This window comes from Carassius auratus, chromosome 25 (assembly GCF_003368295.1).
Source record: "Carassius auratus strain Wakin chromosome 25, ASM336829v1, whole genome shotgun sequence".
NCBI lineage: Eukaryota > Metazoa > Chordata > Actinopteri > Cypriniformes > Cyprinidae > Carassius > Carassius auratus.
The window spans coordinates 6,946,306-7,017,755 of record NC_039267.1 but is presented as its reverse complement, the minus strand read 5'-3'; the positions used below and the strand labels follow the sequence as shown (position 1 = coordinate 7,017,755).

The 71,450-nt window shown below is 35.5% G+C and overlaps 5 protein-coding genes across 8 annotated transcripts in view; 4 read left to right on the top strand and 1 right to left on the bottom strand.

Annotated features, from left to right (window-relative positions):
• Positions 1 to 6,309: 6,309 nt before the first annotated feature.
• On the top strand, positions 6,310 to 6,910 carry LOC113042817 (C-C motif chemokine 4-like). Its single transcript, XM_026201816.1, has 3 exons — positions 6,310 to 6,397; positions 6,566 to 6,686; positions 6,784 to 6,910. Exons 1-3 carry the CDS (start codon positions 6,334 to 6,336, stop codon positions 6,908 to 6,910), a joined length of 312 nt encoding a protein of 103 aa, XP_026057601.1. The 5' UTR covers positions 6,310 to 6,333.
• A 9,973-nt stretch (positions 6,911 to 16,883) lies between these two features.
• Positions 16,884 to 18,811, top strand: LOC113043866 (C-C motif chemokine 5). The gene is made up of 3 exons (XM_026203446.1): positions 16,884 to 16,962; positions 17,127 to 17,247; positions 17,621 to 18,811. Exons 1-3 carry the CDS (start codon positions 16,893 to 16,895, stop codon positions 17,727 to 17,729), a joined length of 300 nt encoding a protein of 99 aa, XP_026059231.1. The 5' UTR covers positions 16,884 to 16,892; the 3' UTR covers positions 17,730 to 18,811.
• Positions 18,812 to 20,209: 1,398 nt separating this feature from the next.
• Positions 20,210 to 47,302, top strand: LOC113043146 (septin-7-like). 4 transcript variants are annotated; one of them, XM_026202350.1, is made up of 14 exons: positions 20,210 to 20,488; positions 23,490 to 23,586; positions 33,031 to 33,137; positions 36,564 to 36,664; positions 36,796 to 36,930; positions 39,311 to 39,428; positions 39,514 to 39,606; positions 40,044 to 40,140; positions 40,551 to 40,562; positions 43,782 to 43,833; positions 43,986 to 44,111; positions 44,653 to 44,788; positions 44,896 to 45,041; positions 45,698 to 47,302. In XM_026202350.1, exons 1-14 carry the CDS (start codon positions 20,450 to 20,452, stop codon positions 45,735 to 45,737), a joined length of 1,299 nt encoding a protein of 432 aa, XP_026058135.1. In that variant the 5' UTR covers positions 20,210 to 20,449; the 3' UTR covers positions 45,738 to 47,302. The 4 variants fall into 4 exon arrangements, with proteins under 4 accessions (XP_026058135.1, XP_026058134.1, XP_026058137.1 ...); XM_026202349.1 differs by having other exon boundaries at positions 23,487 to 23,586; XM_026202352.1 differs by lacking the exon at positions 40,551 to 40,562 and having other exon boundaries at positions 20,211 to 20,488.
• Positions 47,303 to 57,921: 10,619 nt separating this feature from the next.
• LOC113043865 (C-C motif chemokine 3-like) lies at positions 57,922 to 58,927 on the bottom strand. The gene is made up of 3 exons (XM_026203443.1): positions 58,767 to 58,927; positions 58,284 to 58,401; positions 57,922 to 58,187 (listed from the first exon to the last, which is right to left on the bottom strand). Exons 1-3 carry the CDS (start codon positions 58,918 to 58,920, stop codon positions 58,115 to 58,117), a joined length of 345 nt encoding a protein of 114 aa, XP_026059228.1. The 5' UTR covers positions 58,921 to 58,927; the 3' UTR covers positions 57,922 to 58,114.
• Positions 58,928 to 66,752: 7,825 nt separating this feature from the next.
• LOC113043145 (SUMO-activating enzyme subunit 2) overlaps positions 66,753 to 71,450 on the top strand; it is a 7,411-nt gene continuing 2,713 nt past the window's right edge. Inside the window, exons 1-11 of the mRNA XM_026202348.1 lie at positions 66,753 to 66,969; positions 68,325 to 68,408; positions 68,484 to 68,554; positions 68,704 to 68,768; positions 68,849 to 68,949; positions 69,056 to 69,177; positions 69,284 to 69,351; positions 69,539 to 69,660; positions 69,754 to 69,853; positions 69,956 to 70,107; positions 71,102 to 71,195. Coding sequence (XP_026058133.1) covers positions 66,829 to 66,969; positions 68,325 to 68,408; positions 68,484 to 68,554; positions 68,704 to 68,768; positions 68,849 to 68,949; positions 69,056 to 69,177; positions 69,284 to 69,351; positions 69,539 to 69,660; positions 69,754 to 69,853; positions 69,956 to 70,107; positions 71,102 to 71,195 — 1,120 coding nt within the window. The 5' untranslated portion in view covers positions 66,753 to 66,828. The remainder of the gene's footprint in view (positions 66,970 to 68,324; positions 68,409 to 68,483; positions 68,555 to 68,703; positions 68,769 to 68,848; positions 68,950 to 69,055; positions 69,178 to 69,283; positions 69,352 to 69,538; positions 69,661 to 69,753; positions 69,854 to 69,955; positions 70,108 to 71,101; positions 71,196 to 71,450) is intronic.

Below are 71,450 nucleotides of genomic sequence, written 5' to 3'. Positions count from 1 at the left end.
CACGGACACACTACAGCAAACGATATAAATAACTGGCTTAAAACCCTTTTTTGGGGTGAAAATACTAATTTTTTTCTTTTCCATAAGACTTTTGCACAGTACTGTATTTTAAAAATGACATTGCTGCTACTTTATAAAGAATGAGCATACAGTAATTCACAGAACTGATTAAAGACGGTGACAGACAGCACTCATAATAACTAAATATCAGAGTGATTGACAGATACAGTAGAAACATTATGTGTGGTTTTGTATTAAATAATGACCCAGATTGTGAAATACATTTATTAGCCTTAGATTAAGGGAAGCACAACTTGGGAAATGAGAGCATCCAAGGTGATAGCTATGGATTTATTTTAAATATTTGTAATGTTCTTTAAAGTTACCCATAGTTTTTTTTTTTTTAGGTTCTTTTTTTTTTTAAGTATCGGTTTCAGCACCGTTTAGGCACCGGTACCGTTTTAAAAGTATCGAAAGGGCACTGGACCCTACTTAAAAGTTATTATTTCTCACTGGCTCATTTACCAAATGGGTGCTTTCTCTTCCTCCTCCACAAATTAAGCTACTGTAGGTAGTTCGGTAGCGAGACGTTTGAATAAATTATCATATTTTGCGATTGATCATGCGATTGACAATGTTGTGATTACTAGGCTTTACCAACTTTGTAACTCGTTACCCCCCCGAACACTGGACATAGCAGACGTATGTAGCATATACAGGAAGCTATCAATCAAGAAGGTATCAGGATTATGAGTTATTTTTCATTTTTAGTTTTTGATTAATCACTTGGATTAATCATTAATTTTGACAGCACTATAATGTAATTGTTACTAAGCCTGCTCTAATGTTCTTGTCCATTGCCATCGCAGATTCCTGCAGCTAAGCTTGGATGTACATTTACATTCCTTTAAAGGTTATTGATGACATGCCTCTGAAGTTTGACTTTTTGCACCATAACAATACTTATAGGCAACTAGTCATCATATCTCTAGCTCTTTAATGTATTTGCATTGTACTAAAATGCGTTCATTTTCAATGGACATTTATGCGGCTGAAACAGGTAGCCTAGTGCATCCCGAATTTTTAAACATGAACATTTTAATATAACATTATAGTCATTATGGCCTTAAGAAAAATGTTTTTTTTTTTTTTTGAGGAGGTGGTGTAGTGCACAATAGGCCCCTGTGGCACGGCCCAAGCTTTTGTTCTTAATGGCATTTTTTCCCTTACATTAATTTTACTTTTATACTTTAAGTAGTTTTTTAAACCAGTACTTTTACACTTTTACTTGAGTCAAAAGCTTGAGTTGATACTTCAACTTCTACAAAAGTCTTTTTAAACCCTAGTATCTGTACTTGTACTTGAGTAATGAATGTGAATACTTTTGACACCACTGGTAAGTACTGTACATGTGGAAGGATTGACAATAAAGCAGACTTGACTTGACTTTAGTGTTTAACGCTCATCTTGTGACAGCTAATTTACTGAGCCATTCTAGATTCCTGAATCTAGTTTAGCCTTGTTCTTAGTCTTTTTACTTGTGTCTTGATACTTGCCTGTTATCAATTTTTTTCTGATCTCTGCCTACCCTGAAGTTTATAGCCTGTTTTGGAATGAGCTTTTGCCTTGCTGTTTTGGACTGTGTTTGCACCTTACCTGGACTATTGCTCATGTTGTCAGATTACCCCTCCTACTGTTAGCCACCGATCTACCAAGTCCGTTTTGGATTACTCTTCTCTTACCCTCAATATGCCTCTGTGCCATTGTCTGACCCTTGCCTGTTTTGATCTAGTTTAAGAAAAAAAGCTTTGCGAATGGATCCTCACGTCTCTGTCACTTCGTAACATTATCTTAGTGTTATGGTGGACTCTACATCAGAAATAATGATTTTTTTGGAGGGAGTTTTTTTCTTTGTTCAGACACTAAAAATTTTTTATCTAAATTTTACTCCGTGTTTTGAGCATAGGCACAACAAACTTATTGATCTCCAAAAATATTGGAGGTAAAACATTAGTTATGATGTTTCATGGGAAAACATTCTTAAACTCTCTGTTACTATTTCTGTTTGCAGTAAACTTGCAGTTTTATATAGTACATCAAGATTATGTGTCACCATATTAAATATAGCAAATTTAACAAACAGAAGTCACCTAACTGTATGAGTGTACAAATTCCATTGGTACTTTGTTCCATTGTCTGTGGGAATGTAAGAAGTTGCACATTTTTTGGATTTTAATTTGTGAGGCCCATTCAAACGTTTGTAAAATTACAGTTAAAGCTTCCCTTATTATGTGTTTTCTCTGCATTTTGTCGCCTCTTTAATAGGAAAATAAAGACATTTTTCATCCTTTGTTGATGCTGGCAAGGAAAGGCATTATGAATAAATTGGTTAGAGATAGCCCTCCCTTATACAGGTGCTTCTCAATAAATTAGAATGTCGAGGAAAAGTTAATTTCAGTAATTCAACTCAAATTGTGACACTCATGTGTTAAATAAATTAATTGCACACAGACTGAAGGAGTTTAAGTTTTTGGTTCTTTTAATTGTGATGATTTTGGCTCACATTTAACAAAAACCCACAAATTCCCTTTCTCAACAAATTAAAATACTTCATAAAACCAATAAAAAAAAACATTTTATGAATTGATGGCCTTCTGTAAAGTGTTAATTTACTCTACATGTACTCAATACTTGGTAGGGGATCCTTTTGCTTTTAATTACTGCCTCAATTAGTCATGGCATGGAGGTGATCAGTTTGTGGCTCTGCTGAGGTGGTATGGACGCCCAGGTTTCTTTGACAGTGGCCTTGGCTTTAAAAAAAATGAAATCAGCATCTTCAAAAAGCTGGTCAGCAGAAGGAAGCATGAAGTGCTCCAAGATTTCTTGGTAATCGGGTGCAGTGACTTTGGTTTTAAAAAACAAAACAAAATGGACCAACATCAGCAGATAACTTTGCACCCCAAATAGTTTCAGACTGTGGAAACTTGGGCTATGAGCTTCTTCACCCTTCCTCCAGACTTTAGGACCTTGGTTTCCAAATGAATTACAAAAAAAAAAAAGTGAGTGAAAAAAGAATTTCACTTATTGAGATGAACTGTGAATTGGTGGGTTTTTGTTAAATCTGAGCCAAAATCATCACAATTAAAAGAACCAAAGACTTAAACTACTTCAGTTTATGTGCATTTAATTTATTTAATACATGAGTTTCACAATTTGAGTTGATTTACTGAAATAAAATAACTTTTGCTTGACATTCTAATTTATTGAGAAGCACCTGTATAGGGAAAGGCAATTTATGATAAAATACCTTATATTCACTAGGGTGGAGAAAAAAAACACACACAACTTAACTATACTTCACGCTATGATACTTCAACAAACGTCAACCATAACTAAACAGAAAGGGTTTATAAAACAAGGAAAGTAATTAAAAGAAACAATTAACCTAACAAGAAAAGGAAAATGACCAAATAAGAAAAAAAAAAAAAAAAAACTCAAAAGAAACAGGAGGATTGTGACAATGGGTACATTATTTAACAGAATGTGGGAAGAACCATAGAGATCTTTGGGGGTTGATAAAGATCCCAGCATGGTACCAATAATATGAAAAACTGAATATAAATCTATATACCCGTACTTGTTTAGTTAGTTATAAAAATATGCTGATATAAATTGGACATGGTTGTTTTTGTTTTTGCCCATTATGTGTTTTGGTGAATATTCTGTATGTGTTTTCTCTCTCTCTCTTTTCTTTTGATATGTTTTTGTTACTTTTGTTTATATTATTGTTGCTATTATTATTATTGGCTTTTCTGTTGTGATCCTGATTTGTAGTATGCATTGTGTGCTACCCAATGGTTGCTCACCAATTAATAAATAGGGCAATTATTTCATAGACAGTAGTAAAGATAGATCATAAAAATAAATAAATATAAAAATCCAATAAATATAAAGATAACTGCAGTGCTCTGCATCCATTTCAACAGCAATTTCAACTAGACAACAACAGAGACACTTGAGAAACTCCTCATAAGATACTAGTAATTTATATGACTGTCAAGTCAAAAGATTGCGTCGAAGCAACTGAACAACATTAATTAGGAAAACAGTCTGTCAATAATGCAAAATGACAATTAAAGGCAGTTCATCATTGAATTCAGTGATGTCATCACATCAGTTCAGTTTAAATAGTATCTGTGCAATCATTTGCAATCAAGTCAACAATATCGCTGTAAATGAAGTGACCCCAACTAAGCAAGACAGAGGTGACAGCGGCAAGGAACCGAAACTCCATCGGTGACAGAATGGAGAAAAAACCTTGGGAGAAACCAGGCTCAGTTGGGGGGCCAGTTCTCCTCCGACCAGATGAAGCAAAGTCAGATTGTGCAGAAGAATCATCTGTTTCATGTAAATGTTTCAAAAAGACAGTTACACACTAAAAGTGAAGAAAACCGATTACTTTAAAGATACATTTCATGTTCAGTGCTTAAAATTCACGCTTAAATGACACAATCAAGGCCAGTCTAGAGCAAAGTGTTCGGTCTGTCTGTTGCGGCGCATTACAGTACAAATGTGATGCAATACAAATGGTGAAAAGTGAGAAGTGGGGAGAAGTGGTCTCCCTTACAAAAATTAACAATGATTTTACTACAAATAAAACCAAAACTATGGTTACTATTGTTGAACCTACTATAGTTTGCAACACTAACCATAGTTTTACCATTGTATTTGTAGTAAATGCCATTATAACCATATAATTAAAGTAAGCATTTGTAGTAAAACTATGGTTATAATGATAATCAGTATGCCTAAAAACATCATCGATACTACACTTCTACTATAATAAAGCCATGGTTAAATTTCATAAGCGCTGCAAAATATAAATGTGAAGAAAAACTGTTATGGCCAAAAATACTAATATTTGAGAAAAAGCAGTGGAGAAAGGTCAAGTTTAAAATTAATAATGTCAGTATTAATGGGTTAAATTCTTTCTTTGAAACAAGCAACAGAACTCACACAAAACAAAACCAAATGTTCTCATTTCATATTAAGTAAATTAATAAATTTCATATAGGCTGTTAAATGCAGATGAAAACATAAAGCCATTGGCATGACAACTGAACATTTGTAAGGATTCATTTGTAAGTCTGTAAAGTTATTTATACGTCATGTTTTAGGTGTTGTCAATAAGTCAGTATTGTATTGTTTAGATGCTGTAAATACTTCAGAACTGTAAAAACATTTTATGAAAATACATATAAATTCTCATAAGATCACACTGTAATTCCATGAATATCTGAGAAGCATGCCTTACATCTCTCTTTCTCGAATATTTGACCCTGTGAGAGTTAATGCTGAGTAAGTTACTTGAAGGAAACATCAATTGTATCCTTCCTTAAAAAACTGAGGAGAAATAAAACAGAAGTAGAAATGGACGATAAAAATAATTGGTTTAAGTCAGTCATTTCACCATATGTTGGTCCTCAGTAATGCATTTACTGGAATATCTTTTGGAGAAATATCTCTTATAGTCAGCAAGTTATTCTGTGCATGATCTGAAATGTCTTCTCAGCAGAAAAAAAGTCACATAAAAAAGAGCTTTTATTAAAAGAGGAAAATTAATTTCAGAATGTTCAAGATCCTATTCCTCTTAAGTTAAGACCATGACCATGGCAATGTTTTAAAGAAACAGTTCACTCAAAAATGAAATTTTGCTCAAAATCCTCATATCATGCAAGATGTAAATGGATTTGTTTGCTCATCACAACAGATTTGGGGAAATTTAGCATTACATCGTTTTCTCACCACGGGATCCTCTGCAGTAAATGGGTGCCGTCAGAATGAATGTCTAAATAGCTGATAAAAACATCCCAATCGGCTGCTTGAACTTTTATTTTAAAATGATGTGATGTAATACTTAAATTCAAGAAATAAACTCACACATTGGATGCCCCCCCCCCCCACAGCTTATCCAATGTATGAGTTTATTTCTTGAATTTTAATATTACATCACTTGCTTACCAGTGTATACTATGTAGTGAATGGGTGCCTTCGGAATAAAAGTTCAAGCAGCTGATTGGGATGTCTTTATGCAGTTCCTTTTCATCGTTTCATTTTAATGTTTTTTTTTTTTTTTTTTTTAATAGGAAAAATATTATTTCGTACCATAAAAAAGTAGTAACAGACAAAACAAAAAAGGGAACAGATGTTGCTTCAAGTTCTGTGAATGTCTGCTCCAAGAACTTCTCTCTCCCTCACTATATAACAGGGACCAAGCAAATCATTCAGCACACGTTTCTAGACCAGATTTTGTGTGAGAAGATACTCTGAAGAATGAGGATCCTGATGTCTCTGTTGCTGCTGGTGCTGTTCTGCTCTATTCAGCTGACTTCAAGTGGTGGGTAGTGATTTGACATTATGTACTTCAATGCAATGACCACTCAATGCATTTCATTTCAGGAAACATTTGACAGTGTTTAATTCAGTCTATTAATCCTGTCAGCATTTTAGCAGTAAACTTTTTGACATTTTGACACTTGTTCTAATACCAGTTGAATTCTTTCAGCTCCTCATGCACTTGAAACAGAATCATCATGCTGTTTCCAATTCTATAATAAGATAATTCCTTTGAAACGGGTGGTGTCTTTTTACCGGACCGGAAGCAACTGTCCCAGACCAGCTATTGTGTAAGTGTCCTCTAGAGGTTTTCGGAGCCAAACTGAATGAGTCTGTTTAGTGAAATCTCTTACTTAGAAGTTGTTTTGATGTTTTATTTCGATCCAGGTTTCGAACAGCTGCTGGAAGGGAGTTCTGTTTAGATCCATACAACAGCTGGGTGAACAGCCATATTGCGGAAGTGAACAGCAGAACAACAGCAGCTACATCAAAGACTCTAAGCACTACAGTATAAATACTGCATCTTTTTTAGTATTTAATGGGGAAAGTCATAATTCATAATTATTTCTGTAGAGCAACTATTTATCATGCTTTTATTAAAATTAATGATAATATTTGATTTGTTGAAATTATATTTCATTTTACACAAGCTGATTCAAAAGCAGTTTTCTGTGAATTTAAATTAATGTGTAGTTGGATTGTTGTGTTTTGTGGACTTTAACATGTCTTTTTATAATAAAAGGGAATATCTATAGTTGTCTTCTGATGGAGATCATTCATAATAATATGTAATTTTCCATCTTGGCTGATTCTTGGCAGACAATGAGAATGTATTTTAAATGTTTTATAAAAACGTATTTTATATTTCAAAAATAGTGATTGATCTGTTGTGGTCATGTAAGGCAAAATCTGCATCATTATACCTTTGAATTACAAACTGACAAAAGTGGGTTTTCCAGTATATGAATTAGTTATATTTTCTATTAATAATAATGTTTTTAAGTATTATATACAATGCTAACATATCAATTATTTAATGTAGTGTTTATCACACTTAAAAAAAAAAATTCTCTCTCAGTATAAATGAGTCTTAAGCCGAGCTCATACTACAGGAGTTTTAAAATCATATAACTGATTTTGAAATCTGGTTGCAGGACACACATAAGGAGATTCTTGGCAGATTATCTTCCCTCAAATATTAAACATGCACCTACTACAAGATTTGAACATCGTGCCACATCACACACTGCAAGATATTATTAGGATAATCATGCCAGAGAGAGCTCCGTGATCTCACGCAGCAGATCGTCACAGATTTTTTTTAGCATGCTAGTGGCTTTCTGCACTCAACCAGTGCATTTAAAACTGAGGCGATTTCACTCCAGCGTTTCTCCTTCTCTTTATGGTTGTGATTATACAGACAGTCGTGTTACTTCAAAATGTCAAGAAACAGTTTCCTCTATCTCCACCATCCAACAAAGCTGTACATTGGCTGTTATGTGCATTGGCTGAAAAAGTACTGACGTAATCATACTGGGTGATTTGCCCTAATGTGGGACATTTTTTGCATTTCAGATATATGTGACATATTGAGATGTGTAGCCAAAACATTAAATCCACACCTAATGCCATTTCAAAAACCCTAGGATGTGTCCTAAAAAAATCAAAAGAGAAAATGCAGAGAACACATTAATGAAAGAAATGATAGACATATTATTGCTCTTAGTGCAAGTCGTTTGAGAACATCTGCAGCTTCCTAATGTGGGACAGATGTGTTCCTAATGTGGGACACATTATTTTATCATAAGTCTATGATAAAAGGTCAAAATCACCTTTCATGTAGAATAGCCAAATCTTAAAAGTTAGTATTTATCTTGGTTATAGATAGATAAAATAATCAAACATCATCAGACAAATAATACAGTATGATATTTTTGATTAATTTCATTATGCATTTATTAAGACATCAAGCAACTATTTTCATAGACCTGCTATACAGTAGACAGAATTCTTTACTGTTCTCTAGTTCAACAAACACATACAACCACAGCAGGCATAAACTATAGGCCTATTTGAAGGCAAAATATACAACCACATTTGAGTCTTTAGGTTAAGTTAAGTTTAACTTAGATCAACCTTGGCTAGATCTACCCTGATTCAGAATTCATGAACATGCAGTGAACTGCTGTTAAAAACATTTAAGACCAATTTGCCTAACTCTTTCTTTTTACTAAACAAACACAATCAACCATAACTGTCTTTTTGAAAACCTCTAACAGTTAGCCTGCATAAACCTTGAGAACTACCTGAATAAATACAAGGATACAATCCAAATGTGTTGTTCCACACAGTATAGGGCATTGCTAGAGTGATATGTGGCTGACACTGTACTGCAAAATCTGTCTTCTGAAGCACAATCTTGTCTTTGAGTATTTGTAAAATTCAAGAGTAAAACAATTTTTATTTCACCAGTAGCTCAAAATCTTCCAGTCTCTGAAAGGTGTTGCTTCTTTTCCAATTCCTCATGTAGGTATAATTATAATTAAAGATCAGAAAAAGAGGTCAAAGCTTAATTTTGAACCTCTTATTCTCTCTATCTGACGCAAATTAAATTCTTGATTACAGCGTGACCTGTCAATGAGTGTTACTTTCTAAGGCATCTATCCTGCAATGGTACTGGATGTTTCTGTACAAATTTGTGGAATGCTGGAAAAAATTATAGTCCAAATTTTTTGGAATTCTAAAACTCACTTCATTACAAAAACTGCTTACACTTTTTTATTGTGCTGCAACTTAGACATTTCTAGAATACCAACATAGTTACTTTATTTGGAATAATACAAATATTAGATATAAAAATAAATCTCTTTTTGCACAATTGGTTTGATAAAAACATACTTTTAGTCAGTCAACTTTTAGATGATCGTGGTGTTTTTTTTTACTTCTGATTTTTGTCATTTATTCTCTGAATTGTGTCTTAATGTGCTGTCATAATGGTATTTTTTATTTATTTTTTTTCCGTTTTTGATACTGAACAGGTGCTGTGAAGATATTCAAAGACACTATAAAATGTACAGAAAGCCATACAGCATCTAGGTGCAGTGGCCTACAGTGCAGACAAAGACTGTGGGTCTGGTCACCAGGGAAATGGACAACAGGGAGTGCTTTTGGGGGTTTACTCCTCAGATGACCACCCTGGCTACTGTAGCTGGGATTGCTTTATAGACGATGGAGGTCTTGAAGAGTTAAATGTGTGTGTGTGTCTGTGTGTGTGTGTGTGTGTGTGTGTGTATGTGTGTGCATGGTCACTTGCAGTTCATGTGTTTTCAATATAGTGTAAGATGCGTTTATTATTATTATTATTATTACTCAAAAACGATGAAAACAAGTTAAATTGTGGAAATTATTTGTCATTATTTTACTGTGGTTTATTTGTATATGTTGTTATTTTGCTTAAAATACAAAATTCAACAGAAAAATTCAGGTTGAGGTATTATTAATTTACTAATTTATTTAATATTTAATTTATTGTTCATTGGTAAATATCACACACATAAGGTTTACTTTCTAAAATGTATGAAATGTTACATTGGCAGATGTACATTGGTAAAACAAACATGAACAAAAGGCAGAGGCCCTCAAAATATGGATTTTTGATGTCTGATGATGTAGTGCAAATTGCTGGAGGGGGTAAAAAAAAGAAGACTTTAGCGCCCTCGTGTCATAAAACGTAAAAAATTACGTTAGTTATTTTTCTTATTATTTCTACTAGGTAAAAGTAACAAAGATAAAAGGATAGAAAATATCAACATTACGTACAAAGAGGTGACATTACTTACAAAACACCCTTTATACATATATATAACAATTAATAATACAAAATGAAAATTTTAACAAAATAAATTAAAAAGATGAACTGTTTTAAAAGTTTGTCCGGACCACTGCGTCGCTTGTAGAGCTGACGAAATGTAACGGGACGTTTAGCCCGGACCAGCATCTTACTATTCTACCACGTCCGTTTTGGATTACTCTTCTCTAGCCCTCAATATATCTGTGTGCCATTGTCATACCCTTGCCTGTTTCGACCTCATTTAAGAAAGAAGCTTTGCATGGATTCTCATGTCTCTGTCACTCCATAACATTATCTTAGTGTTAGGAATGGTGGACTCTCCATCAGAAATAATGATCTTTTTTGGGGGGAGAAAGTTTTTCTTTGTTGTTCAGACACTCTCAGAAATGGTATAAAAATTTTACTCCTTATGAGCATAGGCAGAACAAGCTTATTGATCTCCGGAAATCCTGGAGTAAAAACACTAGGTATGATGCTTCATGGGAAAACTTTCTTAAACTCTCTGTTACTATTTCTGTTTGTAGTAAACTTAGAGAAATGCAGTTTAATATAGTACACCAAGCATATGTGTCACCATATAGATATGGCAAATTTAACAAACAACTGTCCCCTAACTGTATGAAGTGTAAAAATTCCTTTGGTACTTTCTTCCATTGTCTGTGGCTGTCACGATCATTAGTTGGAGTGCCCATGATCTTCTGTAGAGGGCACTCACCTCAGGACTCCATTTCCCATCCTGCCTCATTCCTGGTAATGATTGCACACAAACACCTGCATCTGCACTCACACCTGCACCTCATTTCAGCTAACACACACACACATATAAGTAGCACACTCACTCCACCAGTTTGCAAAGTCTTGTTTAGCCTGTTTAACATTTCCAGGCATTTCTCCCTGTGTTTGTCATTCCCGTGTTTAATCTTTGGACTGTGTACTCTGATTCTCTGCTGCCTGCCCCGATCTCTGCTTGTTTCTGGTTTCGACTCTGGTTATCCCTAACACACACGACGCTATTTCTGATTTCTGCCTGACCATTCTTAAATAAAGCGCTGCATTTGGATCCAAACGTCTCTGGCTCATCATTACAGTGGCAATGTAAGAAGTTGGAAATTTTTTAGACATTAATTTCTGAGGCCTTTTCAAAAGTTTGTAAAGTTATGTGTTCATCTGCATCTTGCCTCCTCCTTAACAGGAACATAAAGACATGTCATCCTTGGTTGATGCTGGCAAGGAAAGCCATTATGAATAAATGGGTTGGAGATAGCCCTCCCTTATATAGGGAAAGGGTATGATAAAAGACTTTATATCCCTAGAAAAAATAAGATTCTGTCATATGGATAAACGTATGTTATTTAACAGAATGTGGGAAGTACCATAAAGATATTTGGGGGTTAGTGAAGATCCCAGCATGTTGCCCATAATATGAAAAATGTAATATAAATCTACATACCCTATATTTGTTTAGTTAAAATAAATATGGCGATATAAATTGGACATGGTTGTTTTTGTTTTCACCCATCATGTGTTATGATTAATATTCTGTATGTTTTCTCTCTTTTTTTTCTTTTGATATGATTTTGTTACTTCTGTTAATATTGTTGTTGTTGTTATTATTATTATTATTGGCTTTTCTGTTGTGATCCTGATTTGTAATATGCTTTGTGTGCTACCAAATGGTTTCTGACCAATTAATAAAAAGGCTATTATTTTAAAGACAATAGTAAAGATAGATGAAAAAAAATAGATATAAAAATCCAATAAATAAAAAAATAACTGCAGTGCTCTGCATTCATGTTGACAGCAACTCCTCGTAAGATACTAGTAATTGATATGACTGTAAATGTTTTAAATAGACAGTTACACACCAAAGGTGAAGAAAACTGGTCTATCACTGTAAAGAAACATTTCATGTTCAGTGCTTAAAATTCACGCTTAAATGAGACAATCAAGGCCAGTCTAGAGCAAAATGTTCAGTCTGTCTGTTGCAGCGCATTACAATACAAATGTGATGCAATACAAATGGTGGAAAATGCTGAGTGTGGGTGAGTGAGTGAAACCACACATGGTGCAACAACAGTATTAATTCCATTTACAATAAATCTGGTTCCTTCTTTCTTATTGCAGCATCTAAAAACTGAGTGGGTAAAATGTTTATTTTCAGATTAAGAAAGTTACACGATGGTGGAACTGCCTCATTTGGAGTTAGGAGAAGTGGTCTCACTTATGAAATTTAACCATGGTTTTACTACAAAAAAAGCCAAAACCAAATGTTCTCAGTTCATATTAAGTATTATTAATACATTTCATATAAGCTAATAAATGCAGATGAAAACATAATGCCATTGGTATGCCAACTGAACATTCGTAAGGATTTATTTGTAAGTCTGTAAAGTTATTCATACGTTATGTTTTAGGTGTTGTCAATAAGTCAGTATTGTATTGTATTGTTTAGATGCTGTGAATACTTCAGAATTATAGGTTTCTTTGCAAACATAAGTAATTGTACATTCTGTAGAATAATTTTATGAAAATACATATACATTCTCATGAGATTATTGTGTAATTTCATAAATATCTGAAATGTAGGCCTTACGTCTCTCTTTCTCAGAATATTTGAACCAGTGACATATTCAGACAAGTTAATTCTAAGTAAGACGACTCGAGGGAACATAAACTACATCATTCCTTATAACACTGAGGATTAAAACAGAAGCAGAAAACGGATGAGAAAAAGAAAGTTAAAATCATTTCATCATATGTCTCAGTAATGCATTTACTTGAATATCTGTTGGAGAAATATATCTTATAGTCAGCAGGCTATAAGAATCTGTGCATGCTCTAAAATGTCTTCTCAGAATTATTTTTTCTGAAAAGAGCGAAAGTAATTTTTTTGAATGTTCAAGATCCTATTTTCTTAAGTTAAGACCATGACCATAGCAGTGTTTTAAATAAACAGTTCACTCAAAAATGAAAATTTGCTCAATTTTTTTTCATCCTCATATCATGCGAGATGTAAATGAGTGCTTTAATAAATAAATGTATATTAAGTTTAAAGGTAAACTTTTTGCCATTTTGACACTAGTTCTAATACGTAATGAATACTTTCAGCTCCTCGTGCACTTGAAGTACGTCATCATGCTGTGTCCAGTTCTATAAAAAGAAAATTCTTGTGAACCTGGCGGTGACTTTTTACTGGACCGGAAGCAACTGTCCAAGATCAGCTATTGTGATGTGATGTTGCAAGATGCATTGTTGTGTTTTGTGGACTTTAACATGTCTTTTTTTATAATGAAAGTGCATTTCTAAAGTTGTCTTCTGATTTTGGAGAGCTTTCATAATAATATGTAATTTTCCATCTTAGCTGACTCAGATGAGTCATGAGCATGAGAATGAGCATTTGTTTTCCAGCTCATTTTTGAGAATATATTTTAAATGTTTTAGAAACAATATATTGTATATTTCAGAAATAGTGCATGATCTGTTGTGGTCATAATGTACCCTTTGACATGGATTAAGCTGCCTGTAAGTAAGTGAAAAGCTCTAGATCATAGATATTCTGTGTTGGTCTCTGTTGTGTCAGTTTGTTTTGGCTACATTAATGTGACAATCTTGCATAACCTTGGTAAAACTGCAAGTGGATAAAAAATAAAAAACATTTTCATTTCCTTTCAAGGTGTAGCTGCATGCACTTCACACAATTCACTCTCATAGAAAAACACTTTCACTTTCGTCAAATGTTTTATTTATGTTAAGTTAGAAGACGGTAAACAAATGAACAATCCTAGGGTTTGGCATCACACCACTAGGCCTAGTTTAATTAAGAAGCTGGGTGTTTCCGGTGTGAAATGCTGTATTTTCTCTTATGCATTTTTAGCACCTAACAGCTACAGCTACGCAGAATAAAGATAAATTAGAGCATTCAGAAACAGACTGCTTTCTACTTCTCTACGGAAAGATTGTGTTACTGCCTCAGGGAATCAACATGAAACGAATTCACCTTCTCTGTTTGATGTCTGTTTATATTTTAATAGCAGGATACAATCCAAATGTGTTGTTCCACACAGTATAGGGCATTGCTAGAGTGATATGTGGCTGACACTGTACTGTAAAATCTGTCTTCTGAAGCACAATCTTGTCTTTGAGTATTTGTAAAATTCCACTCAAAGTAATAGTATATTTTGTTTTACCAGGAGATCAAATTCCCCTTTGATCAAGATAAAAGTCTCTGTTGTTTCAATTTCCAATTCCTCATATATCATTATTTTTCAATGCAGATTTCATGCAAGCCCTTTAAACAAAAATGTTTTCCCTCAGGGTTATGACACATAAAAGTCAATTTTGTGAAAAACCAGACATGTCTTGGATAAAGACAATAACGTGAGCTTCTTCGCTGAAAATGCAACATGTCGCCAGAATGATACTGTTTAAATGATTTTTTTTTTTTACATTTCCACTTTGACAGAGCTGGTGTGACAGGAAAACAACGCTCACCACAATCGACCCTCCTTCACTCCCCACTATATATAGACCTATACTTCATTCCAGCAATCCACCTCACTAATCCCTGCCAGTCTCCACCACCCCTCAAATTCCATGCCCATCCTGCCAAAAGCTTGCCTGTCGCCCCGTTACACATACCCTGTCACTGGAAACTGGCCTGTCAATCAACTTGTCACAGTTAACATCCTCCACTCCATCCTCCAAGTCGACTGAGTGGTGCACTCTGCTAAACTGCTGGTTCTAAACTTCTGAGGCTGTGGGTACAAATCCCGGGAGGTTAATGTTCCTTCTTTTCTAGACATTGGATTTTCTGGGGGAAGTTGTGGCCTAGTGATTTGAGAGTTTGACTCTTAACCCTAAGATTGTGGGTTTGAAACTCGGGCCGGCAGTACCACTTGGGTGCCCTTGAGCAATGCCTCGAACCCCCAACTGCTCCCCGGGCGCCGCAGCATAAATGGCTGCCCAGTGCTCCGGGTGTGTGTGTTAACTGATGTGTGTGTGCACTTTGGATGACTAAAATGCAGAACATGAATTCTGAGTATGGGTCACCATATTTGGCTGTATGTCACTTCACTTTTTCACATTTATTTTAATTTTACTTCCTACTGTTTTGGAGAGGAAAGAAGTTTCACAATGTTTTGAGTTTCGTTTTCCTTCGCCTGTGACCTAGTTTTCCTAAGTGGTCTGATTAGTTATGCTGTTCACCCGGAGTCTCATTAATTCATTTAGTTCCCTTTTCCTCATCTGCAAAAGTGTGGTGTTCTCTGGAATGTTGATAGTTAAAACTGTTTCCTTTATTCTCTCTGTTGTGTGTTTTCATTGACTGCCACGTTCCGTAACAACCATTGTAATGTATGCCTCTATAAATGAGTTGGTCTCGCGATCTTTATGTCAGTAAGCCTTACCGATCTGATTTAAACTTTAAATTAGCTATTTTGTTATTGCCTTTTTAAATATAGAGAATACTGCATTTAAGTTAGCATGTGCAAGATTTCCTTTGTTTTATTGTCCATTATTAAAGTATACCTTTTAATTTACTAATTACTTGTGAGTTTTGTTCTTCAAGGTTGTTTTTCCAGTCAGTTCATATTAGAATGAAAAATTGTGATCTGTTATGGTCATTATTTACAATCTGTAATCATAATACAATACTTTAATCTAGTTTCTTCTGAAACAGGCAAATGTTTGAAACTTTTATGAGCTGTTTAGGCCATCATTAAAACAATTATATCCTTTATGAAAAAATGACTATTGCAGTCCATTAAGTATATTTGAAACATCAACAGATTTCTATGCAATTTAAATGACTGTGGTGGTGTTAAAGAGGGATGCTTCATGTGTTATAAAGTCAAAGTAATATAATACATATATCAGAATTAAAGTTAAACTCAGAGCATTTGTTTTCACTTGTATCCAAGCAGATGCTAATGAATGAACAGTAAAGGTTCAACAGCAGAACAATAGGCCGAATTTAAAGGGGTCAAATGATGCGATTTCAAGAGGAGGTCATTCTGACTTTGCTACAACAATCGGACACTTCTGAATCAGCCACTGTAAGTATGTTTTGTTATTAGTTTAAGTATTTGCTATTGAATGATCAAATGGGGAGTTTGTGTATGTGTGTGTGTGTGTATTTGTGCACACGCGTGTGTGACAGAGAGAGAGAAAGGGTCACACAGTGGAGTCAGTTGTCTTAACCGTCTGTGGCTTATGTACCGCAAACACATACAAGCTTCATCACTGTTTCTGTCACACGACCTACCCGTACAATAATGTACAGTATTTGAAAAATAATGTGTTTTTGAACATTAAAGAATGTCAACATATTCTGTTACACCAAACACACAAAATAATGATCTTTAAAAAAGCATCATAATGCAACATCATTTTATGAGTTTTATGACTTTTGTGATGAGAGAAGTAGGGTATTTACTTTAAATGCATCCTTTTAGCACGTTTAAAAACCACATGCATAAAGAGGAAGAAGGTTTAAAGAGAATGTGGTTTGGTACTTGGAAAAGGCTATGTCACTGGTCCTGAGAATAAGCATAGAGTATTTCTTTCAACATGAATACTGTCACTATAAATGGACTGGCAGTTCACCACATTCGCTCACTCTCCCTGTCTCCAGTACGCTGCCTTGAGAATGAAGACCTTCATGAAGATTTCATCACTATTTCTGACGCTGTACTGTGTTCTGCAGCTTACCTCAGCTGGTGAGTGTCTGTTTCTGTCATAGAATGTAGAAGTCTCAGGCTTCAGATTAAATCTTTTTTTTTTAAGAGGAGGCTTCATTTGAACAAACTAAAACAGTTTTTAAATCTCTTTCTAAGAATATTGGATAACCTGTATTTATTCTGTATTTTAAAAACCTTTTCAGGCACAATGTCGGTTGACTTGGCAAACAGTATCTGTTGCTTTAATGAAACCAGTCGAATACCTCTGAAACAGCTGCAGTCTTATTTCTGGACAAGTAGTATTTGCCCCCTCAAACACGTTGTGTGAGTATCCCCCATGTTTAGATGTACACCTATATTATTAAAATGATAGCATTTAATTGTAAAGTCCCGTTCCATATGTAAATACTATGTATTTATCATAATAATTTCAATAACTGGGTAATAATTAAGTACTAAGCATGAACCTAAACCTAATCATAACCCATGAAATTATATTGTATTATGATATGTAAAAATAGATAGCCTGAATGCACTTTAAGTCGCTTTGGATAAAAGCGTCTGCTAAATGCATACATTTAATTTAATTTTAATTTAATTTATATTGGCCAGTACTTTCTATGTGCATGTACTGTAAACTAATATGCAACCTCACATTCATGTTGTTCTAATGCTTTTGTCTGGAATCTTTTTTTAGGTTCGTAACAATTAAGAAGAAACAATTCTGTGCAAACCCTGCGAGTGCCTGGGTCAAGCGGGCCATAGAGCACGTAGACAATAATCAGGCTTCAAATTCAGCAAAATGAAACTTGGAAGATATTGTCTGATTAGAATTTTAAGAGAAACATTTCAGTGCTATTATTGGACATTATTCTATTATTATTTGCCTTGCTGAATATTATCTATGTATCTGCCGTTTTATTGGATTTTGTGGCATGTAGCAGTTTTTGGGTAAATAGTATTTACTTATGTTTTAATGATATATATCTTGTAGGTCTTTGATTTATTTTTCCATTGTTTCCAAGTAGTTTTTCTAAAAAGCATCTTGTAAATATTTTTGTTTAATTTTTTTATGAACAAAAGAATACTGAATATTGTAATATTCTAAAGTCATTATTTATATTATTATTATTGTTATTGTTGTTATTATATGAAAAAAGGACACAACAACTTTTTGACTATTCCACTAGAGGGCACATGTACATCATTACAGATGCCTCAAACTGTTGGTATTAAGAAAACGGCTTCATTTAATGGTAATGTCAAGAGCTGATTTTGTAAAGTAGTATTTTTTCATTGATTGTGGAGGGCTATACCACTTGCTCTACATAGTAAGTTGACTGTGTATTTAAACACAGCCAAGATTATCCTAATAAACTCTAATTTTACAATGGCCTCGTCTCGTCTTTCTGCTCTTCTACTTGATAAAATAGCTTACAGTAAATCACTGGTTTTTGGGTGCAAGACTTGCTGTTAACTGCTAACTAACTAGACAAAACAAAGCTGACAGGTTGGTGGTAGGCCTAGTCTAGAAAACAGAATGGATGATGTACTTTGTTTATTTTAAATGTTGTGTTTTAGGGGAGAGTGTTTGTTTAATGTCTGATTGTTATTCACGTGACGATTTGTATGTGTTCATAGTGTTTAAAAAGTTTAGGCTATGTTTTTATGAATTTTAGTTGCAGGTTAAATGCATTCATGTCCCCTCTAAGTAATATGATTAAACAGATTAATATGCCACTTCAGATGCAAATTCCAGAAATGTTTTCTTATGTTGGAATGAAAGTGCCTCTTATGCTTACCCAAAAGATATCAAATGGAAGAAAGGGTTGAAACTGAATACAATCTTGCTGCTTTAACTGTATATTCACATTTTTAAATATTTATTTGCTCCTTTAACATTTTGCATTTACTTGTACTTTTACGTTCAATACTTTTAACATTAAAAATACTTTACATATATAAATGTATATACATTTTTTTCTTTCTAATAATTTTATTATTATTTATTATATAAGTTTATGTACAGCACATGGGTCAACAGCTGTTGTAATAAATACTGGTTTATAAATAAAGTGACATTGGAATTGACATTCATATTGACATGCAGCTCTTTCCTTTTACATTGAACTATTTCACAGTCTCTATATAAATAGCTGTTGGCAGTTCACCACATATTCTCACTCTGCTTCTTGGGTGCTGTATCATACCTGGAGAATGAAAATTAAATTAAATTAAATTTATGCAGGTAGTAGACGCTTTTATCCAAAGCGATTCAGGCTATCAATTTTTACCAAACCCCCAACCTTGCGCTTGATAATGCAATGCTCTACCAATTGAGCAACAGGAACACTGTATGAAGACCTTCATAAAGACTTCATCACTGTTTCTGATACTGTGCTATGCTCTGCAGCTTAATATTTCAGTATGTGTCTGTCATATTTGTTCTCTGTAATGGGAACTGGATGTAAAGCATTTCAGGCTTCAGAAGAATAGATTCAGAAGAATCTATTCTGTATGGACCTTGAATATGGGTCCAACAGGCCATTAAGTAGGCTACTTAAACAAGAAACGTGATTGAAATTGAATGAAACTTTCTACAAATCTAAATTTAAATGTAGAAATTTATACACACATATTTGCATAAATAAGTAAGACTGAAGAAAAAAAGATATGAATTGTAACATTTAAGAGAGTTACTACTGTGATGTGTATTATAGCCTATATATAAATTGATGGCAGTGAAAAGAAACTTAAACTCCATCTGTAAGATAAACCACGCCCAGTCGGGCAGCAAGTGATATGTTTTTTTTTTTAATTATTTATTTATGTTTTATGAACAAATGGTTATCAAACATTTTAACATTCCCTTTCTAAAGGAAATATTATTATGATAAATAGGACACCTTGTAAGTTGCTACGTTTGGAATATTCCTCTAGAGGGCAGGCGTAGGCCTACATCGTTACAGATCACATAAATCGCCTCATAATCTGTTTTCCCTTGTCTTTTAATAATTAAAAAATATTTCCCCATTTATTTATTTATGAGATCCCAGTATTGACATATGTGTGTGTGTGTGTGTGTGTGTGTGTGTGTGTGTGTGTTGTGTGTGTGGGTGTGTTTGAGTATGCTTCTCCAGAGGCAACTTCACGCGGCATCTTTGCCCATCACTACAAATACCACAATCCTTTGTAAAAATCCAGTGATCCAATGAAAATCGAGGGTGGGCGGGATTCTATGACATCACATCAAGCGGCCAGTCGCTGACCAATAGGGTTTGCATCCTCAAGGAGGAGGACAATCGCCTTTCATGCTCGCAGCATTGTAACATTTTTCCCCCTGCCGATGCTCACATGCTTGTTTTTGTTCTGTGCAAATTTACTTCCTTTAAAAATCCATTCATTTCGTCCAAATCCGAATCAGCCGTTAGAGTTCATCATCGCCTCTGCACTCCACCCTTTCTGAGTCTACTCATCTTTTTATGCCTGGTCTGTTGGGATTCAGAGTGGGTGTTGTCACAGGACAATGATCGAGAGACCCGACTCAGCTGTTTCCAGCGTTGCAGTGAGTACACTTTTCATACATTTACCCAAATATGTCCAGAAAATACATTTAAGGCACATCTGGCTTATGGATTCATGGATTTGCACAGTGGTGGGCGAATTGATTCCTAGCGTGACTGTCCCTCTAATCATGTTATGGCAAGCCGTTTTCACATTAAAACTAACTCGCATCTATTTCTGTTAGCCTACTACTTTCACCAATAACTATTAAGCAGATGCTAGCACTTTTCCATTGTTATCAATTAGACTATATATTCAAGTAGTAACTAGTACTCTTTCATTACATACATCTGTTCTTTTCTGCTAGTCATTAATCTCAGTATCAAGTCACTATTTCTCTGTTAATTGTAACACACTGCAAATTCTGTGGGAATGTGTGGTAATTATTTGTAGTACTAGTAAAAAGGTAACAACAACCCTTGCTATATACAATACACAGATTACCATGAAAGTTTATTGCTAATATTTGCAACTTGTCAAAGCAAAGTAAACTTGACTAGTAAAGGAATAAGCACTAGTAGCCTATATGAAAAACAAGTGTTTTTTCTATTGGATTACTTTTTAGAAATGGGAAAATAAGTATGAGTTACGTTAAAGTAGCCACTAGCTGTTTTTTTACGAAATAAATGTAAAATAGCTTGCCATAATCAGGGATCCATAAACTTGATCCAAACCTGTATTATATTGATAAACAACTATTTATAAAGTGAATTATGTCACATGTGCCTTCGCTCATTTATTAAAACATTGTGTTTTTGTCCAAACCATATGAAACTAAGAAACTATTGTGGTTTTACACATACTGATATGTTGAATATGCTGATTACCACACCATTGACCTCAAGACAGATGTGATTGTGATTGCAGATGCATACGAATGTATTTTTGGAGTTCAATAGTTGGGCTGTTAATAGCTATTTGGAGCAAATGAGAATGACAGGCTCTATGCACGATGCACAGCTCTTGCGGAGAGCAGCGAGTGGAGATGCATTTCAATGGGGTTAGAGAGAACAGCAGACAAAAACTGTCACCAAGCATATATCACAATCCCATTTGTGTGAACTTAAAGGAAAGTGTCTGCTAAAAATCAAAATGGGGCGCTTTGGTTAAGAGTAAATACAAAAATAGCTCATTCTTTGCAGATGCCAATTGATATTATATACGTATATAACTTTTAATACTCTAAGTGCTTTTTGGGGGCCACTATATTTAGGGTCCCCAAATCAGCTATGCTATACATCCTTCAAAGGGTGAATTGAATAGTAAGCTTGTGAACACCTACATTGTTTCCCACCTACGCTATCTGCGTCGTTCAATCTGTCCTGTTCTCTACACTTCACGTCTGAGTTGAGATTGTAACAGGGGTTCCGATAATCAATGATTTGATTAGATTCATCCATTTGGTCAGATGTTTTGTTGTTTTGACATGTTGGGCATCAATGACATCAATCTTACAGTTATGTAAGAGCACTTGAAGAGTGAAAGCATGGAAAATGCCCTGAGCTGTTCACAAGAGCAAGGCTATTTATAGACTGTTGTATGAATTTTATAGAATGGTTTTGAAGAAGATGCCGTTGCATTTTGCACTGCAAGTGTCCATAATCTGCTAGAGTTTCATAATCAGATACATTTTTATATTTTGGTCTTTTAAAGGGATAGTTCATACACAAATAAAATCATCGTCATTTATTTATTCATGTTTTTCCAAGGCTGTATAAGTTTTAGGGATGCACCGAAATTCAAATTCTAGCCAATACTATATGACATTTTTTTTTAAATAATTATGTTATGGCCAATAAATAATAAATGTTATCGACCGATAATTTTTCTAATTTATTGGTATTGCTGATAACCAATATGATACCGATGTGTCATGCATCATTAATGATTTTCTATCCAAGTATGCTTCTTTTTTTCTTTTCTTTTTTTTTTACATTTTTGTAATGTACAACATAAAAAATACTTTTTAATAGTTTTCTAAATATTGCAATTTAGCAGTGTTAATAAATTAGTGTTTAAAGATTATTTTCATTATATAATGGAAAAGGTAATATAAATATAAAAACAGGGAAAATAAGATGATTCATTCTTTAAATATATCATCAGGGATGCATGTTATCAGCCAATAATCTATCTAATTTATTGGTATAATCATTTTCTTACTACAAATTCTAACACAATTTTCATTTTTGTGTGAACTATAGGAAATAAACTGTTTCACAAAGACTCTATGGGGTTAGTTTTGGTTGAGATTGGTTTGGTACATCTGTGGTTAGGCCCAAAAGAGTTAAGTCATTCTGAGAACTGTAGCCCTCCCCATTCAAAATATCTCTCTCTAAATGATCAGTATGACCCCTACTAGTTAGTTTTTCATTGGCCTGCCATGCATGAGAAGCTCAGTGAAGCCAAAGCAGAGCGATCAATTGTGTTTGCCTCGCCTAGCATGTGCTTCAGCCCTGTGCTTCCGATAGCATGAGATTACAAGAGATGGAAAGCGACAGAGAGAAAGGGATGGAGGAGCCAGAGAAGGACTTACAGCTGGACAAGGCACTGGCTGTGATCTGGAGCGAAATCCACTGTCTCCATGACGACATTGAGTTCATGATGGATATGATTCGAAATGTAAATGAGCATGTGGGCTTCACCTCATCCCATATGTCCTCCCTTCCCCAGCTTCTTGGTTTCCCCAAAGTTTGTGTTTGTGCTAGAAAAGCGCTCAACCTCCTTGTTGGCCTGCAGCTGTTTTGGTGTGTTACTTTTATATGTGCTTAACAGATCTTATCCTCAAATTAGCAGAATTCCATGTTATGCTTTGTTGTGGTATCCCTGCATGGGAGATTAGAAGTCGCTAAGTCATTATCCAGTGTAACTAATGTTAATATTAGCATAGCCTTTAAATCTTTCCTCTGAAGCCCAGTTTTGAGAGGGATAACAGTAATGGAGGAGCCGTTCTGCTCTATAATCAGTGGAATGTGGAGTAAAGCTGTGTTCTCTTCCAGCAGAGGAATCTGGAGGGTTATGTCGGCTTCGCCAACCTCCCCAACCAGGTGTACAGGAAGTCCGTGAAGAGGGGGTTTGAGTTCACACTCATGGTTGTCGGTAAGTTGCAAAACTCTTTTGCTCGTATCTGACAAGGTCAGATGTTTGCAGATTTTTTTTTGTTATAAGGTTTTAGACCTATAACAAGTAAACGTTGTGCTTCCATTTCCAGCTAAATTAAGTTTGGATTTAATTAAGAAGATCATTTCCTGTTGACATTAATAGTGTTGACACGTTTGCAGCTCAATTATCAAGAATCTTGTTTGTGAAACTATAGCATGTTTTTTAAAAATGAATGTTGATGCAAATTTTTTTCTTTTTAAACAAAAACTGGTTTCGTTGTGCCTATTAGAAAAACATTCAGGAAACATTCATAAAATACTTTTTTATTATTAATTGAATGCTGAAAATGTATACATTTTTATACATTTAGTTCTATTTATATCTATCATTTATGATGAAATCATGGCAACATAGTTAAACTTTTATAATACTAATGACATGAAAAGATTAAAACAAAAAAAATACGTGTTCGCATTCACATATTGAAATGATGGCGATGTCATAATTAAATTTTTTTTTTACATTTTTTATTCATGGTAGTTCATCATTTAAAAAAAATATGATGGTAACTGGGTTGTGCATAACTTGGGACAAACAGTTTGAAGTTGTTAATGTTAATTGTTGTTAAATGTTTTTAATAATCCATAAAAAAAACAAAACAAAAAAAACACAAAGACAAAAAGCTGGCTTTTGATTCCAAGTATATTTTATCTAAAATTTGCTGGTAAAATTGAATAAATTTGATGATAAGTACAGGCCTAAAACTGCAGAAAGATGAGTGAGCAAAAAAAAATGTAACAAAAAATATATTGTAAAGTTGACATCGTTGATTATTTGAAAAAGTCTCTCTTTATATACATGAGGAACCCAAATTAAACTTGTTTTGTAAAATGACTCACAAAAATTAGACTGCTGTGGTTTGTAGTTTGCTTAAATTTAATAATCTGTCTGTGGCTTTGCATGAAAGTGATTTTTTTTTGCTGATTAAATTCCCACATACAAGAGTAGATAGATGAGAAACGTTTCGGATGATCAATACTGTTGTCACCATCACACACTCTCTGTGGTTTGGATGCTGTGACTAAATCTGTATTGGAAATATGGATCTCGGTGACATAACTACTGCGGAGCGCTTTGCCATAGTAACGGCTTTGGGTCTGTTAGCACTTGCAGAGTGTTACTCATTCTGTGTCTTTGTCTCTCACTCCATCCCTTCCTCTGTTATATAGGCTAGTTGTCTAGTTTGTGGTTTCCTGTTTGGTAAACTGGCCTTTTGAGATACTTGTTCTGGTGCCAGGAGTAGAAAGCTAGTTGTGTTGCCTTGAAGATGTGTGGCCCTGTTAAATTTACCGTGCTTGCAAGCGTAAATGTGTGGTCACAAATTTTAGTGAAATTTTACTGGTTAAAATGGTCCATTGACATTACAGTAGCAAAGTAACTTTCAAACCAAGAAGCTTTCTGTTCGTCATTACGGTGAAATTGTGTGACCATCTTGAAGATGAACAAAATCAGCATGACAAGTTAATTCGCAAAATGTAGCTGAGCTTCGGTAAATGCGACCTAACTTTTATCCCGACTGTTTTGTTGACAATCTAGTCTTTAGCTGGTCCATCTGTTTTTGTTATCATTTAAGATTACAGTTTAACGTTTTATAAAATGAACCAACAATATTTGCATGCAGAATTGCGATTTGGTCTTACGGTAAAAATACAGTATAAAATACATTTAAAAACAGTAATATTTTTTAATAAAGTTAAAGTAACTTTTTCGTTTTCATATATTTTATAATTAAATGAATTATTGTGATGGTAAAGCTGAATGTTCAGCAACATTACGCCAGCCTTCAGTGTCACATGATCCTTCAGAAATCATTATAATATGCTGAATTGCAGATGAACAACAACAACAAAATATTTTACTGACACCAAACATTTGAACCGTAGTGTATTTACACACTGAATAGCTCTACTGATCTTTATAAATGCAAATCAAGCAAGTATCGGCATCTGTCTTGAAGTGTTTCTCTTTCACTAATATTGAAATGGCACATTTTACTTAAGAAACAAGTTTTTCCCCTCCACATAAATTCTGTCTAAACAGGGCTGTCTGAACAGGGCTTCCACAAACTGGGCTGAAAATGTGATGTAGTCTAACTATCTAAGTGTGTAATACACGTAATGGGGGTTTTGTATCTGCTTTAAAAGGCCACTGACTTGCCTGAAGACAGTTTTAAGGACAGAACTAAAAACTGTCGTCTTGTTCTCTTGTCACTCATCCTGACACACACCACTGGGCTTTGGCTGTGGACTCCATATTTCCCTCCAAATATTTTAGGGAGGAAAAAATCTGTTTCCTGTCCTATCTCTTTCTCTCTCTCTCTCTCTCTCTCCCCTCTCTCCCACTTGTGTTTTTTTTTTCCACAAGCATTTCCTTTCTTTGGCTTTCCCTCTCAAACCAGCTGGCAAAATGTTTCTTCAGGGAGAAACCGTTGGAAAATGTGAAGAGTTTTAGAGGTTCGTTTTTCAAATTGAGTTATCTGAGGCGTGTTTGAGGTGTAAGAACAGGCCACAAAAAGATTCATGGAGTGAAATGAAACCTTGAAGTTTTAAAAATATGGTTAAGTCTGTTTTATTAACTGTTACTCAGTCTGTGTGGTAGAATTGACACCTGTACAAGCAATGGATAGAAAAAAATCGTTAATTGCGCTGTTTGCATTCCTTCACAGTAACAACTCCAACAGCTGTGTTTGGACAAAACTTGAGATGTTTTAAGTAATTACTCACCCTCATGTCGTTTCAAACCCGTAAGACCTTCGTTCATCGTCAAGCCAATACACTGTTTCCGTTCAGATCAAATCACAACTATGTAGGAAACGGATCTGGCGTGATGCAGCTTACAAAAAACGGCCTACGTCCAGCAGATATTCTCCAAAATCACACCAGGGTCATGCGGAGAAGGCAAATTGTTGAACAAAGTCTTTTTTTTTTTTTTTTTTTTTTTTTTTTTTTTTTTTTCGCACAAAAAAAAAGTATTCCTGTAGCTCCAAATAATTGTGGATTAACCACTGATGTCACATTCATTATTTTACAGATCTCCTTGCTACGTTTCTGCACTTGGGAACACTTCAGTTGCGTTGCTGTCTATGCAGGGTCAGACAGCTCTCAGATTCCATCAAAAATATCTTAATTTGTGTTCCGAAGATGAACGAAGGTCTTACGGGGTTTGAAATACAATTAGGGTGAGCAATTAATGACGAATTGTCATTTTTGGGTGAACTATCCCTTTAAGACCTGACATGTTATTGAATTCCATGTCATGCTGAGATCTTTTCAACAACACCGCAGCAATTTGTCCGGTGTGGCTGCACTAGTGTAGCTACTCGTAAGAGCTGCCACTTTTCTCATACATTAGCATGCTATACATCCATATAAAAGGTATGTCCCTTCCTGAAACACGGTCACACACAGGGAGGAGATTTTAATCCTTGGATTATGAAGCCAAAGCTTCCTCTCTCTGGCCTGCCAACAGGTCATCTAACAACCCGGTCACAGAGCTAAGCCTGTCAGCCAGTCTTAGCCCACACATGCTAATGTATCCGCCAGCGCACAAACAAACACTGGCGTATCTCTGGATTTTCAAATAAACACTCTTAAAGTTTCGTTCAAGTTGAAAAGGGGGATATTTTAAGTTGATGTCTCTTGCGCAGGACTTCTGAGGTTCTCAGCTCTCAATGGCTATGAGTGTATGAAGTAGAGTAACACCATTATGCAAATCCTCTCTAACTCTACGGAAGCCATTGATGAGTATCATGAGTTGGAGAGATCTTTGACCATATGGAAGATATGTGTGAAATGTTGAAGTGGCTTTTCAATTTCCAATGCGGTCCACTTTGCTAATTATTATTATGAAAATGAAGCTTTGAGGGGTAATTTTGTGTATTTGGTGTAATGCAATGTGTTTATGCAGTTTAAGATGTAAGACTGTACATTATTGTTTCTCATCTATGCCCCGCCTTTCTGAAACACACAGATTTTTACAAAACTCATCGGTCTGAAAAGCGAGGTGTGCTCTGATTGGCCAGTTATCCAGTGCATTGTGATTAAGCAGGGTCCATGTGGTTAACATAATGACTTTTAATTGTGTGAAGGCTGCTAGGAATGAGAAGAGTGGCTTTTGGACAACCATTACTTGACCATCTGAAGCATTTCTTTAAGCGGTTGTATAAAATTTTACAGATTCAAAACAGAAATTGATGCATGTGGCAGAAACAGTCCATATATCTTAGGGCAGAATTATGTGTGTTTAAGAGTCTTGCATTGCCGGTGGGGAACATCTAACTAATTTACACCAAATCTGCATGTGATTTAATGTAAATGTGAGTGTGTATGCTGATCAAGCATGTGCAGTGTATAACATCACACGTGTCACCTCATGGATCTTATTTTCTATGTAGGTCAGATTGATTTTCCTATTTAAAGTTACTTTGTGTGTGTGTGTGTGTGTGTGTGTGTGTGTGTGTGTGTGTGTGTGTGTCCATGGGAGTTTTTTTCAAAGCATTGCTGATTGTTATCTCAGGCTGTTCGGAGATGAACTCTGACCTTTTGTTGCCGAACAATGGATCTTATCACTACAGGAGCCCCTCTCTGAAAACCAGTTAAACACACACTTGCTATCACACTTGCTTTCTCACGTCCTTTACATTCAGTAGCTGTACTAAATACTTGATCCCAAAGCTCTAATTTGTTCTGACTTGTCCAAATGAAAATACTTTTTCCTGCTGTTTATTTGCACCAGCAATTCAACTTTGTTTATGTGCTGGGGTAGTGGGGCATCTCTTTTGCTCTCTGTTCACTATCTGTTTGTTAAAATGCTCAGCAAATGTATGGCAGCAGTGCTTAAGCCCCTTTTATGAGGGGAAAAGAGTGAGTGAGTGAGCGTGCAGAAAAGACAGCAAGAGATGGGATTGCTGGGATTGGATGGGGGCAGGGCAGTGGAAAAGAGGAGGAGGTGGGGAATCGTCAGGATATCTGAGCCCAGAGCGTGAGGACAGGAAGAGGTTAAAGATGAAAGTCAAGAAGAATGTGCAAAATCTCTTGGAAGGTTTGTCTGTTCCTCCCAATCCTCCCATCCACCCATCCATTTAGGGCAGTGGTTCCCAATCCTGATCCTGATCCTGGAGAACCCACAACACTTAACGTTTTTTGGTGTCTCTCTTATCTGACTCACACATTTGAGTTCTTGGAGTCTTCGCTAATGAGCGGATGATTTGAAACAGGTGTGTTGGAATAGGGAGACATCTAAAATGTGCAGTGTTGGGGGTTCTATAGGACCAGGATTGGGAATAGGGCTGCACGTTCTCAAGTTTTTCATTAACCGTTAACCGAGGCCCTTAGCGGTTAATACTCGGTTAACCATAGTGTGCCATAGTAACCATAACCATAGTAGTTTCCGGACATTGGCCGAAAAAAGGAATGTCCAATAAAATTGTATCTCTCCGGTCAAATTGTCCTATTAAAACTGCCTAATAATGCCGCCCATTAACACAATCTGAATTTGAGAATAAGCCTAAAATGTATAAGGCAAAAGGTAACAAGCAGACTCCGCGGCCGCCTCGCTAAGGCTATGACTATGACTATGTTTGACACGTACAATATTTGAAAATCGATAATTATTTATTTATTTAAATTACATTTATATCTGAATTTATGTCAACCTATAGACTTTCAAATATCAAAATGTCATGAATTAATATGTATTTTTGTACAAAATGACATATAAACATTTTTTCCTATTATACTTTGCCTGGAAACGCTTCCAACAAGGCGTCGGTTCTATTTCTAGAATGCACGCGTCGAGCCGCGCCTGAGCCGCGTGTCTCACGCAGGCAGTCGACAAGCTCTAACCTGTTAACATGGGAACCGAATTAAAAACAGACACGCCACGCAGCTGAGATGCTTTCGCCACGTATCCAGTGTGTCCTGACCGGCCTAATGATGCCCGGGTGTTGGCTGTTGAGATTACAACAACGAGGTTGTACTTGAAGTATATCTAAGCACTGTATTGCAATACTTGCATTTTGCCCCGTCACTCGTATTAGCCCGCTTCATATTAGAAAAATGACTTCTTCTTGTGGACATTACAAATGTCTGGGAGCGCTCTGGCGGTCTCTGGTGGTGCAAAAATGTATTACAACTAAATTCAATGCACGCCATTGACGTCACTTAACCGAGCAAAATGTTTTACTCGGTTACACAATTTTTAACGGTTAATCGGTTAACCGGTTAACCATGGACACCCCTAATTGGGAACCACTGATTTAGGGTAGTAGCAATTAATAAGAGTAGAGAAGTAATCTTTCAGTCTAAATGGGGAAGTTTGATTGATTGATGATCAATTAATTATCATAATTAACAATCCATGTTAAAACACTTTTCTAAATTATTAAATGGATAGTTTACCACAAAATGTAAATGCCATCATTTACTCCCCTTCATGTATGTATTTTTCTTTCTTTTTTTTCTTGAACAAAAGATTCTTTGAAGAATGTTGGAAACCCAACCACATTAATCAAAAATGTATATTTTTCAGTTTTCATTTGAAATTTTAGTGTTTTTTGTAATGCATGTATGTGTTTTTTTCTATATCGATTTAACTTAATTTTGAAAGTTTAATTTTTTTTCATAATATAATTTTTTAAGCATATTTTACTATATATTTATATTTTAATCATTTTACTTTGAAACAACATGAGAATGAGTAAATGGTGACAGAATTGTAATGTAAAGTTTTTTTTAAAGACATTTTATTAACATACTGCATGAAATGTTGGTGATTTTAAAATACTTTCGAATAACATTCGCCCCCCACTTTTTCAAGCTAAATGCTAACCGTGTTAAACTGAGTCAGGTAATGATGCTAGCATGCCCCTTTTATTCTGAAATGTCTCTTTCCCATATAGCTTGTATTGGTCTAGTTCAGCGTAAAGCCAGTGTGCAATTGTGGTCTATTTATCTGCACTATGTGGTTGTTCCGCTCTATTAGCAATGCTAGACTTTTTCCTCTGTTTAATGGTTTTCTAGTGTCTCTGTTTGTCCTCGCTGGAGAAGCACACGTGCTGTATCCCTTTTGACTGGAGTAGAAAAAGAAAGACGTTAAAGAGTCCAAAACGAGACAGGGAGGTGAGTTAACTCCATTCATCCGTGAGTCTGATAAAGGTCAGCCAACTGTGAACTAGACCTGGATCCTTGCTGTGTGACTGAAGCATCTCGTTTTCAGAGATCATGCGGACCGATATTTAATTAAAAGAGGGGATGAGGCTAATTGGGTCCGGTTTTGCCCTGAGGTGGTGAGAGGGAAAGAGAGGGAGAAACCGTTTTAGAGATATATGGAACTGGAGGCTAATCTACTTATTCACGCCCGTTAAAAGCAGTGGCGTTGGGATTTCATGAATACATCTGCTGCAAGGGTGTATACTAATACTAGTGCGTGGTTTCTGTAAAGCACAAGTTTTTACTAGAATAAACTAACCTCTGTAAATGGTTTGAGCAAACAGATCTGCTATTTATTTTGATTTCATTATGTTTTCAGAAACATTTTATATGGTTTTAACCAATCAGTTATGTAATCAAAAGTAAACTGCAACAATAACAATTATTTATTATATAGCAATTTATTATTATATTTATGAAAAGTATTTTTGTGTCTGGTTGTAAAATTTCCTTTTGTCTTAGTTTTCCGACTATATCTAACTTTTACCATTGTAACCCGTTGATTAATCATTAAATGTAACTATAAAACATAGTTTTTGATAAATGAAATACATCTGAAAAATATATAAATATTTGATAATCTTAAAATTTGAAAATTTCCTTTAGTAACTAACTGAAATGAATATTAAAATTTAAAGAAATAAACGAAAACTTAATAGAAATATTAAAAAAATTACGAGCACACAACAACAATTTAACTGAAAATATATAATCTATTTTGTAATATTTATAAACCATATAATAGTAGCCTATATAAATTATTTAAAAAAAACTGCCTAATGGGCAGTGCACCCACAAATAATGCCGTTATGTTACGGGTGTCCTGAGTTCAAATCCAAGCTCGAGGACATTACACTGTAATATCATAATAAAGACAAAACACCAAAAATAAATGTTTAAAAATAACTCCAGTTAATCACGTATATCTTGAATATAGGGAACTTGCTGTACATGATAAACCAATCAGTTTAAGTTCCTTTGAATTTATTTGAAATGTTTTCAACAGTCATTGCTGGTTAGCATCTTATATCCTGCATATGTTAGTGGGGAAACAGTGTTGTTTCCCAATGGTCTTGTTGTTGGTACATGGTTTCCATTAAAATTCCAGTGTAAGTGCAGACAGACACTAACACTACCCCCCCCCCACTCTTCCACTGGTCACGTCAGTTTCAGGTTACTGATGCCCCCCAACCAAACACACACAGATGCTCTCACAGTCCAGTCCCTCTATCTTGTTTAGGTAAGTCTTTTTAGCCAGAGGCAAGGAGGCATAAATTTACTTAGAAGACAGAGGGTGGGTTTGGTGTCTGTGTGTTATCTCTGGCATAGCATAGACATGTGTCCAAATGTTGAACCGTTTTGGCTCCATAGGACACACTGGTAACTGCTCATACTTTGGCAAATTTGCTTGCTGTTATAATCAAGCCTAACATTCCAATCAGATATCAATGAACAAAACAAATGATTGACTGAATATTGGTTTCTTCTTATAGTTGGTAAATGTCCACATTAGGCTTGGTGTAGTAAATTAATCAGGCAAGATATTTAGGTTCCGTAGCAGAGGATTTGTCAGTGGGAAGATTGTTTATTGAGAGAAGGAGCTTTCAACACACCCTTTTGAAGCCTAGGATCAAGCTTTGTGTCAAAAACTTGGAGTGAGAATGTGTATTTGACTAGGCGAAGATGGTGTACATTGGTGGTATTTTCTGCCAGATGAGCCCAAGCGTTCCCTTCCCCCAGTTCAAGAGATGTTCAGAATGACACAGCCTCTTGCTCATCAGTTGGAAAGAGAAGTGAGGAGTTGGCTAGAAGGAATGGCAATGTTGTATTATTACTTTAGAATAAAAGAGCTTTCTTTCTCTCAGTCTTCCTCTTTGTCCACAATGCTTTCCCAATATACCCATGAATCTGCTGTCATTTGATTACTGTCTTCAAGAAGCTCTGGCTAGTGTCCCACATGTGCCATTGGTTGGCTCAAAAACAACAAACTAATTGTGTGTTTCTGTGTGGGTGGTTGGATGTGAGAAAGCTTGTGAGGATCTGTAGAGAATCTTATATTCATCACCTCCTGTTTTTAAGTATGGGTGTCTTCGTCTGTCTTGCATTTGGCATTTCATTCTGGCACAAGTTAAGCACAGCCACTTAAAATTTTTTTGCCACTTTTCTGTTCTAGGTGAGTCTGGACTGGGCAAATCCACGCTTATCAATTCCCTCTTTCTGACAGACCTGTACTCCAAAGACTACCCTGGCCCATCTCAAAGGATCAAGAAGACTGTTCAGGTATGTCCTCTTTAACTGAACTTTGACTCCTAATACTAGTCCTGTGGTCTTCCCTTTATCTAACACTAGCTCTGTTAGTTTTCTCTGTCTTTCTTCTCTTACCTTTGACCATTTATCTCCAGCCACCATTATCTTCCACTGCCTTGCAGCCAGATGTGACAGAGAGAAGCCTCGATGTGACAGGGAGGCATCTTAGGTCCGATTACTTATTCTTACCTTGGACCAGGAGTAGGCAACCTTTTTTGTTGTGAACAAAGTGTACCATTTGAGATGAACTGTGCTACCTAACTATGTAACCTTTTGTATAACACAGAATACCAATTCTTATTTCTCGTATGCCTCAGCTTTTGTGCTGCAGTAACCAATTTTGGTCTGTCTGAGGTGATTTTGTTGTCGAAACTGGCCTATGTGGTGCTATCAGCAAGTTGAGGAAGAAAATAAATCCCCTCTGCGTTATCCAGAGGTTACACATGCAGTTGGGACCCAATGCTCTACTTAGTTGAGCAACATAGTTTTGATAATTTTTTTGAGTGCTTTTTGTTAGATTAACTCCATGACTATAAGAAAAGATTGGGCCTTATTGCATTTATCACATTTTGCACTCAATTGCTTTTTGTCTTGGAAATTTCAAGTCCACCAACACGCAAGTGCATTGAGACAGCTAGAATGCAGAGCACCAAACAGGCTCAAGCAATCTCAAATTCCTGATTCCTGTCTTCTGAAGGTCCCAGGCCAGAGCAAATGCTCCCAGACTTCCCAGAGGAAAGAGACCGCAGAGGTTTGACCTTATATGGATTTGATAAACAAGGCGGTAACAGATGCTGAGACTGGAACATCAGAAATGGGGGAGGATACACCGAAAAGAGCTTGCAGTATGATGGAGTGACTCAATTGGAGTGTTTTTTGAAGAGGATGGGAGGGGCAATATGAAGGGGTCTAGATTCCTCTGGAGGCAAGTAGGGTTCAGTAGAAGGTCAAGAATTTTCCCACGAAACCCAACACCCGGCAATGACTTTCCCACCACCCTTGAGATGGGACATGTTCCGAGGCGGCCCGGCCCTTTCTGGGGTTTTAAGTGCAGACACTCTCGGTTCTCCTTTATCTTGATGAACAAACTCTGTCTTTGTTGACATCATGAGTATGTTAAGTTCACTGCTGAGGTTTGGATCCAAGTTGTTTTGGACCTTGGTCAAGCTTGGATGACATGACATCCTTTCTGAGACAAGTTATTTCACTTACTGTCCAACTTAAAAAAGCTATCCATTCATGTATACCTCCTGTCTACTTGAATGGGCAAAGATTGAAATTAAGAACTTGTCTGCCATACTTATTGTGCAATAACACATGGATGTCCAGTTCTGCTCCTAAAATGCCACTCTCCTGCAGAATTTAGCTCCAATCTTAATTAAATCACCTGAGCTGGCTAATCAAGGTCTTCTGGATTACTAGAAATTTATGGGCAAGTGTGTTAGAGGTAAACTCTGCAGGACACTGGCCCTCCAGGAGCAGAATTAGGCATCAAATCACCAATAAAATAATCACCAATCTGATATCATAACTGGTCCAGCAAATGTATTTGTCTCTTGCTGCCGCGGTGTCAAACCCTGTCCCCAGTGACATCCTAAGTCCATAAGGTCCTCCTCCAAGTCCACACATTAATGATGTAATGCCACATAGACCATTGAATACAATTTCAATGGTCTATGTGGCAAATCAGCTGTCAAGACAGCATCATTGAACACACTCTTGAGATCCCTTTTGAAACCTAAAATGACAAATGGGACACCATACAGCCTCATGGACTTCACATTCACAGGACCGTGATTAGGGCTTCAAATGTGATTTTTATTTCTACTCTTCTTTTTTTATGAGAAGCCTGTGTTTTCAACATATTGTATCTGTTCACATGGATCAAGGTTTGGGGGTTGCTTGTTTAGGGTTATTTGCTTTTCTCACAGCTGTGCAGAAACCAAGCAAACAGAGCCTCCACATCATCTTACAGTCTGAATCCAGCTTTTGTGGCATCTGTCACCCAACATCTAAACAAATCCATTCTCATTTGGAGAGGTGATGTTAAACCAAGGGACATTGCTCCTTCCCACTGGAATTCGGTGGAAGATTCATCTTCGAGGGCACTTTTCTTTTTTTTTACCACAAAACTACTAGAGATTTTACATTTGATCTCGCCACTTGACATAGTTTTACCTGGATTTCACAAATGAAATCTGACATTTGAAAACGTTCTTCTGTCTGTGCTTTTCTCTTTAGACCCTGTTTAACCTTCTCTGGCGTTTTCCCTGGTGGCAAGATACTTTCTGCCATACACTTTGTCTTAAGCTGTTCCACAATGAATGCCCGTGGTATAAATTTGTCAGCCTGGCCAAGGGCCATGTGGTGATGTGTGGCTGTCTAGTCCTCTGTGGTCACAACAGGCAGGACATAGAGTCAGCGGCGAGCGTATTTATATTCCAAAACAATCTGCAGTGTTTGTCATAGCAGCCACACAAGGGCCACTCTAGATGTGTCTAATGAAAGTCTTGACATTTTTGTGGCTTTGTGTTTCTACATTTATTTTTCTGTCTTGTTGCAAACTGAAGTGGCCCGATGTGCCTCATAAACATCCTAGCACAAGCAAGGATGGAAGAGCTTTATTAAGATTCACTCCACTTCCATTCCCCTCATTTTCACTTTCCCTCACTTTCTTCTACTCAAGTCTCTCTATTTTCTCCCTCGCATTTTCTCCTGGTTGTTGTTTTTGTTAGCGAGAAAGCGTATGTGTGAATGAGAGCGCAGTTTCAGAAAAAGAAGGTCAGCCAAAAATAACCAGACCTGTTAGAATAAGCCGTTTTTTACTGAAAGCAGCTAAAATAACTTCAGGAGATGATGAAGCTGAATCATAGGGACATTGGAGATGACTATTTCAGTGTCTCACCTTGGTGCCTGACACTGGCCTAACCTCGAATGCAACTAATGTAGAAGATGACGCAGAAACTCTCGCGAGATAACATCTGTTTTAGCAAGGGGAAGGATGATGATTTATAAGTTGACGTCATTTTAAAAACATGAACATGTCTGTATATTGCAGCAGTGAATTTTAAGATGCACCTTTTAATACAGTAAACTAGTTGACCATGTTACCTTGTAAATGCTTATTTGTTATTAACATCTTTTGTATGACATACAGCTAACATTCATCAATGTTTATGTTCTAGGGTCATCTGTGACCTTTTGGTTTGATGCAGGTGCAAAAGTACAAATTTGTTTGCGCAAACCAGTATTAACCAATCGTTCCACTTACATGTTTGTGGTTTAAGTTAGTTAGCAATGATGTTGTGCTAGTGACATGAATTTGGAACAAACAGGCAAGGTTGCTTTCCCAGGCTAACTCACATATCCTGTGGTGACAACTTGTGGTCCTGCTTTCAGGTCGAACAGTCTAAAGTGCTGATAAAGGAGGGGGGCGTCCAGCTCACGCTGACCATCGTCGACACACCAGGCTTTGGAGATGCGGTGGACAACAGCAACTGGTGAGTTTAAGAATTTTGGGGGCATTTCAGAATCTTAGATGTAGTCAAAAGATAAGATTATGTTAAATCTGTTGTGATGCAATGACTTCTCAATCTTTGCACCTGCCTTTGCTTTTCATCAACTCTTTCAGCTGGCAACCCGTCATCAACTACATCGACAGTAAGTTTGAAGACTTCCTCAATGCTGAATCCCGGGTGAACAGGAGGCAGATGCCTGACAACAGGGTGCACTGCTGCTTGTACTTCATCGCCCCCTCTGGTCACGGGTGGGTACTGCCCCCTGTACAAACGAAGCCTGGCATGAATCAAACAGCTTAAAATAGAAACACCACACACACACATGTCCTGATTTACACATTTTGCACTTTGCTCAGGAGTGGGATGATGTTGGAATTTTGTGCATGAATACCGTACAACTGTGGTACAATGAAGGCATCAGAGCATCAGACCGTGCATTGAATGAAATGCATTTAACTTGTGAAATGGAGAGACAGAGGACATGTGAGCACAGATGGAGATGCATACTACCCACCCCCAGATCCAAAAGCCTTACATAATGCCTACTAAAATGGGCTTGACGTATGATTTTTGAAAATGATTAGCTTATTTGACAAATTTTTGCTGAAAAGTATGACCTTTTTTATTTTATTAAATATTTTAATATTAGAAATGAGATTTGTAATGAAATTTATTGAGGTTGGAAAATTATTACAGCGTATAATTTTTTTTTATAGTGGGTGTTTTTTATTTATCTTTTCAATGCAGTTGAAAAAGAATTTAAAAGAACAGTTCACCTAAAAATGAAAATTGACATTGACTTCCATAGTATTTATTTCCCTACTATGGAAGTCAATGGGGACCAACAACTCTGTGGTCCTTCAAAATTCTTCAAAATATCCTCTTTTGTGTTCAACATAAGAAAGAAACTTACACTGAGTTTGTAATTTATCATCCGTTTTCTCTGAATAGACAAACGAAGCACTGTACTTCCATATTTACATACAGTATTGTGTGACCTCGTAGCCCTATGTCTACAAACAGCTATTTTCTTGCATGCTCTTTTTGAGACGCCACCATGAAGCAACATTCATATCTCTGTGACCTTTGTGTTGCATCCTCAGTCTTGACATTCCTGAAATGTATAAACAGCCCCTTCAGCTGGCCCCCTAAAGCCACAAAAAAACACACACACACACACACACACACAAGCCCTGCTTAGTGTAAGAACAGCTTCTTTGTCTGGAATCCCAAACGAAAGTGATGCAAAGGGAGACAGAGTGAAGCCCTCATTCCCTCCATGACATAATTCATCTGGTTTGGAAGGAAACGATGAGAAAACGTTCAGTGCTGTGTGGTGGCGGCTCTGAGCCTCTGCTCTGTCTGTTTATTCATGCCCATTTCTGGTGCCTTACTTGTTTCAGTTCTATTGCATCACTTCAAAGGACACAGCTCATTTTTGTGTTTGGTTTATGTGTAAGCTATGCAGACTTATCCGATGTTTTACTTCTCCTTAGCGTTACTGTCATTGTTCATTATATTTATATTACTCGTGTGCAAAACTATGTGAAAACATATGCTTTTGTATGTTTTTTTTCTCCCTATTGTTCCATGTTGTTTTCATGGTCTCTCTACTTTTGCTTTTAAGACTTTTCAGGATTATGTATACACTCAGTTCTAAAGTTATTTCCATAATGCACTATACTACGATAACCTATATTATCATAAATGACTGTATATTTTCTATACTGTATTCTATATGCTATGCATAGAAGGGTATACATTTATACCCCTAAGAGAAAACTGGAAGAGTCACACCCCTTTAATTAATTCATTTTAGTGCTGGGAAACAATTAAATCATTTTATCACGATTAATCACATTTTTGTATGTGATTTAATCAAATTAATTGCATTGAAGTGCAGATCTTCTGATACATGCAACATTATTGCGTGAATATGTCTGAGTGGCAAAAGCGATAGATCTGTAAAGCATGTGTTAACGCGTCCCATACGACTCAAAATAATAAACCATAAAGTTAACAATGATTCAGCGCTTCTCTGCTGTCTTAACGTGCTATCGGAAACTTCCTTTTTTCTTATAAAGTCATGGTTATGAGCTCGTTGCATTCTTTTCTTGTTAAAAATAACAGTGGACAATGGTTTGTAAATGTTGATGCTTAGCCTAAATAATTTGATCGGGAGCATCTCCTCCTGTGACCATGATTTGTCTTTATGTGTATTCACAGCCAGTGAGTAACGGACTTATAATAATTAAAAACTGCGTTAACGCGCGATTTAAAATAATTGTCGCGGTAACACGTTAACTAGCCCAGCACTAATTCATTTATTTATTTATACTTTAACTTTTATTTTTTATTTGTTTCCTCGTTTATTTATACTTTATGTTAATGCATTTATTTATTTTACTTGGCTTTCATTATTAAGTAGTAAATCAGTAGTTGTATCAACATTAAAAGATGAATATTTTAAATAAACATTTTATATGCAGTATATTTTGTACTGCACTTTATGTACTGTAACTGTATCTTGCTGACAATAATTAAGTTAATCTAGTAATATAAATAATAATCATGTGCACCAAAACAAGTGTAAACACAATTCACTTTTATTCTGAATCTTTTTTTCAGACTGAAGCCTCTTGATATAGAGTTTATGAAGCGTCTTCATGACAAAGTCAACGTTATCCCTCTGATCGCCAAGGCCGATACTCTTACGCCAGAGGAGTGCCAGCTGTTCAAGAAACAGGTGTGTGATTATTACATTTTACAGCTGATGATTTGCATGTTACAGTTTTTCTCAAGTACAAATACTACTGTTCTCTCATCATTAGATCATGAAGGAGATCCAGGAGCACAAAATCAAGATCTACGAGTTTCCCGACACAGAGGACGACGAGGACAGCAAACTGATCCGAAAGATAAAGGTAAAGAGTCAATCCATTTGCTTAACACAGAGCACTAAAAGAAACTGTACACTGGCAGGAGTACAGTAGATAATTACGGACAACATTAGTTTATTCATTATGAACTAAAAATGAACACCAGTATATTTATAAACTAAAATTGTCAAAGATAATCTCCCTGACTGTGAGATCCCCAAATTTGGTAAATGATTGTTAGAAATATTAAATAGAAAAAAAAAAAAAATATATATATATATATATATATATATATATGTATGTGTATATATATATATATATATATGTATGTGTATATGTTATTATTGATGACATGCAAACTGCTGCAGAACCAGTTAAGTTGACTGACCCATCTGAAACTACGGCAGACCCCTTGTGTCTGTTCACTTTCAGTGTGCGGTCGATACAGGCTCACTTTAATTAACTGTGGTTTGTACCAACAGGAGAAGATACCTCTGGCCGTGGTTGGTAGCAACGTGGTGATCGAAGTTAATGGCAGGAAGGTTAGAGGGCGTCAGTACCCCTGGGGTGTGGCAGAAGGTACGTGCCGCATCAGCATGACCCATAAAAGTTTGTACCATTTCTAAAGAGAACAGGGGTGTTCCAGAGCGTGTGAAACAAGTGCATGGGCTTGCGGGACGAGTTGTCTCTCAGGTCGAATGTGCAACCTGAGGGGTTCTGAAAAAGGGAGGTCGATGAGGTGTTAGGTTTTCCAGAGAAAAAGATTGCCCCCCAACTCCTCTTTTCATCATAGGCCACAAATGACTTGTTGTTGTGGTTTTACTTCCCCCACATTTCTTTCTTTACAAAGCTCTCCTCCCTGAAAGCTTTTTCATTTGGAATTGTTGTTGTGTGGTGAGCGAGTGTGTCTTTTTTCCCTCGGTTGTTTACATGTCATTCTTTCTTTTCTCTTTTTTTTCTTTCTGTCTGCTCTTTTCCATGACTGACAGAGGGCATTATTGGTAAACAAAACCATTTTTCATTTATACGCTCTTCGTTAAGGCCTCTCCCTCTCCTTCCTCTTTCACCTTTTTGCTGCTCGGAATCTTTTGAGAAATGGAGAGACCTGTAAGCTGCAGCCCCTGTAGAACATAGAGCAACTCTGCTCTCTAACATGTTTATAGGATTTTAATCACCCTCTATGTAGGGCTGGATGATATAGCTCGAATAATACGTCTCAATATTTGAGATGAAGTTTTGCTAATAATTGATATGTACAAATGCATCAAAGTGTGAGACACAATTTTTTTTATACTTTTGTTGAGGTCTAAAAAAATAATAATTTAGTATACATTACAACAAAAAAAAATTTAATGTGTTATTGCATAAAATATTTTAATTTGAGCTTTAGAAAATTACCATATTTATGGGCGTGTGTATGTATATGTGTGAGAGACCAATAGTTATTAATTGTTTCTGATTTAATAAAACGTATAATTTAGTAATTAAAGAAATTGTATGTATATATATATATATATATATATATATATATATATATATATATAACATATATACATACATATATATATATATGTGTATATATATATATACATATATACATACACATATATATATATATATATATATATATATATATATATATATATATATATATATATATATATATGTATATGTATGTATGTATGTGTATATATATATGTGTGTGTGTGTGTGTGTGTTTGTTTGTTTGTGTGTGTGTGTGTGTTGATACAAATAATACAAATAATGTCAATTTATATAACATACTTAATTTTTTCCAAGGACTCAAATTATTTTATTGTATATCGTTACATAATGTAATTTGTAATGTTTATAAAGTGTGTATGTGCGTGTGTATGATTACAAATTACTTCATACAATAATAGAAAATATAGTTTTTAGTTTGGAAATATAGTTTTTATAAAAGAGGATGATTTATTTTCTTCTTAATAACCACAAAAAAAAAAAAAAAAATATATATATATATATACAGTATATTCCATTTTGATTATATTTGCTAATGTGGCAGTGTTAATAAGCAGCAATATTTACATTCAGATATTTTGCAACTCATAGATGACCTTAATATTTATGATGTTGCTTAATTTGATTTTTCCAACAAAATCATTGCAAATACATCATAAATATTTGATATATCACCCAGCCCTACTCATATGTTTAAACAAAACCTTGCATCCAGACATGCATGCCTCCCATGACTTCTTTCCAACCCCCATTTTGGATTTAAATACGTTGAGGGATACAAAATGTTCCCCTGAGGTCAAAACATTTTTTCCCCCTTTACATACATAATTTTATTTTATAGTACATTGACATCATCATTTATAAGCATTTTTGCCTCAGAACTCTGATGCGGGGTTGGCTGAGTGCTAATGTTTCCATTCTAACCTTTGATCAACGTTGTCTTAACATACGACCCAATGTAAGGGAGGCACCATCAATACCTGTCAGCATCAGGAGTTTGCTGTCCCATCAAAGAGGAAACTACAAATCCCATGACCCCTTTAGATGTTTGACTCCACCCCTTGCCCCTGCTCCTCCTCCTAGCTCCATTTGGCTGGTCTCTATGCTTGTCATCGCTATGCCATGTAACCCTTCCTACAACACACCATTTTTAGTCGTAGAAGCCCATGAATCACAGGTTGAGTGGGTGTTACCTCAGGAGAGACTTTAGTCCCGCCCTTCCAACTGCTCTCTCACAGGTAGGTGGTTGTAGCAGATGATTGACATGTGGGGCGGTCAATCAGCATGAGTTCTCCTTCTAGGTAAGATGCTCACTTGGTAAGCATCGTAGGGCTCTATAACTGCTGTAACGGTGCAGGTTAGACTTGCAGAAAACATTTCATCCTTTAACCATCTTTCAGAAAACAGTGTCTCTGGTCCTTTTCCAGAATACCATGTGATGACAACCGTGTTTGATCATACACACCTGTGTATGATCACATAACAGCGGTCTGAACTGCTGCTAACCTGCTGTTTATTTTTGTGGCAGTTTAACCGTTTTGATGTTTAACTACTAAATTATGTTTTTCGTTTAATTTGACAACCACCTGACCTGTGTCTTTTGATTTTTCGTTTGTCTGAAATTGTTACCTGATTAATTTTGTTCCGTCAACAACCTCAGTCTCTGATCCTGTTTGCTTGTAAATGTGTAATTTGTCACTGTGTTATGTTTTGTTATGTTTTTAAATGTATTTTTTTTATTATTAGGGATGCACTGATACTCAAATTCTCACTGATATGATCAGCCCAGTAATTATGTTATGTTATGGCCCATAATTGATAAATGGCTAGAGGTATAATTGTGCACTATTTAGTCTAAGTAAATTAAGAATACTGTACAAAATTACTCATCTTGTTATGACCAATAATACAGAAATGTCTAGTCGTAGAAGTCCATACTATTCTATCGAAATAAATGAAGAATAAATACTAAAAGCTAAAATAAAGTTTAAAATGCTTGAGTTAAATTAAGCATCAACATTATTTATAATTGAACTGAATTATTTTAAACTTTGTTTTAGGTTTTAGTATTTATTCTTCAAATAAAAAAAAAAATAGTATGGTATTCTACTACCAGAGTTACAAAAGGGTTGCAAAAAGGTAGAACATTTCCAGTAATTTTTTGGAATATTCCAGGGACTTTTGGAAAGTTTCTGGAAATTTATCAGAAATGATCCACCCCTTTGGAAACCCTAATAATGATTCATAATTATGAATTTTCAGATTTACTATAGATGCAAGGGTTAGAGTGAAATAACCATGAAAAATTACATTTCTAATACTGACCGATACTGGTAAATAAAAATAAAAAAGTCATCTGATAACTGATATGTTATTGATAAATCATGCATCCCTATTAACATTTGTTTCTGACTGCATATTTTATTAAAATAGAGGTCCAATCTCATATTAAGTGTCAATCATAACTGCATACATCCACAAAAATAATGCATTTTCGTGTCAACATTTATTGTTACAATTAACAGTTTTACAGCATATGTTGTAGCCCTGCACATCAATATTCAAGTAGTTCCTATTTTTTTCCTTTCTTTAAAGATTTAATTTTGACATTTTAAATGAAAGCTGAAGATGTAATATTAGAGATTTGAAAGTTTTGAAGGGTTTGAAAGTCAGTGTGATATTACAGAGCTTAAAACATCAGTTTCTTCCTGTTTCAGTGGAGAACGGTGAGCACTGTGACTTCACGGTCCTGAGGAATATGCTAATCAGGTGAGAGATGTGTTACATGAGAAAACTATGAATTAACATTGTGTTCTATCCAGGCTCGGTCTGACAAGTGTCCAGAATCAAGTTATTGAAAGTGAAAAACTGAATTAGAGATTTAATCAAAGTTTAACCTGTCATCAAACAATCCTCTGCAGGACTCACATGCAGGACCTGAAGGACGTGACCAATAATGTTCACTATGAAAACTACCGGAGTAAAAAACTAGCAGCCGTCACCTGCAACGGGGTCGATGCCACCAAGAACAAGGGCCAGCTCACAAAGTAAGAGAACAGTTGTGTTTTTAGTTCAATGTTTTGAACAAACAACATTGAGTGTTATTGAGATCCTGAATCACCCTTTCCTGGGATCAAACCTGCAAACTGTGTCGTTTAGTGGATAAAAATTCTTAAAAAGTCTCATCTTCAAGGAGTAGTTCACCCAAAAATTTAAATTTTCTGAAAGTTTACTCACCCTCGGGCCATCCAAGTTATAGATAAGTTAGTTTCTTCATCAGAACAGGTTTCAATGTATTTTACCTCTCTGTAATGAATGGGTGCCGTCAGAATGAGAGTTCATAAAATCAGTCAAGTCCACAGTTAAAATCTTGTAAATCAATTGCTCCATGTTTGTAAGAAACAAATCCATCATTGTCAATTTTAACATTTAACTGTTGTTTCCAGCTAAAAACAATTAGCCCTTTGAATATGGATTATTGTGATGTTTTTATTAGCTGTTTAGACTCTGACGGCACCCATTCACTGCAGAGAATCTAATGGTTAGACAAGTTACGTAATGCTAAATTTGTTGTGATGTCTCTTGTAGGAGTCCCCTGGCCCAGATGGAGGAGGAGAGGAGGGAGCATGTGATGAAGATGAAGAAGATGGAGACGGAGATGGAGCAGGTCTTTGAGATGAAGGTCAAAGAAAAGAAGCAAAAACTGAAGGACTCTGAAGCAGAGGTGTGTATGTGAGGACGCTTGCGTTTGGTTTCCATTTCCACATTTTTCCCCGTTGCACTCTGTTTGTCATGACTAATATCACAAATCTTTGGGCATCTTTGATGCAGTTGGAGCGGCGTCACGAACAGATGAAGAAGAATCTAGAAGCTCAGTATAAAGAGCTCGAGGAGAAGAGGCGCCAGTTTGAGGATGAAAAAGCCAACTGGGAGGCGCAGCAACGCATCCTGGAGCAGCAGAAACTTGATGCATCAAAGTGAGACTCTTAATTATGCAGTAAATGATTTTTATGTTTTGTTTTCATAAATACAGCACTCATGCAGTAAATTCAAGCAAGCTGACTGTCCCATATGTCGCCTACATCCGAATTCAGAATTTTTTCAGTCAAAAACAAAGTGTAATACAAAATTAATATAGTGATTTTAGTGTATTTAAAATGAATGAATACCTTTTTTTAAACAATGTTATTTTAATTACAGGTATGGTTTAATAAATTCCCTAAGAGATATTCAAGACAGTCTGCATATTATGGATTATGTCTTAATAAACTTTCAGTTTTTGCATGAAACTACCATTCAAAAGTTTCTGGTCTGTATGTTTTTGCTTTTCAGGATTTTTCAAAAAGTTCAAAAGAACAGCAATTATTTAAAATATCTATTTTTGTAACATTAAAGATGTCTTTACTGTCGCTTTTGATAAAGCATTTATTTCTTTAAAACTCTAAACTTGTAAATAGTAGTGTATATTTCTGCAAAGCATTAGAGTGATGGCATAAAAAGAAAAGTATTCTTGTTTATAAAAAAAATTAAGTAATGTGAAAATATTAATAATTACATTTCAGCATCTATAACTAAAAATGTACTATTTTATTTAATTTATTGACCAATGTTTTTGTCTTTTTGTGTTTTTCAGGACTATGGAAAAGAACAAGAAAAAAGGAAAAATCTTTTAAGGCATCATGAAGCTCCATTCCTTATAAAACCAGAAACTCCTTGCATCTCTTCTGAGGCTGTAATGTGCTATGACCCCATAAGAAACACACGCAAGAGTGCTATGGTACACTTTACTGCTCATTCCATTGCATGAATGAAAGCTATGAAAATATAGGCTATTTTTATAGTCACATCTACACACAAATGTACTGCCCTCTTCTGGATGACTATAACATTATACCACATGCCCAGTTTGTCAAGTGCATGTTCTCAACCTTTCGATTAGAATGAGAATATCGACCAACATTCCTTTGAAACCTTATATTCTGGTTATTACAAACAATACTTAACGTTAGGGATCATTTCTGACATTTTCAACACATCTTAGTGTGAAGAAGGTCTCGTGGTAGGTTTGGATGGGTGTGATGGAGGATGACTCAGACGGACGGAAGCAAGTGCAACGAGTTTTTACAGAGCTAAGCATGCATGTGTTGAAAAGCAACGCTAAGGATAGATGGTTTATGGTCTTTGATTTCAGCTAGTGTGTGTGGCTTGTGTGTTTCTTTGGGGTCATAAACATTTAAAGACTTGTTTTAACATTATTGCACAGCTAAATTATGACAATAACAGTTTTCCATGTTTTTAAAATCCATTTCCTGGCTGTGTACGTAGATAATTGTGTCCCTACCATAGATGGTGTAATACAAAATGGCATGATTGTCAACATAAATAATAACAATAGTCATTTTTTGATATGGGTGGATATAAAATAATTACAATAACATTATAGGATGTTGCTCGAACATTCTGCCTTAAAATTGCAGACTGTTTCTCCTAATTTTGTTTTATTCTATTTTTTATTGTCAACCGATTATGTCAGATGTCCCTCAACCTATTCCTAAACTGATCTGAGACCAGTTTGTTTCATTTTAATAGTTGGGACTTGGATTTTTAGTTGTTATGGCTGGTCCAAGATCAGGGCTTGATGGTCAGTTTTAACCTGAGTGAGTTCAGTATATCTAAACAGATTTTATTTTAGCAATACTTACTCAGATTACCCTTTATAATAAACCCGCTTTACATTCCAAATAGAAATGAGAACGGGAGAGCTCTTTTGTTTCCGTTGGATAGTTTAGAGTTATAACACGCAGGCTCCAGGTCTAACACATGCCAAACATAGACAGCAACGTGCACAAAACTCTCGATGCAAAGGACAATAAAGAGTCCCTGTATGCCTCATGTGATCACACACTATTATATATTTTGCAGGTTTGTCAATATGCAAGTTCGAAAACACTCCGTTCTTCCTGTCGTGGAATGCTAATCCACACAGACGCTCTGAAGTACGTTTCGTTTAAGGTTTTAGTAGAACAGTATTCTGGGAAAAATAATAAAAAAAAAATGTCCTTTAACCACTCATCACTTTTTCTTTTTAACGGTAGACCTGAACATGGCTCTAGACATGTTTGTTTTCTTATTATTGTTGTTTGTATATGTATACAATTTTCTGTTTCATGTTTATATCTTCAACTGTTATTCTTTCTGCCTAACTGTACAATATTAAACATGAGATGTTATGCTGATACTGGTCGTGTTGTCATGTTTTCTTATCAGTACTCTCAGTGGTCCAACACTGTTTTTGAGGTTGTTAAATGTTTTATTTTGTCTCTGTACTAAAAACAAGAGCATAAAACCATACTTGACAAATATAACAAAACATCAATTCCGCTCCTTCAGAAAACAGCAGAAAAGTATTTGGAGGTTCTTATGGGTCTTTGTAGCACTAGACAATTGTAATGACCCATTCTCTGATCTAGTTGGACAACAGAACTCACAAAAATTAGCAATAATTCTGGCTGTTTCGGGGGTAGGATATGTCTTCTTTGCGTGTTATTACTGGTAGGATCGGTTTTCTTTGGGTGGTTTTCTTTGGTGTAGGGTCTGTTTTCTTCGGTAGGGCAGTGGTTTTCTTTGGCGTAGGGTCTGTTTTCTTCGGAAGGGCAGTGTATTTCTTTGGCGTAGGGTCTGTTTTCTTGGGTAGGGTGGTTTTCTTTGGTGTAGGATCTGTTTTCTTCGGTAGGGCAGTGGTTTTCTTTGGCGTAGGGTATGTTTTCTTTGGTAGGGCAGTTGTCTTTGGTGTAGGGTCGGTTTTCTTCGGTAGGGCCATGGTTTTCTTTGGTGTAGGATCTGTTTTCTTCTGTAGGGCGGTCGTCTTTGGGGTATGATCTGTTTTCTCCGGTAGGGCAGTCGTCTTTGGGGTAGGTTCTGTTGCCTTTAGGGTAGGATCCGTTTTCTTCAGGTGGTTGTCTTTGGAGTAGGATCTGTTTTCTTCCGGTTGTGTGGTTTGCCGGGATATATTTTGGAGATTAGGTGATATAACGTTTCCTGGTCCTTTCACACAAAATTTGCCTATAGATGTTGAAACCCTGAAGGAGAAAGTTTACATTTAGTATTTGGTAAATAAATAAATAAATATATATATATTTGCTGTATGTACAAATCTATGAACATGAAATAACACCTTTCAGAGATGGGAGAAGCTTGAGCTGTTGGTTAAAATAAACAACAACATATTTTATACTAAATATGATTGATTTCTTCAGAACAAAGGTATCCTTGTGTTACTGTAAATTCTGTACACCTTTATAAATATGTAAATAACTCTTTTAAACTTACTTTGATTCTCAGAAGTCCAGGTCATTAGCAGTACCAGTCCAAACGCCAGAACACAAGACATTCTCATGGATTATGATCTGAATTTGATCTGCAGTCTTTGATGAAATTTTGAAGAAAAATTTGTGTAGTAGAGTCTGCTGCACACTTAAAATATTTCCCCAGAGTGATGTTATACAAACTCAGATCTGAGGTTTGATGCTCACGGTTTAAACGCCCAACACTACTGCGTTTCCTGGACCTGCAATCAGTGGTGTATAAAGTATCTGAAAGCCATACTCAAGTAAAAGTACAGATATTTTACCAGAAAATTATTTTGGTAGAAGTTGAATACACCATTTAGAATTTTTACTTGAGTAAAAGTCTTTAAGTATGTGATATTTATTGTACTTAAGTACGAAAAGTATTGAAAGTAAAAGTACAAGTCAATGCAAAATGGAAAAGAAGCATATATATATGTATGTATGTATGTATATATATATATATATATATATATATATATATATATATATATATATATATATATATATATATATATATATATATATATATATATATATGTTCATACACAGCTTGAGTAGCAAGATTGTGTTCAGTTTTAACTTTCTTCCATTTTGTATTTTTGGGTAAGAATAAGAAGTATTTCATCTGTGTTTCTGGAATATACGTCTGAAATAGCATTTAGATGTATTTACACAGTTTATGTATCTCAGAGGGGACATGGATGTATTTAAACTGCAGTTACAGATGCATAAATAGGCCTAATACTTGTTTTTTTAACATAAAAGGTTGAATACTGATATCTTCAATTTAAAACATTTTAAAAATAGTCAAAATGTGAAATTAAAACTGCCAGAAAGTGACAGGAAGTGACTGTGAGTCATTGAGATTCTACTGATTTATTCAAACGGCTAATTCAATCAAAAACAAGCATTTGACTGTGTTAATGAGTGAAACACAGAATCATTTATTCTACATAACACTCATTTATTCAACCAATTCATTCAAAAATCACATTCATTCAATCAGTAAACACCGCCCATTGCTCAGAGACACAAAACACTGCTGTGATCCTTGTTGAAGTGAACTGTATTAAATATAAAAAGCATGCATAAGCATTTTTGCCATATACAATTCAGAGTGGCTGGAAATTTGAGTTTAAATAGACTGATAAATCAACGTGCATGCACTCAGTGATCTGGTGATATAGCTTACTTGATAAGGTCTGACCGCACACTTGAAAATGAATCATCCGTGGTTGTGCACACATTTGTTTGCACTTCAGCACAGATGTTTGACCACTAATTCGTCAAACCTGCTTTCCTGCAGCCCGTGTTATTCTGGCTTCTACCTATTTTGTAGTAGGCTAAGAAACAAATATTCTTCAAGGGAAATGTATCGGAGTAAAAATATCCATTTTAATTAGGAAATGTAGTGAAGAAAAAGTAAAGGTTGGCTGAAATATAAACACTCAAGTAAAGCAATAGGCCTTCTACCAAAAAATAATTAATGCAACAAATTATTATCACTAAGTTATTACACTACTGCCTATAACCACAAACAAATCATCTAGTTGAATGTAACCATTTAAAGTGCCCCATTATGGATTTTTGAAAATTACCCTCCATGCAGTGTGTAACAGCTCTAAGTGAATGACAACTTTCTGCAAAGTTTTAAATCGGAATGTCCACCGTGTATAAAGTTATTTTCCCACAAATGAAAGAATCCACCCTGAATCATTGAAACAGGCTTGATGAAATGGAAATGAGACCAATCGGCCCAATCACCACAGATTAGCCTCATGCAAAGGAGGGATTTGGAAAAATCAATCATGGAGGGAATTGTTTGGGAGTCGTAGAGCATGTAAGGTTAAATACACTGTAAAAAAAAAAAATCCTGTAAAAAAACAGTAAAATTCCGGCAGCTGGGGTGCCGGAAAAATACCATTAAATAAAAGCAGAACAATAAGAAGTTGTAATGGACATGCTTGTGGTGGATGTTTGCTATAAAGTAGTATGTGAGAGGTTGTTGTGTGTGAGGCAGACTAAGAAGGTTGTGACAGTGTAAGAGAGTGTGTTGTGTGAGGATACATGTAGGACTGCACGATTAATCACATGTGGTTGTCTGATGCGTTTGCAGATGAATCTCATTTGATTATGAACAGGATATTGCGTAGCTTATCAGTGAACTACAGCTCTCTGTATTCAATTTTGTTCGATTTGAAAACAGGTGATGGATAGTTACTACTAATCACTGGACCGGCTTTACTGATGAGACACGCCTGAAAAACACATGTGATTAATCATGCAGCCCTAGAAGCGTGTGTAGGCATGCACGTGAGAGTGTGTTAGTGTGTGTGAGAGTGTGTGTGAGGATGCATGTGTGACTGTCTATGTGAGAGTGTGTGGATGTTTGTATAAGGATGTGTGTGTGAGAGTGTGTGTGTCTGTGAGAAAATGTGTATGTGAGAGTGTGTGAGTGTAAGGATGCATTTGTAAGAGTATGTGCAAGTGTGTAACTGTGTGTGTGAAGATGCGTGTCAGAGTGTGTTTGTATGAGAGTGTGTGAGGATGCATGTGTTACTGTCTATGTGAGAGTGTGTGGATGTTTGTATTAGAGTGTGTGTGTGTGTGTGTGTGTGTGAGGATGTGTGTCTGAGATTGTGTATGTGAGAGTGTGTGAGTGTAAGGATACATTTGTAAGAGTGTGTGAAAGTGTGTAACTGTGTGTGAAGATGCGTGTGAGAGTGTGTTAGTAGTGTGCGTGTGTGTGTGTGTGAGGATGCATGTGTAACTGTCTATGTTAGAGTGTGTGGATGTTTGTATTAGAATGTGTGTGAGGGGTGTGTGGGTGTGTGTGTGAGGATGAGTGTGTGAGAATGTGTATGTGAGAGTGTGTGAGTGTAAGGATGCATTTGTAAGAGTATGTGAAAGTGTGTAACTGTGTGTGTGAAGATGCGTGTGAGAGTGTGTGTGTATGAAAGTGTGTGAGGATGCATGTGTAACTGTCTATGTGAGAGTGTGTGGATGTTTGTATTAGAATGTGTGTGTGTGTGTGTGTGGGCATGTTTTTGTGACATATCAGGACACAACTCTGTGTAATGACATGGGTATGACACAGGTATTACAAGGAGAGGGTGACTTATGAGGACATAACCCATGTCCCCATTTTTCAAAACACTTATATATCATACAGAATGAGGTTTTTTTGAGAAAGTAAAAATGCACAAAGTTTCCTTTGAGGGTTAGGGTTAGGGTTAGGGGTAGGGTTGGTGAAGCGCGATAGAACATACAGTTCCTACATTATAAAAACCATTACGCCTATGGGATGTCCCCACTTTTCACAAAAACAAACGTGTGTGTGTGTGTGTGTTTGAGTGTGTGTGAGGATGCATGTGTAACTGTCTATGTTAGAGTGTGTAACTGTGTGTGAAGATGCGTGTGAGAGTGTCTCTAAGAGTGTGTGAGGATGCGTGTGTGTGTGTGTGTGTGTGTGTGTGCGTGCGTGCGTGCGTGCGTGCGCGCGAGTATGGATGTGAGAGTGTGTGTATGAGTGAGGAAACTTGTGAGAGTGTGTGTATCTGAGATTATATAAGTGTGAGGATGCGTTTGAGAGAGAGTGTGTGTGTGAGGATGCATGTGTGAAAATGTGGATGTGAGAGTGTACTCATCTCTTTCAAATATTGATAATCAGAATATTAGAATGATTTCTGAAGGATCATGTGACACTGAAGACTGGAGTAATTATGCTGAAAATACAGCTTTGATCACATGAATAAATTACATTTTAAAATATATTCAGATATTTTAAATAGTAAAATCATTTCTGACATTTTCAACACATCTTAGTGTGAAGAAGGTCTCGTGGTAGGTTTGGATGGGTGTGATGGAGGATGACTCAGACGGACGGAAGCAAGTGCAACGAGTTTTTACAGAGCTAAGCATGCATGTGTTGAAAAGCAACGCTAAGGATAGATGGTTTATGGTCTTTGATTTCAGCTAGTGTGTGTGGCTTGTGTGTTTCTTTGGGGTCATAAACATTTAAAGACTTGTTTTAACATTATTGCACAGCTAAATTATGACAATAACAGTTTTCCATGTTTTTAAAATCCATTTCCTGGCTGTGTACGTAGATAATTGTGTCCCTACCATAGATGGTGTAATACAAAATGGCATGATTGTCAACATAAATAATAACAATAGTCATTTTTTGATATGGGTGGATATAAAATAATTACAATAACATTATAGGATGTTGCTCGAACATTCTGCCTTAAAATTGCAGACTGTTTCTGCCCGTTTTGTTTAGTTTAGTTTTTTATTGTGAACCGATTATGTCAGATGTCCCTCAACCTATTCCTAAACTGATCTGAGACCAGTTTGTTTCATTTTAATAGTTGGGACTTGGATTTTTAGTTGTTATGGCTGGTCCAAGATCAGGGCTTGATGGTCAGTTTTTAACCTGAGTGAGTTCAGTATATCTAAACAGATTTTATTTTAGCCATACTTACTCAGATTACCCTTTATAATAAACCCGCTTTACATTCCAAATAGAAATGAGAACGGGAGAGCTCTTTTGTTTCCGTTGGATAGTTTAGAGTTATAACACGCAGGCTCCAGGTCTAACACATGCCAAACATAGACAGCAACGTGCACAAAACTCTTGATGCAAAGGACAATAAAGAGTCCCTGTATGCCTCATGTGATCACACACTATTATATATTTTGCAGGTTTGTCGATATGCAAGTTCGAAAACACTCCGTTCTTCCTGTCGTGGAATGCTAATCCACACAGACGCTCTGAAGTACGTTTCGTTTAAGGTTTTAGTAGAACAGTATTCTGGGAAAAAGAATTTAAAAAAAATTCCTTTAACCACTCATCACTTTTTCTTTTTAACGGTAGACCTGAACATGGCTCTAGACATGTTTGTTTTCTTATTATTGTTGTTTGTATATGTAAACAATTTTCAATTTCTGATTATATTTCTACATGTTTATATCTTCAACTGTTATTCTTTCTGCCTAACTGTACAATATTAAACATGAGATGTTATGCTGATACTGGTCGTGTTGTCATGTTTTCTTATCAGTATTATCAGTGGTCCAACACTGTTTTTGAGGTTGTTAAATGTTTTATTTTGTCTCGGTACTAAAAACATGAGCATAAAACCACACTTGACAAATATAACAAAACATCAATTCCGCTCCTTCAGAAAACAGCAGAAAAGTATTTGGAGGTTCTTATGGGTCTTTGTAGCACTAGACAATTGTAATGTCCCATTTTCTGATCTAGTTGGACAACAGAACTCACAAAAATTAGCAATAACGGCGGCTGTTTCGGGGGTAGGATATTTCTACTTGATGTGTTGTTACGGGTAGGATCGGTTTTATTTGGGTGGTTTTCTTTGGCGTAGGGTCTGTTTTCTTCGGTAGGGCAGTGGTTTTCTTTGGCGTAGGGTCTGTTTTCTTCGGTAGGGCAGTGGTTTTCTTTGGCGTAGGGTCTGTTTTCTTCGGTAGGGTGGTTTTCTTTGGCATAGGGTCTGTTTTCTTCGGTAGGGCACTGGTTTTCTTTGGCGTAGGGTCTGTTTTCTTCAGTAGGGCAGTGGTTTTCTTTGGCGTAGGGTCTGTTTTCTTCGGAAGGGCAGTGGTTTTCTTTGGCGTAGGGTCCGTTTTCTTCGGTAGGGTGGTTTTCTTTGGGGTAGGGTCTGTTTTCTTCAGTAGAGCGTTAGTCTTTGGTGTAGGGTCTGCTTTCTTCTGTAAGGCAGTTGTCTTTGGCGTAGGGTCTGTTTTCTTCGGTAGGGTGGTTTTCTTTGGGGTAGGGTCTGTTTTCTTCAGTAGAGCGTTAGTCTTTGGTGTAGGGTCTGCTTTCTTCTGTAAGGCAGTTGTCTTTGGCGTAGGGTCTGTTTTCTCTGGTAGGGTGGTTTTCTTTGGGGTAGGGTCTGTTTTCTTCAGTAGAGCGGTCGTCTTTGGTGTAGGGTCTGCTTTCTTCTGTAAGGCAGTTGTCTTTGGTGTAGGGTCGGTTTTCTTCGGTAGGGTGGTTTTCTTTGGTGTAGGATCTGTTTTCTTCTGTAGGGCGGTCATCTTTGGGGTATGATCTGTTTTCTCCGGTAGGGCGGTCGTCTTTGGGGTAGGATCTGTTGCCTTTAGGGTAGGATCCGTTTTCTTCAGGTGGTTGTCTTTGGAGTAGGATCTGTTTTCTTCCGGTTGTGTGGTTTGCCGGGATATATTTTGGAGATTAGGTGATATAACGTTTCCTGGTCCTTTCACACAAAATTTGCCTATAGATGTTGGAACCCTGAAGGAAAAAGTTCACATTTAGTATTTGTTTACATTTTTGTGACAATTTTATTTATTTTTTTGCGGAAGTCTTATGAACGTGAAATAACACCTTTCAGAGACGGGAGAAGCTTGAGCTGGTGGTTAAACAAAAAAAAAAAAAACAAAAAAAAAGATTTTATACCAAATATGATTGATTTCTTCAGAACAAAGGTATCCTTGTGTTACTGTAAATTGTGTACACCTTTATAAATATGTAAATAACTTTTAAACTTACTTTGATTCTCAGAAATCCAGGCCATCAGCAGTACCAGTCCGAACGCCAGAACAAAAGACGTTCTCATGGTTTATGATCTGAATTTGATCTGCAGTCTTTGATGAGATTTTGTGTATTAGAGTCTGCTTCACAATTCAGATATTTCCCCAGTGTGATGTTATAGAAACTCAGATCTGAGGTTTGATGCTCACGGTTTTAAACGCCCACCTCTATTGAGTTTCCTGGACCTGCAATCAGTGGTGTATAAAGTATCTGAAAGCCATACTCAAGTAAAAGTACAGATATTTTACCAGAAAATTAATTTGGTAGAAGTTGAAGTCACCGTTTAGAATATTACTTGAGTAAGAGTCTTAAAGTATCTGATATTTATTGTACTTAAGTATGTATTTTTTTTTTTTTTTTTAAATCATGTATTGAAAGTAAAAACACAAGTCAATGCAAAATGGAAAAGAAGCAAATAAATATATATATTAATGTTCATACATGGCTTGAGTAGCAAGATTGTGTTCAGTTTTAACTTTCTTCCATTTTGTATTTTTGGGTAAGAATAAGAAGTATTTCATCTGTGTTTCTGGAATATACGTCTGAAATAGCATTTAGATGTATTTACACAGTTTATGTATCTCAGAAGGGACATGGATGTATTTAAACTGCAGTTACAGATGCATAAATAGGCCTAATACTTGTTTTTTTAACATAAAAGGTTGAATACTGATATCTGAAATGTAAAACATTTTAATAATAGTCGAAATGTGAAATTAAAACTGCCAGAAAGTGACAGGAAGTGACTGTGAGTCATTGAGATTCTACTGATTTATTCAAATGGCTAATTCAATCAGAAACAAGCATTTGACTGTGTTAATGAGTGAAACACAGAATCATTTATTCTACATAACACTCATTTATTCAACCAATTCATTCAAAAATCACATTCATTCAATCAGTAAACACCGCCCATTGCTCAGAGACACAAAACACTGCTGTGATCCTTGTTGAAGTGAACTGTATTAAATATAAAAAGCATGCATAAGCATTTTTGTCATCTACAATTCAGAGTGGCTGGAAATTTGAGTTTAAATAGACTGATAAATCAACGTGCATGCACTCAGTGATCTGGTGATATAGCTTACTTGATAAGGTCTGACCGCACACTTGAAAATGAATCATCCGTGGTTGTGCACACATTTGTTTGCACTTGAGCACAGATGTTTGACCACTAATTCGTCAAACCTGCTTTCCTGCAGCCCGTGTTATTCTGGCTTCTACCTATTTTGTAGTAGGCTAAGTAACGAATATGCTTCAAGGGAAATGTATCGGAGTAAAAGTATACATTTTAATTAGGAAATGTAGTGGAGCAAAAGTAAAAGTTGGCTGAAATATAAATACTAAAGTAAAGCAACAGGCCTTCTACCAAAAAAAATTAATGCAACAAATTATTATTACTAAGTTATTATACCACTGCCTATAACCACGAACAAATCTTCTAGTTGAATTGAACCTTTTAAAGTGCCCCATTATGGATTTTTGAAAATTACCTTCCATGCAGTGTTTAACATCTCTAAGTGAATGACAACTTTCTGCAAAGTTTTAAATCGGAATGTCCACCGTGTATAAAGTTATTTTCCCACAAATGAAAGAGTCCACCCTGAATCATTGAAACAGGCTTGATGAAATGGAAATGAGACCAATCGGCCCAATCACCACAGATTAGCATCATGCAAAGGAGGGATTTGGAAAAATCAATCATGGAGGGAATTGTTTGGGAGTCGTAGAGCATGTAAGGTTAAATAAATGTTTATTATACAGGGTTAACATGCGTCCTCTTTTCCCCGGACATATCTGGCCAGGATTTCTTTACACCTAATAAGTCCAGGATTTGGCTGTTTATTAAATCCCACTTAATGCAGGCTTGCCAAGTCCTTGTTTTTTTCTACAGACTTGGGATACTTTTAAACTGTTGACATGGGTAGTTTTTTTCAAGTGGGTTAAAGGTTGTTGTTTTTGTTTTTGTCTTCCAAAAAGGCTATTGCATAAAATATAATCTGTATTTTTAAAAATTGTGTTCAACCTGTGATAAAATTTTGATGGAATTTTTCATTAACTGTTCCCTCCTGGTGGAATGACTCATTCCAAGCAGCCGACTCCTTAATCATTTTTAAGAAACGGCTGAAAATACATCTCTTTCATCTTCATTTGACCCTCTAACTCTCTAACCCTCTAACAGCTGCACGCTCTATTATATTTCTATTCTAACTACTTGTTGTATTTAAAAAGTGAAGAACCTTTACTTTCCCTATTCTCTTGACATATTTTATTTTTATTTATTCTAAAAACAAAACACGCAAACAACCATATGCAAAGTCAGGCAAAATCCGTCTCCTGCCCCCACCCACAAACCCGCCCCCTACTGTCCTCTTTTTGAAAAACTAAAATACGGTCACCCTCACACATAGTCAATGAAAGTAGCCTATTATTTAATTGAATTACTTAATTTATTTATTTTTGATCTTGCATGCAATCGATCTGTTGTTTGGAACTCCCCAAACTAAAATATGAACCTTTCATAACCCATAATAGGGGCACTATAACACAAAAAACAATACAGATATGTCTCTAAACATATTCTTAAGCTGAGCCGAAAGCAGTTTGTTTCCTCTTAATGGCTTGGTTATTCAACCTAAATGAGTTATATCTAAAACTACTGTAAAGGGAAATATCTTTCATTGATCACAAATTATATATTTTCATGTTTGTCATTATGTAAAACATGTTTTATAAGTATTAGTAGGAGTATATGTGTTTGCCTTTATTTTAATTAGGCTAACTGCCAATAGTTTTTTCATGTTAGGCTAACTTTTTATTTTCTTAGAAGGGTACATTATTAAACAATGGGTTTATGCTGATGACAGTCATGCTGTCTTTCACATTATTTATGCTAGTAATTCATATTTTGAACATTCAAATTAGTCTGACACCAGGTAATCTCATTGCATTTTAATATTTATTTGCATAGATTAAGCCAAGATTAAAAGACATTCAAAAGACATTTCGACATTCAGTATCTCACAGTTTTTATGGGGAGATGAAAAAAAAAAAAACATTTGATAGGAAAGGACTGTTGAATAAAGCAATAACAGTATTATTTTGTGCACATGTTTTAAGCTTCACGGTTTCATGGCTTCACTACTTTCTTAATCCATTCCTCGTCTGGATTCACACAAAATTCCGTTCTTGGTGTTGTAACCCTGAGGGTGAAAGTTTATATAAGTTTCTTTTTTTTATTTTGTAATATGTTTTATATATATTTTTCTAAATTATGGATTTCAGAGTTAAATACTTACACAATGCCAGGGGAAGGGCATTGTTCACCTGTCTTCAATGCAGTAACAATTTTTGTGACTGGAATTTGGAAGTCGATAAAATTGAAGCAACAACGCTCCGGAACTGCAGCGGCAACTGCTGGTGGCAAAATAAAATAAAAAATATATATAAATACATATATCAAATATGTCACATTTTAATATGAGTTGATATTACTCATCCTTCAGAACATCATCCTTTCTAGAACCATGAAGGATCATATCTGCATGGTTAATCAGCATATTGGTTTGTTTCTGCATTCTTTTAAGCTCTATATATGTTTTGTTGCTTATAGGAGAATATACTGTAAAGTTAATTGAACATGCTAAAATGAAACATGCACGAGATTCCATTATGTTACCTGGCTGTATCCATTTTAGTCACTTTAAATTTATATGTACGTTTATGTCTTATATAGATAACAATTTAGTCAGAAGCAAAGACAGTACTTCAAAAGATCTTACGTTGAGCCTCAGAAGTCAATGCCATCAGCAGGACCAGCCCGAACAACAGACACATAGATGATGCCCTCATGGTTTCAGATTTGAAATCGATCTTCTTCACGCTTTGGTAATGAGTTGTTTCAGTTGTCTGAGACAACCTGAGTCTGCACCACATTTTTAAATGCTTTCGGACGTGATGCTAGATAGCAGCTCAGATCTGTGGTTTGATAAGGAAGTGTACTGCAGTCCCCCTCCTCTTCTTCAAAGCCCACACGGAGAATCATATTTGCTAAACTGGGTTTCTATGCTTTTTGCAAACAGAGATCGTGAGAAGATAAAATACAGGTGTCAGAAGTTTCCAGAACATCCTCAGAGAGTGCAGATTTTTTGCTGATGCTCATCACAGGAAATTTAAAAAAGATTTTTTTACTCTTGTACCACCCTTTATGTCCAAATCACAGAAGGACTATGGGCTAATTCATCGATTCCATGTGGCAAATTCACTTTCCACAGTCTGCATTTACAAAGTGACAAAAAGTACATGACCACTGACATGGATTTTCATTATGCAAATTTTAAACGGCATTGGAAACGTGTTGTAATACACAATGGAAATGCTTTGTTATAACTTCATGCATAATTCATGAACATAAAGAACACTTAACCGATTACCTAACATGAGAAAATCCTGATGCAAATATATTTACATTTAAATTCAATTCAATTAAAAATTTAATATATTTCAAATATATTTATGTATTATATAAATATTGCATATGTATTATTTAATCTAATGTAATTATTTGTCATGTTCTATTGAATAATTAAAAAAAACATGATATATTTTAAATAAAATTATTCAAATATTATAAATATTAATTATTTGACATTGAAATATTAAAACATAATTATTATTATGCTATCCCAATAAATTTAGATGATTTATTCTATAAATTAATTATTTACATTTTCTATAGGTCATTCATAAGTTTTACTTATTTAGCTGATTCCTTGTATATACTGATATGTGTAATAATTCTAATCAAGATCCCACAAATATGATCTAATTTGTTCTCATATATATAGTGTTCTTAACTGCTTAAAGAATCATTATCATTATATAAGATTTGTCTGTCTGATCTTTTGAATCTCTTATGATCTTATTTCCATGATAAATTGATTTACGTGTTTTGGTATTTCACCCAGTGTCCATATGAGGTTTCAACATTTTTTGATCTTGATCTACCTAAAATGCACATTAATACAGAGTCATTCTTCTGTAGAAACCATGGAAAGTCATGAGAAGTTGTAAGATGAAGGTGATGCATCTCAGCAAACATTAGCTCAACCTGATAATGATCAAGATCTTCGTGTTCAGCGCTTTTGGCATGTGGTTTTTTGTACAATTTGTACCCTCATTTTCATTTGCAGTAAATGGCACACATGGAAATACTCTGTAGAATGTGTAAATGTGTGTGTGTATATATATATATATATATATATATATATATATATATATATATATATATAGTTTGACTTATTTTGATGTGAGATACATAGTAAGTTACTAAAAAAAGTAATCCACTACAAATTACTAATTACTTTAAAATTGTAATTTGATTACATTAATGATTACAGCATTTTAAAAGTACTGTAATTAGATTACTAATTACTTTCAAGTAACTTTCAAGTTTACTTTATTTTTCAAGTTGTAAAACCTATAAAATACACTATAGACTCAGTCCGTCCTTTCATTAATTTAATAATGACTGAAAAAAATGCACAGGTAGACTATTATTTTTATAGACTGCACTCCCAATATCTACAAAACTTTTCTTTTTGGTTTTGTAAAATAAATCAAACAAATAGGTTGTGATTTCTGCATTCAGTCTCTGTGAATATCTTCCTGAAACAAGTCACTAAAATGAATGTACAGAAATACAGTATATCTAAAGAATTCTTGAAGTGTCTATTACTAAATGAAGTAAGTCATGTCGAAAACAAATATTCACTGTTAAAATAATCTATATAAAAACCAACACGAGGTACAGTCTTTCCCATCTGAGCTCCCCTATAAATGTGTCCACGCACATTACTGTAATGCATCATACCCAACTCTGGTAATAAATAATATGATCAAACTCTTATTAGTCACAGATTTCTGTGAGAATTGAATCATTCTTTCTGGATTTCAGCTTGAAGTGATTTAAAAGTTTCTTTATGTAATTGCAGTACAAAGGCATCCACTTAATCTACATTAATTTGGCTGAACAAAATTCCCCTTAAAGAATTGGGTTAAAATGTTTCTTTTCCATTTTTTTTTTTTTTGCCATAAGAGCAGAAAGGTCAATTAGGTTCACTGGAAAAGGCACATAGATCAAGGCCACCCTTATTCTGAGAAAAACACCCCACTGAAACTGTCACCTACACCTCACAACCGTTCTGCGGTGGCCATTTAGTGCACAGCAATGTTGGTCTCAATCTTTGCACTTTCTTCATTCACTATACAGTGTGCAATTCAGTGTACAGAGTGAAAATGCAATTTACTACACAGCAATTTTGGATGTAGGATATATATATATTGAGTGAAAAGTGAAAAATGAAAAGTGAAAGACATTATGGTAAGTAAAGATTCAAAATGCAAAGTTATCATTCATTGTTTATGTCCGGGAGTATTTCGACGTTTTGCGGAAATAAAAGAGCTTATATTAAAATATACGCAGACGTTGTTAAACTAAATGTACGTTAGTTTCCTAAAGGAAATGATGTTATGTAATAAAGGCTAGCATAGGCCTAATCGTTTTAAGGCTGTTGAAGTGGTAATTGTTAAAAGTAATGTTTTCCGTGTAATATTTCAGACTTGTTGAGCTCGTGTCTTCATTGTGCTCGAGCCGAGAGTTAACTAAGTTACACAGAAGCCTGTTTGTGTGAGGAGGAGAAGTTTACTCAGCTTCTTCAGAAGAGAGGGAAAGACGGTTTGAAGGCAAGTAATGTAAACTTCATAATTTCATTGTTATTTTTTTTGAAAACTGTTGATGTCTGTGTTTTTCATTGCAGAACTCAAACCAACTTTGAAGTTGTCTGATTTGGAGAGTCATCTTGGTCTTCCCTCTTAAAGGAATAGTTCACACAAAAATCTTTTACTGGCCCTCATGTCATTCCAAACCTATACAACTTTTATCTGTCTTTAGAAAACAAATGAATATATTTTTTATTTTCTCATAATTTTAAATTAATCTACTGAGAGTCTAGATAATCTGTATTTTCAAGCCTCACAAATATTGTAGAAATTATCCATTCCGATATTTATATATGAATAAATCTTAAATTATATGATAGTGTACATGTATGTTCAAAATAAAATATTGGTCTCCCAGACTAGCCATTTGTGTTCCAAAAATTAGTAGAGTTTGTATGGGTCTGGACCAACATGGAGGAGAGTAAATTATGATCATTTTAATTACATTTTTTCTTTTTTCAAATGTTTTTCTCTTTTTAGGCCACTGATGAAGAACAGGCGGTGACTGGGATGAATGCTGGTCACAGAAGAGGACATCCTTTCCCCTTAACTGATGCACCAGTGGTTTTAAAAGAGGACGCTGCCCTGGATGATGTAGAAGATGTCACATGCTGATGGGGCTTTTTCATGACTACGTCAATTATGCTGAAGAGATCATGAAAACTGACAGTGATGCATGATCTGTATTCATGGACTATGAAATATGTAAAAACAAAATGTTAAAAGCTTGTTCTGTGTTTAGTATGGAGTTTACACAGTCATTCACACACGTGTCTGTTAAATGTTATAATATCAGAGTTAATGCTGTGGTTTATTTGTGTACTGTCATGCCAGAATAGTTTGTAAAGAACATTACTAATTGTACAATTATTGTATAATAGTGTTTTTGTATATTTTTATACAATATATAAAATGTACCCCAAAAAAGTCAAATTTGATCTTAAAAGTTATATACAACAAATGTTCAATCCTTTATTTATAAACTCTGTAGCTGTTAATGCCATACTTTTCTGCATTTCCTCTTACATGCACATTACTTTTTGACAGTTTTCTCTTGTTTTTAATAAATATTTACCCTTTGATAGTTATTTTGTGTGTAAAAGTGATTTTAAAATGCCTAGCTCGATTTGGGTTCATTTTAGCCTATAGCAATGTGGTAATTTTAAACCATAAAAAAGGCAACCAGGCATGCTGGGTTAAACATAATAAAGGTTAAATGGTTAAAATAACCCAGCGTTGGGTTTGTCCCTTTTTGACCAAGCGCTGGGTTGCCAAAATAACCCAAATTGGGTTGTTTTCAACCAAGCAGTTTTTAGAGAGATATATGTGTGTGTGTGTGTGTGTATATATATATATATATATATACACACACACACACAGTTTTTAGAGAGATATATGTGTGTGTGTGTGTGTGTGTGTGTATATATTAGTGCTGGGCAACGATTAAATATTTTAATCGCGATTAATCGCATGATTTTCTGCGATTAATCGCGATTAATCGCAGCATGCGCAAAATTCAATTATGAAATCAAAAGTAGTGTATTGTGTAATTTTATTCTTTCAAAGTTCTACTGTATGAACAAAAGTGCAATACAATTTTGTTTGTCAAAACTTTAAACAAATAAAGTGCTTTTTTACAACAGTTAAAAGTTAGTAGCAGTTAACATTTCTTGTAAATCTTAACTTAAACATTAATGTAATCAAATTAAATATAACATTAACGTATAAATAAAACATTAAAGTTTTGTTTAGTTTGTAAAATATATATATATATATATATATATATATATATATATATATATATATATATATATATATATATATATATATATAAATTATGTCCAGAACCTCAATCATAACATTTTAACTGCCCCCTTCCGAGCAACAACATCAATCTCCTTTAAGAGACTGAGAATCTCAGTACAAAAAAAAAAAAAAAAGAAAAAAAAAAAGAAATACTTTCAGTGATGCAGATTGAGTGGACAAAATTAACTTCATTTAGCCTATCCATTCTTCCAACTTTACATTTACTTACTCATCTGCACCTAGCCAGTTGCTTAGACACACAAGGTCATTCACATTTTCAGATCAGAATCAAAATCAGAATGAGCTTTATAGCCAAGTATGTTTACACATATGAGGATGAATTTGTTTTCGTGACAGAAGCTCCGCAGTACAACAGAATGACAGCGAAAGAAAACACAAAACACATAATAAAAGAATAAAAAATAACGCGGTTTCTTGGAATGGTAGGTTTTTTTGTAAATTTGTATTGAGATGATAAAGAGAGACATTTTGCTGACACGTGCGCTAAACATTTTATTCCTGTTGCACATCAGTGGGACATTTCAAATAAAGACAGCACACTTAGCACAGATAGCGCAAGAAATATGATAGCTGCTGCGAGACATCTGCTTTTTGAACACGCCCTCTGCAACGCGCACAGTCTCCAGTGTTCTGTCATAGTATCTCTGCACAACAGCGCGTTTGACAACGTCCTGGCCAAATGCAGCGAGTGCTGCAGAATTAGAACAAAACAAATTGAACTTAGACAAAAGAAGGAGTCGCTTATACAAGTCATTCCTACCAGATGGAATTCGGCTCTGGACATGATTTTCTGTTTTGCGCTGTAGCTCATCCCAAGCAGCAAGTACTGATAAACATCACACCCCTCCTGTGACCCATGGTTTGTGTTGTATTCGGTTGTTTTATTACAGTCTAGCTATGTGTAGTGGACGCAGTGAGCAACGGACTTTCAAAATAAAAAGTACGTTAACGCGCGATAAACTAATTGTCGGCGTTAATTAATTAATGCGTTAACGCGATAAAAACGCGTTAACTTGCCCAGCCCTAGTATATATATATATATATATATATATACACACACACACACACAGTTTTTAGAGAGATATATGTGTGTGTGTGTGTGTGTGTGTGTGTATACATATATGTATGTGTGTGTAAATACTTGTATAGCTACATGTTATATATATTGTACAAACACACATAAAAATATTCATTCATTGCTTCATTACTATAGGTTATTAATTTTCATTCAATTTCTATTGTATATTTTCATCTAAACAAACAAATTAATTCAAAATAAATAATGCAATATCGAAAATAGTTTTTTTTTTTTTCAAAAGTACAACTTTCATAATAATTAGTGAACTTATTATTATTATTATTATTATTAATTACTGAAGAATTACTGTTGGAGGAAGGGAAACTGTCTGTGTGCTGGATGAATCAGGCCCCATTATCACCTACCGCAATTATAATAACCTGCAATGAAAATGAGAGTCGTGGGCTGTATACAGGGCCTGCCCAAGCCTTTATGGGTCCCTAAGCAGAATTTTACATGGGGGACTGATTATTGTAATTTCTTGATTATTCGCACACCAATTATCTATTTTAATTTTGTTGTAGCTGTGTTGCTTACATCACACTAATGTCTTCCTGTTATGTTTTTACCCTTCTACATTTTTTTCTTTTAACAGTAGCAAACCCACAAGAGTGGTCAGGTGTTAATCTGCACTTTAACATCCAAAGTCTTACAATATCAGTGGCATACTTAATGTGGTATACTGAAAAATAGCTAAATAAACTAGCTGACAATGCATTTACTGAACAAAATGTTATTTTAACAACATGCACACATCTAAAACAACAACTCTTATTTTATAACTAGCTAATTGAAGCATAATGATATTGACATATAGCAAGACCCCAAGGCTAAAGTAAATATAATGTTAAGATGTTACCAGCACCAAGTTTATGCAACAGAAGCTTATTTTTTTATTACAAAAATACATAGGATACACACGAAAATTATAATATATTTTGTTGTCAAACCTATTTAGGGATGTTTAATAAAACATGAACTTCCATAAAAAGGAGATACCCAAACTAGGCTATGCTAATTAACTAGTCAGCCAAATAAAAGTCATTGTGCCTGTATGATTCGTTGCTATTGAAATAATAAGATGCTACGTATAAATGATTAAAATATTTAAGAATGTTTTTTTTTTTTTTTCATGTACTCTTGGGGCCCCCGGTGGCCACGAGGGCCATAAGCAGCAGCTTATTTCGCTTATAGTAGGCAGTTTTGGTAGCATTATTTGTCAGAACACTGGCTCTGGCTATATACACGTTTGCATTAAAGGGATAGTTCACCCAAAAATCTCAAATATGCCATTAATAACTCACCCTCATGTCGTATAGAGTATTTTTTTTTAAATCTATTTAAATAAGAAATACATGACTTCAGCCACCAAAAGTAATGCAATATTATTTATTAAATTGTATAGGCTATTTATTATTATTGCTATTTATAATAGATGAACATACTCTATATTAAATAACAGCATACTGAAATCGAATAAAAATAAACAAATAATATATTTATACTTTTAAAGCATTTATTGTTATTAGTCACTGGAAATTTCAACATTTAGTAAATTGCATTTTTGAAATCAAAATTGTTGTATATGTCAACATTAATTTGTTAACATTATTTCACTAACGCAAATAAACATTGAGCGATTTTATTTTTACTAACTAAAAATAACTATGATAGAAAGGGTAATTGCTTTAATATATATATATATATATATATATATATATATATATATATATATATATATATATATATATATATAGGCCAAATGTAGATCATGTTAGCTAATGCATTTACAAATGTGCTCACACTTTAGAATAGGGAACACTAAGACTTTTCCCTCAAAAAATGTAAGTTTAAATATTGGGTAGGATTAGGGATGTAGAATAAGGTAATGTAGTATAAGGTATTAACATGTGCTCAATAAATGACTAATATTCTAATATGCATTCTAATATAAGCAACTATTTAGGAGCAGTGCTTGAAGTGGGCCGACTGAAGTGTGTACGGGGCTTCAGCCGCTCCAGCAGAGGTCGCCAGTTAAACCAGCCGCACGTTTTCACACCGCGCGCTCATTTTGTGCGCATGCGCACTCGTCGCGCATCTCTTCACTTCCCGAGGATCAAACCGCTGCTTGTCCGCGCCGCCGAAACGCCGAGCCGACAATGGCACAACTGGTGGGACCTCTCCGCAAAGAGCTCGCCGACTCGCTGTCCTCCTGCCGGGTGCTGGTGGTCGGAGCGGGAGGCATCGGCTGCGAGCTGCTGAAGAACCTGGTGCTCGCCGGCTTTAAGAATATAGAAGTGGTAAGCTGGAGGAAGGCGGACTCTCTTTGTGCTGCATCAATCAGGCCCCATTGTCACAGATCTTCACTTACAGCATTCTGAAATGAAAATGAGAGTCATGCATTGTATGCATTATTCGTTATAGTCAGTTTGTAAAGAACTGCAATATTTCTCTTCCCATCGTAAACATACAACAATAAACAAGCCCTTTTCTTTCGCGCCATGTTGTATGCGATACTTGAAAACATGGACCAGTGTGGCCACATTTTACTCCTAATTATCGTATTTACTGTTACGCGAAATCGGTGCGTTTTCGAAAATATTATTTTAAAATGAAACCATTTATTATTCTAAACCTTATATCAGAAATTTAGTTTTGATAAACAGCATCTTGCGTCGTCTGTAAATGAAACGTTTGTCGTGATAGTTTCAACTATGTTAAACAAACAGCATTGATATTATAGTTTTAGCCATTATTAGTCTTGCACACGTGTTATGAAACTGCAAGATGTTTATTGGCAGGACATTTCAATGCAGGCATTTCTACGTGTAGTTTTAAATAAATAGTTGTTTAGTGTACGAAACATTGGTAACAGGGTTGAGGTAAAATTGTAATCTGATAAATATAAGAAGCATAAAGTGATAAAATAACGCACTTAATTGATGTTGAAGCAATTATGAGCTGCAAAGATAATGTTGAAGATATCAGTGTTTTTATTTATGTTATTGAGTGTTACAATGGCACATAACTGACTGTGTTCTATAATGAAAATAAATATCATCCAAGTAATGATAGAACTGAAAACAATATTAAACAATACTGAAATTAGGAAATAGAGGTGCTCCGATCACGATCGGCCGATCGTTATGCGTATCTCCTCAGTAAAGCCGGTTTTCTAATCAGCGGTTAATTCCATCAGGTGCGTGATTTCACATAGAGTAGCTGTTAATACACAGAGCCGTTGTTAATAGAGAAGATGCGCAAATCACGTTAATTTTCAGCGTTAATTGGCCCATCTTCTCAGTTAACAACGGCTCTGTGTAGTAACAGCTACTCTATGTGAAATCACGCACCTGATGGAATTAACCGCTGATTAGAAAACCGGCTTTACTGACGAAATGCGCATTAACGATCGGCCGATCGTGATCGGAGCACCCCTATTAGGAAATGCTAAATTTGCAATTGATTTTTTCTTAATGAATAATAAATTCTGCAAAATAAACATTAATTACAACATTTTGTGCCATCTTAGTAGATATTAAGGGTACATTCAAAATGAATTGTGATATCATGGTGTTGCACTTTTTTTTTTAATTATTCCAATAGTGTAGTGTTTTTTTTTTTTTTTTTAAATCCACGTTTACTATATTTGCAGATTGACCTGGACACCATTGATGTCAGCAACCTTAACAGACAGTTCCTGTTTCAGAAGAAACATGTTGGAAAGTCTAAAGCTCAGGTAAGTGGTATTTCTGACTTCAGCACATATGATTTTGAAATCTGCATCAGACATTGACTTATTAGCATGTTTCAGGTTGCCAAGGAGAGCGTGCTACGGTTTTGCCCATCCGCGAACATCACTGCTTACCATGACAGCATCATGAAGTGAGTCCAGTCACATTATTACCAAGATAAAGACTTGGTGTATGAACATTTGATAATGCATTTAAAAAGTTGATCTGTCTTTGGGGATACTATATAAAGCACTAATTCTAAGGTCAAGAGGTATTTTTTTTATTTCTTGCTCTTTGCAGCCCAGATTACAATGTGGAATTCTTCCGAAATTTCCAGCTTGTCATGAATGCTTTGGACAACAGAGGTATGAACTATTCAGCAGACTTTAGTAAAGGTTAAGGAACGCTACGCTTCAAAAATGCATCTTTTCTGTTGTCCTTGCAGCGGCCAGGAATCATGTCAACAGGATGTGTTTGGCTGCTGACATTCCCCTCATTGAGAGCGGCACAGCTGGCTATCTGGGACAAGTCACAGTTATCAAGAAGGCAAGGCTCTTCTTTTAAATCAACCACTTTTGTTCGGCACCTGTTGCTGTATTAATTTCAGTGTTACGCTGTTTACATTCACATCTTGTACATTCCCAAATTCCAGGGTCAGACGGAGTGCTACGAGTGCCAGCCTAAACCTACGCAGAAAACCTTCCCAGGTTGCACCATTCGCAACACGCCCTCAGAACCCATTCACTGCATCGTGTGGGCCAAATATCTCTTCAAGTAATTTCTCTACACTAGTGTCTGTGCAGCATTCTCTAATAATAATAATAGTGAGATTTCCTAAAATCATTGTTTACTAACCTGTCATTTTATACTGCCTCCACAGTCAGCTTTTTGGTGAGGAGGATGCAGATCAGGAGGTGTCACCTGACACCGCTGACCCAGAGGCTGCTTGTGAGTAATCACACGTCTATAGCATCTCATTGACTCCTACAGTGGTGGACTTTTTTTTTTTGCATGTGGTTAAATATGCTTGAATGAAAAAGAAATGTATAATTTGGTGTTCTGTGAAATATGTAATGCAAGTTTGAATTATGACTTTTTGATGACATTAGGTTTCTGGGATGTTTCTTGTCTATAGGGAACCTTGCAGATGCAGCAGCCCGAGCTACCGCTTCCGATCAGGACGGTGACATCAAGCGAGTGTCTACTAAAGAGTGGGCTCGGTCCACAGGCTACGATCCTGTTAAACTCTTCAACAAGGTGCAAGTTCTTTTGCAAACTTGTTAATTCATTACACACTCTTGTTTTTTTTTTAAAATAACCTTAAGGTGATGATCTTGTGCTTCCTTTCAGCTTTTTAAAGATGACATCATGTATCTGTTGACCATGGATAAGTTGTGGAAAAAGAGAAAAGCTCCATTACCTCTAGACTGGACTGAAATCCAGCAGATTGGTGTGTATTTGTTCTAGAACTATGTACCGGTAGTTATATAAAGAAATAAGTAAATCTGTTTAGAAGACATGCTAATGAGGTTGTGTTGTGTGCGTGTGAAAGAATCTTCTCAGGAGGAGGCCTGTGGCACAGGTCTGAAGGACCAGCAGGTGTTGGGTGTTCAGGGTTACGCTCAGCTCTTCCGCCACAGTGTGGAAACACTCCGATCTCAGCTGATAGAGAAGGGTGAGGGTGCAGAGCTAGTCTGGGACAAGGTGAGCATTCAAAAGACAAGCGCGGGTATACATGGTTTGTACAGTTGTGGGCAAAATTGTTAGAACACTTTGCAATTTAAGAAGTTTTTGTTGAATTGGTTTTTACAATACCCATAAAACCAGCCGGAACTACCTGCAAGGGATAGAATCTGCTGGAACATTGAAAAGAAGGCATGGGATAACATTAGTGTTGGAAGTTCTCAGGAAATAGACTGACACTATGCCAGAGAAATGTGCGGCTGTAATTGTAGCAAAAGGTGGACATATCAAATATTAAAGTTAAATGTGGACAAACTGTACAACTCACTTCTGATATATGATGTGCTCATAGCAACCATCTGCATGTTTCATGAACGTTATGAAATTAAATCAGGTCAGTATTTTCAGATCTGTCAGGTGTTCTAACATTAATGTCCGTCACGGTGCCTTCATTTTGTCTCGTACTAAGTGTAGTTTTTAATTGATACTTATTTAGCAAGGACACATTGGTAAAGTGGCAAAGACATTTCTAATGTTACAAATGATTTCTATTTAAAGGGTGCTGTATGTAGGATTGACACAGAGTGTTTGAACTAGGTATTGCAGTCCAAATTCAAAATATTGGAGCAGGGTTTTTACATCCGGCCCCTCCTCCTCAGTCTTGACACACATTCAGGTTGCCAGATTGACGACACCAACAGAAACGAGCGCACTTGACCATGAATGGAATTAAATGCACTGCGTTTTCACCCTACTGGCAACCTGGGTTGTTGTTCAGTTAAACAAATGTTAACTTTATTCTGCTAAATTAATAAATGTAATGTAACTTTTGCATTTTTCTTAAAAATTTTGCAAACTTTTTTTTTTTGCTTTAGTAGAGTAAAAAACTTAACCGCACCTTTAATGCAATTGCAGTTCTTTTGAAATTTCTATTCATCAAGGACTCCTGAAAAAAAGTAGAGAAAGAAAAGTGATGTTCAGTGTGAACTCCCTTTATTTGTGCTGCTGTTTTCAGGATGATCCTCCAGCTATGGACTTCGTAACAGCAGCCGCAAACTTGCGTATGAACGTTTTCAGCATGAACATGAAAAGCCGCTTTGATGTCAAATGTAAGTGTTTGGAGGGCTGTATTGCCTTGATCATTTTGATGGGAGTTAAACAATATTACCTAAAATTATGTGAACCATATTTTCTGCCTTAAAATGTCTTTTTTTTTTTTGATTGTCCCCATTTTTTGGCTTAATAAAATTTTGTATGCTTTATTTACCAAGAACTCCACTTCAATTTGTCAGTGTGTTATAGCCTTGGCTTTAAAAACAAATAAACAACACGCAGTACTTCATAATCAATTGTGTCAATAAAAA

What these genes read in the sequence shown, in the direction of transcription:
- LOC113042817 (XM_026201816.1), top strand. Translation starts at nt 6,334, where the DNA reads ATGAGGATCCTGATGTCTCTGTTGCTGCTGGTGCTGTTCTGCTCTATT. An exon ending in TATTCAGCTGACTTCAAGTG is followed by an intron (nt 6,398 to 6,565) that starts GTGGGTAGTGAT and finishes GAATTCTTTCAG; the next exon opens with CTCCTCATGCACTTGAAACA. An exon ending in TGTCCCAGACCAGCTATTGT is followed by an intron (nt 6,687 to 6,783) that starts GTAAGTGTCCTC and finishes ATTTCGATCCAG; the next exon opens with GTTTCGAACAGCTGCTGGAA.
- LOC113043866 (XM_026203446.1), top strand. Translation starts at nt 16,893, where the DNA reads ATGAAGACCTTCATGAAGATTTCATCACTATTTCTGACGCTGTACTGT. An exon ending in TCTGCAGCTTACCTCAGCTG is followed by an intron (nt 16,963 to 17,126) that starts GTGAGTGTCTGT and finishes AAACCTTTTCAG; the next exon opens with GCACAATGTCGGTTGACTTG. An exon ending in TGCCCCCTCAAACACGTTGT is followed by an intron (nt 17,248 to 17,620) that starts GTGAGTATCCCC and finishes ATCTTTTTTTAG; the next exon opens with GTTCGTAACAATTAAGAAGA.
- LOC113043146 (XM_026202349.1), top strand. Translation starts at nt 20,450, where the DNA reads ATGATCGAGAGACCCGACTCAGCTGTTTCCAGCGTTGCA. An exon ending in AACTGATCCGAAAGATAAAG is followed by an intron (nt 39,607 to 40,043) that starts GTAAAGAGTCAA and finishes TTGTACCAACAG; the next exon opens with GAGAAGATACCTCTGGCCGT. An exon ending in AACAAGGGCCAGCTCACAAA is followed by an intron (nt 44,112 to 44,652) that starts GTAAGAGAACAG and finishes TGTCTCTTGTAG; the next exon opens with GAGTCCCCTGGCCCAGATGG.
- LOC113043865 (XM_026203443.1), bottom strand. Translation starts at nt 58,920, where the DNA reads ATGTGGTGCAGACTCAGGTTGTCTCAGACAACTGAAACAACTCATTAC. An exon ending in ATTGACTTCTGAGGCTCAAC is followed by an intron (nt 58,402 to 58,766) that starts GTAAGATCTTTT and finishes TTTTGCCACCAG; the next exon opens with CAGTTGCCGCTGCAGTTCCG. An exon ending in TGCCCTTCCCCTGGCATTGT is followed by an intron (nt 58,188 to 58,283) that starts GTAAGTATTTAA and finishes TTTCACCCTCAG; the next exon opens with GGTTACAACACCAAGAACGG.